The sequence below is a fragment of the Salvelinus sp. IW2-2015 genome, linkage group LG36 (genome assembly GCF_002910315.2).
Source record: "Salvelinus sp. IW2-2015 linkage group LG36, ASM291031v2, whole genome shotgun sequence".
Taxonomy (NCBI): domain Eukaryota; kingdom Metazoa; phylum Chordata; class Actinopteri; order Salmoniformes; family Salmonidae; genus Salvelinus; species Salvelinus sp. IW2-2015.
The window spans coordinates 25,031,872-25,092,819 of record NC_036875.1 but is presented as its reverse complement, the minus strand read 5'-3'; the positions used below and the strand labels follow the sequence as shown (position 1 = coordinate 25,092,819).

The 60,948-nt window shown below is 41.7% G+C and overlaps 1 protein-coding gene across 4 annotated transcripts; it reads left to right on the top strand.

Moving 5' to 3' along the window:
• The first annotated feature begins 2,616 nt into the window (after window positions 1–2,616).
• Window positions 2,617–28,420, top strand: tbx15 (T-box transcription factor 15). Of its 4 annotated transcripts, none has more exons than XM_023981403.2 (8): window positions 2,617–3,117; window positions 10,324–10,531; window positions 13,076–13,177; window positions 16,411–16,582; window positions 18,840–19,007; window positions 22,266–22,330; window positions 23,596–23,693; window positions 26,337–28,420. In XM_023981403.2, the coding sequence occupies exons 1-8, from the start codon at window positions 2,916–2,918 to the stop codon at window positions 27,155–27,157; spliced, it is 1,836 nt and encodes a 611-aa protein (XP_023837171.1). In that variant the 5' UTR covers window positions 2,617–2,915; the 3' UTR covers window positions 27,158–28,420. The 4 variants fall into 4 exon arrangements, with proteins under 4 accessions (XP_023837171.1, XP_023837169.1, XP_023837170.1 ...); XM_023981401.2 differs by having other exon boundaries at window positions 23,572–23,693; XM_023981402.2 differs by having other exon boundaries at window positions 16,411–16,594.
• Window positions 28,421–60,948: the final 32,528 nt, after the last annotated feature.

Genomic DNA, 60,948 nt, shown 5'->3' with positions numbered 1-60,948 from the left:
TTCTAATGAGACATTTTACATTTTCCAGTAACAGAAATTGGGATCTAAATGGTTTTAGAATGGGAAACAGTGCTCGAGTATTTTGATATTATAGTCCCAATTCTTCCCTGAGGCTCTGAGGGATTTACACTCTTTGTCCTGGAATATTGGACATTATGCACACATTTGCCTTGTGCAATTTTAGAGCTATAGGTGTGAAATACTCTACATGGCCACCGTAGGGCGGGAGACACTAAAAATCCAGACATGATGGCAACATGCTTACCACATTTTAGGTATAAGCGTTTGCACATTGCCTAATGTTGTTAATATTCCTATCTCAAAGTTTGTTTGATGGTATCATTTCAATATTGTTAGCCTATATGACCATGTTCATCACAATTGATGCTGCTACACCCACCGATTTGTTATACTCCTATTACAAACCTTTCCTCGCAAATATTAGGGTAGCTATTATTTACTAAACCTCGTTCCCGTTTTTAATTATGATTGACAAATCATTTTAATTTCACGTGTAGCTCAATAGGACTGTAGCCTATGCGATAAATTCTTATTTGGATGAGAAAGGACCACGACGATTGACTGTTTTTATGGTATTTTTGTTCATTTGTAATTTTGTATTTTCAAAGTTAATGGATTATGAACTTCAAGTTCTACATTGATAGGCATTCAGCAATCACATCTTGAATTAGAATGATCTTCGTTTACTACTTTTATTTTCTAATGAATTTCATGATTAATTAAACTGTTTCCATCTTGTTGTCGTTAAGGATCATTTAGACTGCTTATTAATTATTATTTACTCTGAATTAATAGCTATATTCATGCATCAATAATGGGTCAAGCTCAGGTGGTGATTGAAATTCAGTTTATTTAGCCTGACACAAGTAGTTCAGTTTGTTTCGTTGATGCACCAGGTTTGCATTTAGGCTAGGATGATTTCATAATCAAACGATAATATGCAGCCAAAAGTAGCTAATTTTGTAAGTATATGAAATCATAGTTTTACCACAACTCGAAGAATGTTGTTAACATTTTGATATAGACTACGTTTTAGAATAAGTAATTTAATTTCTACAGCACTTTTCATTACAGAGGCATCTCAATAGGCTACTATACGCAGAAAAATACAAAATACATAGTCCTACATTAATTCTAATAATAAAATAAAGGTTATGCTTGTTTGAAAATTAATGGTTTACCAAGCGACTTTGTATTTTCTGTAGTGCGGACTTGGCCCAGGGAACGCTCGTTTGATTCAAGTCAAGGGGTCTAATACTACATCTTTCCTAATAAAAAACAGTAATCTAAAAGTGTTAATTCATGGTAAATTTTGTGCGCTGTGGTTTTATTTCATACTTAACGTTTGCACAAATGCTGTATAGCGTAGACCTACATCTAGAGAAAGATACTGTATATCACTTAGTTCAACATTTTATTTAGATCATGGCCTATGTATATCATAGGACATATATGTTTCGGATGAGTAGGTCTACCATAAAAACCTTGTATAACTCAATAATTACATTTTCTATTCCGTTTTGTTACATCTTCTCCACATTGAAAGATATGATAAGAAAATATTGGCTATCCTTCGTTTTAAACATGTGAGTGTGTAAACGTTATTCATTAGATAAGCTATTTAGGTTGCTTTACTGAACTGGTTTTAATATTTAGGCTACCCTCGACTGCGCACTGACCGCACCAGCAACATGCAAGCGTTAGGATTAAAACAATCAAGGCAAATAAAACTATAAACAAAACCTTGTTTTCAGTGTCTTCTACAATCTAGTGCACAGTGCACAGCTAGAGGCTACATATAACCGGTTTCAATTACCTAATAAAGATAATTATTGTCGTCTATATTTTTCCCTCAATCAAATAGGCTAACCTTGGTTCTGACCAGGCCACCTGTCACGGTCTTTGAGCTCGCTCTGTTTTTCAGCTGTTCGTGAAGCTGTAATGTAACTTAATTAAATCTGGTAATATTGAAATCAATGAAGCCCTATTTATGCATTAGAGTAGACTATGATACGTGGTGATAAGAAGTAAGTGGACAGTGTTCCGACATTGTATGGATCCTAATACAAATTCGGAAACATAGCCAACCTTTGTATAATACCGCATTATAAATGTGGTTAGTTGGAAACATCACTTGTTCTGGGCCCTTTATGCATGTCTTCGCACATTCAATAGCTGTGCATGGAGGCTTCCAGTGACAGTTTATCATTGCACAATGATTTCATACAGGTAATTCAAGTAAATCTTAGTAACATATTTGTAGAGGGGGGTAGGAGGTTCGGATGGGGGGGGGGGGAGAGGAGGGGGGCGCGGTGGAGCAGGTAGCTGACCATAACATTTATAAAATACGTTTAGTTCTATTTTCCCCCCATAAAGCCCTGACGATGTTAATTCAGTGTTGGATGGTCAGTTACAAGGGTCGGGTTTAGGATTCTTGCTTCAGGAGTTGGTGTTTCTCTCATTTGCTATTGGTTAACACATTTTGGTTCTCTCTCTTTCCAAACTTCTCATTGGACGTGTGCGATTTGACAGTGAGCGAAAGGGTTGCCCTTAACGCTTCAAAAAAAAAGTTATCCAGAAGTGAGTATCAATCAGAGAGAGGGGAGAAGGACAGAAAGGGGAAGAGAAAGAGGCAGGAAAGCAGGACGGGGAGACAAAAAGCGATAGATAGCCAGGAATATATTTAATGCTAACTTTCTAGCAATTAAAAGCGCCGTGGGGATGGCGTATCATATCTTTAGAGGTTTGAAACACCATTTCTAGTCATAGTTTTTGGATTACTTTCGTCATTGGCGACTTTTGCACCGTTTTAAACATTGACGTGTGCATTTTCCTTGTGCTCGCTGCGTGGACGGAGTTTTTGTTTTCCCTCTGGTGGATTTGCCTTGAGAGAAATGAGTGACAGAAGGCGATCTGCTGCTGCTCTGAGCTCAAGAGCGCACGCCTTTTCGGTGGAAGCCCTGATCGGGTCAAACAAGAAGAGAAAGCTCCGGGGCTGGGAGGAAAAGGATCTGGAGTTGTCTATGGAGAGCCTCGCCAACAACGGACAATTAGGAGACGGCGACGACCCTGTGCATTGTCTGGATATCGACCCCGGTCAGTGCATAACCACCATCACTTCATATTTTGTTTTTTTTGAATATTGTTATGCTTCCAAAACAAAACTACGGATTGGCCTATCTCACGGAAAAGAGGAATACAGAAAAGGCTACTATTTCATCACCATTTCAAAGATAACTAGTTATAACCTTTTCCTCAGATAGACCTACTAATGTGGAATAATAACATCTGTAGGCTAATAGTGTCCATAAATAATATGTATGTACCATACCGTAATAGTGGGGTTTTAACTTTGCATAAATTATCAAAGGAGTTAACCAACCCCAAATTATTGATTTTGTATAAATGCCATCACTTTAGCAAATGAATAGGCCAGTCACACCTAGGTCAGATTGACAGGGACAATGTATCAATGCATAATAAATTCTGCAGTCAAACTTTATTCATAAATACCAATTTTTTACTGGATATGTGAGCAACAAAAGTTCAACATTCACCTCTTGCTGCTATACTAAACAAAAATATAAACGCAACATGCAAGAATTTCAAAGATTTTACTAAGTTACAGTACATATGAGGAAGTCAGTCAATTGAAATAAATTCACTAGGCCCTAATCTGTGGATTTCACAGACTGGGAATACAGATATGCATCTGTTGGTCACAGATAATAAAAATTAAAAATGAACTTCACAATGATCCTCAGGATCTCATCACAATTTTTGTGCATTCAAATTGCCATCAATAAAATGCAATTGTGTTCATTGTTCAGAGTTTATGGCTGCCCATACCGTAACCCCACCGCCACCATGGGGCACTCTGTTCACAACGTTGACACCAGCAAACGTGGTCTGCGTTTGTAAGGACAATTAGACATACTGCCAAATTCTCTAAAACGATGTTGTAGGTGGCTTATGGTAGAGAAATGGACATTAAATTCTCTGGCAACAGCTCTGTTGGACATTCCTGTAGTCAGCATGCCAATTGCATGCTCCCTCAACTTGAGACATCTATGGCATTGTGTTGTGTGACAAAACTGCACATGTTAGAGTGGCCTTTTATTGTACACAGCACAAGGTGAACCTGTGTAATGATCATGCTGTTATAATCAGCTTTTTGTTATGCCAAACCTGTCAGGTGGATGGATTATCTTGGCAAGGGGGAAATGCTTACTAATCGGGATGTAAACAAATTTGTGCGCACAATCTGAGATAAATAAGCTTTTTGTGCATATGGACAATTTCTGGGATATTTTCTTTCGGCTCATGAAACATGAGACCAACACTTTACATGTTGCGTTCATATTTTTGTTCAGTGTACTTCTGTCACATCTACGCATGCAATTTGATGCATATTTGGATAAATGGAACTGAATGTTCTTCTGGTGTATCAGAATGCAAGTCACTGTCGGTCTGATCGAGGCGTCACTAGACCATGACGCACGCAGAAAAACGCAGTAGCCTATTGCAGCAGAGCACGGTTCATATTCTTTTTGCGCAGTTATATTCCTTAATTTTTAATTTATTTTAATGTATCCTTTATTTAACTAGGCAAGTCAGTTAAGAACATATTCCTATTTACAATGACTGCCTACCCCGGCCAAACCTGGACGACGCTGGTCCAATTGTGCTCCGCCCTATGGGACTCCCAATCACGGCCGGATGTGATACAGCCTATGATCATAAATATCATAAGCGGTTACGTTAAAAGTTATATTACCATTTTTTCGCAAATTACTACACATTGGTACAAAATGAAGGTTGCGTGTGGGGCCATTGTCCCTTCTCCATTTGCAGAAGCCTAGCTGCATAAAATTGCCCCGTCTCTCTTTCACGCGTGCCTCTCTTGATACAATACAATTGTCCATGCCAGTGACTCAAGGGGAGACATGGTCAGTTGTAATTCATATTCAATTAAGATGGTTTTGAATTGGATGAAATGTTTTACTGCGATTATAAAGGCCTACATTGGTTTCTGTGATTCAATGCAAATTATGCATGTTTGGAGCATGGCACAATATACAAAATTTGCCATCACAAGCCACACCTGGGTTACTTATACCTGTTTTTGTGTGAGTCCAAATATAATGAGACAATACGTGTGTTTTCGTGTGAAGAGAGTTTGTTTGAATGTAGAGCTGTTGTGTGCTTGTTGTTTTCACCTGGTTTGCCTGTGTGCCCTGTATTTTCTATTCTAATTTCGTGAAGCATATCTATAGGCCTATAGGCTAACGCCATAATTTTTCCTATCTGGGAAACAATAGGCCAATAAAACGTAGACCTACGTTTAAACTATTTTTATTATTATGTTTTAGTACTTTATTTTTCCAATAATATAGGCTAAACTATTTATCTATATGAAATGGAATGGACACGCAAACTCTGCCTTAAGGCTAAGGAAAATATCAACTCAGCTCTCAGTCAATTCTTGACAATTTAAGCAATCACCTATAAAGATAGTCTAAAGTAAAATTGGATATCAATTTTTATTTAATTCAAATTGATAATATTCATTTTGTAAATCTGAAATCGCAAAATCAAAAGGCTCAGGCTAATCTTTAAGGCCTATGAATCACGCAGGCTTTTTATTACTGTCAAAACACTTGATATTCCTAAATCGCAATTATATTTAGGTAAACCATTTGTTTTCGCTTTTCTTTGTTGCAAATGTTGTAATAATAAGTAGCCTGGGCTATCCCGATTTTCAATAGGCCAAAGTTATTGCATGCCTTTGACGCAAGTCACATTAGATTCAAGATGGGCATATCCTATCATTTTAAATTCTAGATTTTTCCAAATTATTTACAAAGACGTCTAGGACTTAATTTTTATACAAATTTAAAACGAACTAATAAGTTATTTAATAGGCTATATGTCACAAAATCAATTGACTCGTCTTTTCTAAATCTTGGGGGATTTGGGGTAGGTTTGAATTTAAGAACATTGAACTCATCGAAGAGAGACTGATGTCAAAGCTAGCATGAATGACTCAATCTCGAGGCTTTGAGTTTGAATATCCTTACTTTATACATCAATGAATGATGATGGATATATTCTATATCCCATTCTAACCCTCCCAGGCCGCAAATATCAATCATAATCCTAATATGAATTGATATCTCCTCTCAGCTCAGTATACCCTACATTGAATTTCAACAGACACGTAAACCAACATCTCAATATTACAATCTCCATTACAATTGGATTCACAATAGGCCTAGTAGCGAAGTCCCACCTGCTTTTTATCAAATAGGATATAGGCCAACATTTTTTTTGTATCTAAAAGGATCTCAAACTAATAGCCTACCCGTATTATAAACTATATGCCTATACATAGAAAATATATATCTTATTTGGTTCATTAGAACCTAATTTAGCGTCACGTGCATGGTTTAATAATCTAGGCCTACACATTTATTTTCTAATTGTACAGTTCATTTTAGAAGCTGCAAAGCTTTGTGGTTTGCCTTCAGCAACATGACTTGAACCTCATGCACAGAGGCTCTTGTCTGACGCGTGAAGTGCAGCAGCAAGTGTTGTGGGTTTGGGGGATGCCTCACAAATGCGGAGGACCGAACTGAATTTGTTCACAGCTGAGATGCAGGGTTTCAGTACTACCATTGACTGCGATTCAGTCAGTTAAGGAAATGTTATATATCCTCCACGGTTTCACATTAAGTTAGAGTCGTCGTTGATTGAAAAGGAACGTTGTCTCGCTAGCTCCAAGTAATTTAGGAGCCATATTCCTGGCAGAGTCGCAAGTAGTCTGAGTATCCAACCTTGACTAGCCTCCAGTTGACACGTATAGACCAGCCATCACCGATAACAGCTAGTCTTTGTGGTCAGTTTGTGCGGTTTAGATTTTTTACATAATGATTTTGCCTCCATGTGAGGCTTTCAAACCGACATGGTCAAATAACATTCTCATTGAAAGACACGTCATGGGAAAAAATGTCAAGTGTAAGAAAACCACCTCCACACAATAGTTTCAATTGGATTAATAACAATCCCGTTTCCCAGAGAGCCAGCATGTATGACACATTACCTTTGTTCCAGACAAGCACATGTAGGCCTATCTGCAGAATTAACCCCTCCAATATTAAATTGCCTGCCTTAAATGTAAACATCAGCACTGTTAGCAGTTTATGTGTGTGCGCGCGCGAGCTTGTGTCAGAGAGAGAGAGAGACTGCTTTTCTTTTATGGATTAACAAATAAATGTAAACATCCAGACTGTGAAATATATCACTACAGATGATCTTTAATCTCACTCTTAAACCTATTACTGGCCTATATGGTTTGGACAGTAGTCTGTCTCACTAGGAATCTGTAATTATATTATGGATAACCATGTAGACTGTTTTATGTTTTTAGTCTATGGAGTGACACTGATTTTTAAGTGACAGAATGTTTAATCTTATTCTGTCCGTACTTCATATAGCTCTGAGGTTTCAATATTGTTAACCTATTCTATATAATAATATATGATAAAGCCTAATATATGATATATAAATTGTCACTTGGTACTTCTGGGGTGATGATTCCTCTTTCACAAAATGCAAATTGCTGCTGATCATCTCTAAATAATGTTGTATGTTAGAAACCCAACTTTTAAAATGATGCCTCTGAGAAAAGCTTAACTCCAAGCCAACAGATGTTTGTACTATTAAAAGGGTTTAATCCTTATTTTATTGCCTCTCCCTAACATGGGCCTGCATTAATTACAGGCGGAAACAGGTGGTTCTGATTCTTGTGGATTGGGTTACTCTGCAATTTCAAGGTTGGTAGATTGCTACTTACCCACTCGGTTACAACTGTATTAAATGCATTTTCTATTCATAAACTTGTTTCCATAGAAAGGTCTTTGCGATTTTATTCGTAACATTTTTGTCCAAATTAGATAATCACATAGTGAATAAGTTTGTGTAAGAATAATTAGCTGAAATCCATATTCTTTGCACCTACAAGCTGTTAATATTCACATTCAACTAGCTGAATTTCTTGTGTGTACCCAAGCTTTGACAAACAGAAGATGGCATTATTGTTATTTTTTTAGACTTGGTAGACATATCAGTTGAGAAGATCTATGTTCTCCATTGAGGCTCACCGCAAGTTGATTTCTCTGTGCCTAACCACAAGATAGTTCATTTGGGTTTTGAAAAGTGGTTGCTGCTCTCCACCGTTTAGCAGAGGTTGGCTACTGTCTATGATTGGCTAGTTAGTCAGCATTAGTCATGCACTTAAGGTTAGCACCAGATTTCTGACTCTGCTTCCACCTTTCTATCTGTAAGCTGCCATGAGGTGCTACTTCCTTCAATATATTTATTTATTTGTCCCTCACTCCATCTCTCTCATTCTTTCCCCTTCTCTCGAGACATGCGTCTTTCTTCCCAGCAATATCCTGTGTAATGTGGGACAGATGTGTATAGTTCTTCTCACACTTTTGTAGCTCTGCTCTGTTCCTGCTGTTTATAGTGGGTGTGACTGAGAGCAGGCTGTCCGTGTGGAGGGGGACAGTGGGATAGCGGTGGAGGACAGGGACTGGTCTGGTGACATGTGAGGGACAGCATGGTGACTCTGAGTGCTAGTGGATGGACGTGGTGTAGCTTGATGACAGTAAAGCGCCTAGACAACAGCAGCAACAGCAGCCATGATGGCTCTGAGCAGGCCCAGATCTCTGGCCTGGCCCGCTGTGTGGCTGATGGCTGCTGGATGCATGATGGCTGTATGGGCCAATCAACAGTTGCACTGTCTTACCATGTTCCTTGGCTAACACAGAGAGAGTCATCACTGCCATCATACTGAAAGGATCTCTCAAGAGGATGATGAAAATAATTTTTTCTCCTCTCACTCTTTCGCTCCCCTTCTCTGGACCTCTCTCATCTCCCTCTCTGTTTCTGTGGTGGAGTTGTCCTGCCTGCAGTGTCTTCATGTCTCCACTTATTGCTCTTGTCTCTTGTTTTGGGGTCGTGATCACTTGGTGGTTAGTCCTGGGCCACACTCCAGTCTCTCAGCAGTCCTGAATCTGCATAAAAGCCTGTTTGCATGGTGTGTCCTGCCAAAGCAACCTACTCATGTCAGGTCCCTCAATAAATCATATCATATTACATATTGGCACATAATAACAGAGACAAGTACATTAATAAGAAATTGAAATATACAATCCATAACTTTACTGTGTGCTGTATAGAATAAAAATATATATATTTATGAGCTGCTACATGGCTAAATGTTTTTTTCACTACATAGTGTTGTCAATGTTGAACATAAAATGCTGCAGCCAGTAGTAATGTAAGCCTATAGGTTTATTTGGAAGCTAAGATCTGGAACAGTTATTCTGGAAATTTTCCTTGACTATTCAAGTTCTATATGCAGGCTATACATTTATTTTGCTATTGTAGTTGTTTTTATTGTGTTGCCAGAGATACCATTGGGGAAAATATAACTTTTTTTCTAACTTTGTTGTGGGCTGTTTTCATAGCCTATGTGACATAGTAATATATTATATTTGTAGACATAGTGATATTGTCACGATCGTCGTAAGAAGCGGACCAAAGCGCAGCATGGTTTGAACACATTCTTCTAAGTTTAATGAAGAACACTTACACAAAAACAACAAAACGAATAAGACGACCGTGACCGCTATATAAACATTGTGCAAACATGCAACATAACATAGACAATAACCCACAACCCACAATACAATACAGGCTACCTAAATATGGTTCCCAATCAGAGACAACGCAAAACACCTGTCTCTGATTGAGAACCATATCAGGCCAAACACATAGAAATAGACAACATAGAAATACAAATATAGACTGCCCACCCCAACTCACGCCCTGACCATACAAAACAAAAGACAAAACAAAGGAACTAAGGTCAGAACGTGACAGATATGAATGCTAGTTTGTAGTTGGCATGACAATCAGTTGGGCTAAATATAGCTTTTAGAATTTTGTTGGTTGGCGTTTTTTCATGTAAAATGCACATTTCGTTTGATGCAAGCGTTACCCTTGTGGACACTTTATGACATTTCAAACGTAAATGGAATAGTTTTAGTCAGATTTCTTTTTTATTATTTGAAATCCAACCAAACCCAAATTATTTGAGTGAGTCAGATTCGGTGCTTTCTCGGAGTTCATGCTACAGATGATTTGGCCTCAACCGTCAATACTCAACTAATCTTCCTGAGGTCCCCGCTTTACCCGGGCTACATTTTTTCATAATCCTGTAAATCTCCACAGATTCGGAGGCGAGCCCAGGTTCAGATGGCGAGGGTCTGGCGGAGAGGACGTCGTGCTCCTTCGGCTCCCCTGAGGACCTAGCCCCGGCGGCCTGCGAGCTGTCTCCCGCTGCCTCCATGGAGGAGATTCAGGTGGAGCTGCAGTGCGCGGACCTCTGGAAGCGCTTCCATGAAATTGGCACGGAGATGATCATCACTAAAGCCGGGAGGTAAAGCAGCTGCTGCATATTTATGATTTAAAGGACTCCGCTGATAAATATATTTTCTTCTGGCACCTACCATGCACTTTTAGAAAAAATGGTTCCAAAGGGCTCATTCGGCTGTCCCCATAGGATAACTATTTTTGGCTCATGGTGGAACCATTTTTAGTTCCTCTGTGGAAAGGTTTCTACATGAAACCCAAAAGAGTTCTACCTCGAACCAAACGGGTTCTACCTGTAAACAGGGTTATTCAAAGGGTTCTCCTATGGGGACAGCCGAATAACCCTTTTAGGTTTGATATCATCTTTTTTTCTAAGGTGACACACATGTAGCCTACTTTTGCGCAAAATACCCCCCCGTGCGCTATGCATTACCCCTGTAGCACGCATGTTTTTGAGGGGTGCTAATGTGTTGCACATGGGGGCAAGGGCTCCGGACGCGCGAGGGCCGCTCTGTAATCACAGGCCATAAATGACGTATGAGGGTATTCCATGGCTGATGTCAGAGAATAGCCGGGGAAGAAAGGAACTGTTTCTAATTAATCTCTTTGAAACATGTTTTCGGTTCTTGCTCTTTTGGGCAGTGTTACGTACTGGTGAACGTAACAGGCAGCAATTACAACCGAAACCGAGCATATAACTTAACCTACACTGTTCTCATGAAGACTTTTCCCCCTCGCCAGGAACACCAGGTATTTCCCGTTCATTTTGAATTTAACGATCATGCAATAGGCGGACGACGAATTTATGTAGTCAAGTAGGCCTAGCAATAAAGCGGTCGAGGTTATGACTTTTTCCTCCATAAAACAAACGAAAAACACTGTGAAAGCATATGGTCATCTGTAGGCCTATAGTTTATAATGCATAATATGTTGATTTCAAAACTATGTTTAATATAGGTCAAGGTGTTCATCTTATATCTAACCTAACAGGTTTTAGTTTTAAAGGCCACTTTATTTTACTCTGGATTGCGAAATTCGACTTAGCCAGTTGCCCATTTCAAAATAATTGTAATTAATTAGGAATATTAGTTATGTTTCAGGCTCCCATTTAATGTCAATCAGCATCAAGCCTTTTGATTTTTCCACATTTGTAACCATGTATGGTCCTGTATTGCTAAGTTGATAGAGCATCTCGCTTGCACCACCAGGGCCGGGAGTTCGATTCCCGGGGCCACCCATACGTAAAATGTATGCACGCATGACTGTAAGTCGTTTTGGACAAAGCGTCTGCTAAATGGCATATATTATTATTATTATTACTTTTAGGCTAATATCGGCCTACTACCTGTAATAACAGAACATATTATGAAGTTTAACAACAGAAAATAGTATGATATTAATCACATTTAACAAACATAGGCCTATGATGATTCCTCTGTATATGTGTCATGCATTAGAAGGGAGTGAGGGCAGAGCAGTATAGGCTATATATGGCCTAACACGGGGATGCGGCATATTTCTCTTAATTTTCTAATTTGAAAAGCATGCTTTCCATTTCGTTAGACTAGATTGGCTATCCACTGATTATTTTCGTCAATGTATCTTCATTTATTTAAAGCTGACCAATTAGTTGACCAAAAAACATGTTTTTATGGAGAAATGGCAAGGGCCAAGTTGTTTGCGTGTTTAATTTTCTTTTGGTAGGCCTCTATCAAATTACATAACAATATTTTAAAGTTGTATTGTAAAGTTTTAGGTTTATATTTTCGCGTTTTTCTTCTGTTTTAATAACACATGTACACCAACTTTACAGTTAACCTATACATCTGACTTACCTAAACAATATATGATCAACGTTGTTTTCGTGATATTCATGAATCAGATTTACGTTGTTAACAGCCCCATATATATAATCAGTGTCTGTTTAAATGCAGTAGAGCTTAAACGACTAGCTGCGTGTATTTCATGCCTCTGCTAATAATAACCCTATAAATTCAGAGGAGAAAGAAAGTAAGAAAACAGAACTCATTTGTCATTATGAGGGCAAAGATTTATGATGTTTAAATGAAAAGAAAAATGCAGCTTTTGAAGTGTAAAACGAGGAATTAACTTGAAAATGTCTCTGTGTATGTAGTCCTACTTTTAATATGGCTTTTTTTGTTTTTCCTGGTTTGGTTTGCATCGAATTACCAAAAAACTTCTCATGATTGGGTGCATATTTTCAAGGAAGATTGAGTTTGTTGCCAGCTCATGCATTAAAACAGTTTTAATCTTCTTTGAGGATGAAATGACCTACTTTCTTTAATCTGAATAATATTTATTTAATGAAGACATGGAATGTTGATACAGACATTTTAAGGAATTATCATAAAATGATGTGTCTAGGCGCTGTTATGAGTGGATGAGGGGTGGAAATTAGCTATATGACTGGCAAGACATTGGTCAAACTTTAAACCATGCACAGTGGCGCACTAGAATATATTTCTAGTGGCATGAGTGGAATTATACTTAATGTCTACATGGTGCAGGGTTCCGTTTGTAATGCTGATACTCATAATATAATATTAAACTTAAGCTATATTGCTAATCTCTCTCTCTCGCTCTCTCTCAGGCGGATGTTCCCTGCAATGAGAGTAAAAATTGTGGGTCTGGACCCCCATCAGCAGTATTACATAGCCATGGACATTGTTCCTGTGGACAATAAGAGATACAGGTATGCTCCTATCTTCCTAAGGTATGCTCACACTTATTAGCGCTTCCTAACATTTCCTAACTTCCCGTCACTCATTCAGATGGGTGTGTACTATCGTGTGTGCACGGTGATGTACAGATATATACACAACATGTGCTATTGGAACATTACACTCTCCATGTCTGAGATTGATGTTCTTATTCAGTCAAACCAAAATAGGCTCTACCCCCAATTTGGACAACATAGCCGATAAATAGTTGTTGTGTATTTTAAGATGGAGAGTAGTCCCCATGAACCCCAAAAAACATACACAGCTCATTGCAAATTTCAAATGGTATGCTGATATGCACATAAATCTGAATGAAACCTGAAACAATGACCTTTACAGTTGTCCATCTTGGGGATAGGTTTTTATGATGGATATCTCCTGCCAAAGTATCTGAATGAATTTCTGGCATAGAGCACAATGTCTGGAGAGAAAGAGACCATAGGAGAGGAGAATGAAAATTATTTATCATATGTGTGTATGGTTAGAGTGAGACCATAATATTGATAGCTTTATTCACTATGGAAATGGCAAAACATCTTTCTACCCTAAACCTGGTTCTTTAACCATGGCGGAATACAACTTTTATGCCGTAAGATATTGTTTTAATGTACTACCTCAGCTGAAGGACGCAGTTCAATGTGTCATACATTGGTGACGTGGCAGACGACAGATTAAGTGGAAAAGTGTCATAGTTGCATTAATGTTATAGCAGCGCTACAGATGGGTTACAATGCATTTGTTAAATTCATTTTCTAATTTTACAGTGTACATCTTCAGTTTATATATCAATAACATGCATTAATGTTATATTATTGTTACAGATATTTTTAATATGTTTACATTTTATTTGAGAAACAGGACTTGGCTTTCTTGAATGGAACACTGAGGAACCACTTTAACAATGCATTCATATTATTTCCCCCAGTTGTTTATTTATGTAAATGTGTCATTGAAGGATCGTAGAACCCTGGCTCTCTCACTGACTGAAGTGTTTGTCTACGAGGGGACGGTCTAGAGAACCAACATATTATGGAGTATTTTTAGAAGCCAAAAGATCTTGTAAAATTAAATAGGATTTTCTTCCTGGCTGGGGACCACCACAGGGCTTTGCAAACTGAGCTCCGAGCTGTCACTGGAATGTCTCATAGTTCTCATAGAGTTGGTGTCTGGAAATAGTCTTTATTGAAATTTACTTGCTTTACTTAGGCTCTCTGCCTCTCTTCAGGTGTGTCTCATTTATACTGAGCTCGTTAAATCTCCATATTTTACTTGTCTTTTATGTGGACAGTTGGTATGTTCTAAATTTGAATCACAAAAGACAAGTGCAGACACCAGCACTGTCTAGCTCTTCAAATTGACTTTGTCCTCTATATTTGAAAACACTCACTCACTCACACACACACACACACACACACACACACACACACACACACACACACACACACAACACAACCCCAACACACACACAACACACACAACCAAAAACACACACACACACACACACACACACACACACACACACACACACACACACACACACACACACACACACACACAACACAAAAACACGTTCACATTCAAGGACTTAACTTAATGATGTAAACTCTGAACACACACCAGTCAACCCTGTAGGGCAGGGATGATCAACTAGATTCAACCACGGGTCGTTTTGTTTTTGAAGCGGATGGTCGGGGGGCCAGAACATAATTATAAATAATTTCTAGACTGCAAATTGACTGCAAGAAGCCCAAACATTATATAACATTTGACTAAAATATTATAATTTTCAAACCTTGCTACATTTGTAAACGATCTCGTGTCTCGCTATAATGCGAGGGAATATTTGGGAATATTCCAAACATTAAAATCACTTGGAGGTGATTACTGGTGTTTTTACAGTCTTTATGTCCCCCCAAAAATAAAAATAATAATACATATTTTTGCTCAGAAAACTTGGGGGCCAAATAAAACCACTTGTGGGCCAAATTCGGCCCGCAGACCACCAGTTGGGGAACCCTGCTGTAAGGAAATGTAATAGTGATACTTACTTTGTCAGTTAAGGTAACCCAATATACAGTACAGCCTGGGTTTGGCAAGTGTGTGTGAGTACTTTAACGTGTGTCTGTCTGAATTTCTGTGTCCATAAAAGTAATATCTGTTTGATGAGTTGCATGCATACAATGTTGTCTGTGTCCTGGTTTGTGTGTCTGTGTGTGTGTGTGTGTGTGTGTGTGTGTGTGTGTGTGTGTGTGTGTGTGTGTGTGTGTGTGTGTGTGTGTGTGTGTGTGTTGTGTGTGGTGTGTGTGTGTTGTGTGTGGTGGTGAAGGATGTGTGAAGTGTGTTAAAGTGTGTGATGTGTGCGTGAGCGGGCTAGGCTAGCCCCATCTGTCCGAATGGTGTCACATAAAGTCAGATCTTTATTGATTGTGCTGGAGCCAGATGGCAGATTTATGGAAGATGAAAGGGGGCTAATCAAATTTCCAGTCCTGTTTGGGGCTAAGGTCTCTCTCTTCTTCAACACTTTCCCTGTTACACGGAACTTAACCCTAAACAGCACTCCAAACAGGAAATTACACAAACGCCTGGCATTCTGTGTGTGTGTTTGGTCTGGTGTGTTTGTGAGTGTGTTCTTGTGTGCTAAAGAGGTGAGAGAGTGTGCATGTGTCTACAGGGGGCTCAAGGCTGTGCGTGTGAGAGAGAGAGATAGAGAGACCGAGAGGGTGGTGTAACGCTGCTAGACAATAACAAAGAGGCCAAATTAGAGTTTTGTCCATGTTTTACCACTGAGTGATGACTATGGAAGAGGCGTTGCAGCTAAGCACTTTCAACTGTGCGCATGGCCAGAACTAAAGGCAAACAGCTGTGCTTGGGGCTACAGTGGATTGGAGTCCCTCTCTTGCTTCAGTCAGTCAGTGAGGGGAATGCTCTGTGCTGGGCGGGGCAGTCATATTGTACCCTAACTCGCAATGCAACATAAAATATTATGACTGAGCTTAGTTGTGAATATGTTGTTAAAAGCATATGTAGTATGTGTGGGGATATTTGATGTCTCCATTGTAAGCAAGCTCTGCATCTGCAACACATGAACTCCCTGACTTCAATGCTTCACAATAACATGTGCAAAACCTGTGGGAAAAAAACAGAGAATCAAATGTGAAATAAGGTTTGGTGCTGATACGTCTGTCACTGTGTGTCTGTCCTCCAGGTATGTGTACCACAGCTCCAAGTGGATGGTGGCGGGGAACGCGGACTCCCCAGTGCCCCCGCGGGTCTACATCCACCCAGACTCCCTGGCCTCTGGAGACACCTGGATGAGGCAGGTGGTCAGCTTCGACAAACTCAAACTCACCAACAATGAGCTGGACGATCAGGGCCATGTGAGTGAGCCGGTGAGCCGGCTTAACTTGACATACCATACTCTCGCCTCCCTCCAACACCTGTACACTGTTACACCTGTACACTAATACAAAGACATATAAGTAATTGTACTGTTTCAGTATTTCTCAAAGTGTTTCACATTGTAATATGGGAATTTACTTCATCCCACCCATGTGTAGATAAGACTATTCTTAGAGAAGAAGACTGCGGCCTTTATCGACTGATGCTGAAATAGTTGATCGGCATTGATGTAGTTATGGCACAAGATGGATCTCCTTATGACATGAACTCCGTGCTGTTACAGGCCAGATTGCTTTTATTACGGGGGCTTGACGTTGTTGAAACAGTCAGAGGAGCCAGTGCAAATCCATTTCTCCATAGAGGTCCTGATTTAGGGATGCCAGGTAATGTAATTACTCAAGATGGACCCAACCTCCCTAGCCATGACAGAGAGATACATCATTTTTGGAATCCTCTCTCAAAATGGATGCCAGTGGCTTCATGTAGCTTAGTGAGGCACTGATGGGCCGGCACATTCTGGTCCTCATATGGGCCTGTTTTCCAACCGGCCAGCTGATGCTATCGCAGCTCCGTTCTTCTGACAAATGTAATAACAGATGGGTGTTAAATGCAGCAGTGGGCACGTATTTTGGGGGGGGAGTCAGGCAATGCCCCTTTCTCTCCCACAGCCGCGTTATAAGGCCTTTGTTCCGCTGGAGGCATCGAGGCGAGAGGAAATTAACTTTGGAACTTCATGTGTGGGAAACCTCACTGCAAATAGGCGGGTATCTGTCCCATCACTCTTCTCTTCTTCCTCCGTCTTACCATAGTATCAAACCTCTCCATTAACAGTGGTTGCTATAATAAAGGGAAAGGGAAAGGGGGATACCTAGTCAATTGTGCAACTGAATGCATTCAACTGAAATGTGTCTTCCGCATTTAACCCAACGCCTCTGAATCACATAAGCAGGGCTATTGGTTCTTAAAAAACTCTAAAAGCCTAAGCTGTTGGGGGGGGCTAACATATGGAATTGTTTTAAGATGGTCATACCATGGATCATTTAGCTATTTGATTTAGAACTTTAGGACCTCTTTATGTATACATTATTTGGGGATAAAATATTGAATTTGGCCTTACTGCTATAGCCCATAGAAACGCATTGAATAACATGTTAATAAATGTCAAAAAAGATAGACAATAAATGTATCATAAGGTTTTGAAGTGTCTGTTCTATGTCTCTAAGAGATATAAGAAAGCTCAGGAAATATTTTAGTTTAACCCCTTATTTTTGTTGTTCCAAAACTACCTCCATACTTCCATTCATTTGTATGGGTTACCTTCAGACGAGTCCCGTGACACTTGTGGGGGTTGTAGACCAAAACGGAGAGAGTCTCCCCTTTCCATATAGTGGTCATAATAGTATAGATGTTTTTGTGAGAAGACCGATTTTCGGGATGTCTCATGGTCTGACAAACACCGCTGTAGCTCAGCCACCTTCCACCGCAGATGCAGAAGGCCGACATAGGTGGATGTGGTGGGTTGAGACCAGCCCATGCAAAAAGATATCTCTAGTTTAAACTGACGGATTTGGATGGGGATTTTTTTATTATGTTACTTAGATTGACGCACGGGTGATTAACCAAGCTGATTGGCTTTTGCTTGTTATTCATATAAATAAGTAATAAATATGTAACTGAAATCACTTTATTGCTACAGTAGGCCTCTTATTTTAAGGACACTACTAGATGTATTGTTTTGATAACAGATCCGTCAGATAAGTCCCTTGTCTGCTCTGTGTTGTTGTGAGCTCAGTGTGTGTATGTGTGACTGGGGAGGGTTTGACCTGACCCAGAACCCTGGCCCTGACTTGGGGTCCCCTGGGCTGAGCAAGGGGCAAGGTGAAGAGGATGGGGGGCTGGAATATTACATTTGTTGTCAATGTTATTTGTTACTGTTTCCCCAATCTTTTTGAAATGACCCCCTTAGTTGTTTGTGGCTCCAGGGAGGCTTTCTCACTCGGGCTGTAATCAAGAGCAGACAGAGAGCCGGAGGGAAGGCTGGGCCGTCGTAACCTGAAGCCTCGGCTCTGCTCTCTGGTGTTAAATACTTACCTTACCACCTCTCTTATCATAAGTGTGGACTAGTGTTCCTCTTAATCATACAGCCCTGATATTAACTCAGACTTGCTTAGACACGCATGGCACATGCACACACATTCACACACAATGTAACCATTACGATCTCTGTGGTTTCAGATCATCCTCCACTCCATGCATAAGTACCAGCCTCGTGTCCATGTGATCAGGAAGGACTTCAGCAGTGACCTGTCCCCCACAAAGCCTGTTCCCAGCGGAGAGGGAGTGAAGACCTTCAGCTTCCCTGAGACTGTCTTCACCACCGTCACCGCCTACCAGAACCAACAGGTCTGAGGCCAGACACTTTTCTCTTTGTTGCTACGATGCTGTTGCCACTCAATTGGTTTATCTGCACCAGGCTTAGGGTCAATTCAAGTTTAATTTGAGTCAATTCTGGAAGTGAACTTAAAGCGGAACTGACACCGTTTTAACTACTTTGCATATATGAATGAAATAAACAGACAATCATAATATCAGTCCAAAATATCAAATTCACAGTTTATGCCTCAAAATATACTTTGTAAGAGGTTTAAACAAAAAGGTTATATTTGACTCAAAATTCCATTACATATAGTCAGGTATTGTTTGCAGAATGGATGGATGGAATCAATGCATGATTCATATACAGTTGAAGTCGGAAGTTTACATACACTTAGGTTGGAGTCATTAAAACTAATTTTTCAACCACTCTACAAATTTCTTGTTAACAAACTATAGTTTTGGCAAGTCGGTTAGGACATCTACTTTGTGCATGACACAAGTAATTTTTCCAACAATTATTTACAGACAGATTATTTCACTTATAATTCACTGTATCACAATTCCAGTGGGTCAGAAGTTTACTACACTAACGTTGCTGTGCCTTAACAGCTTGTAAAAGTCCAGAAAATGATGTCATGGCTTTAGAAGCTTCTGATAGGCTAATGACATAATTTGAGTCAATTGGAGGTGTATCTGTGGATGTATTTCAAGGCCTACCTTCAAACACAGTGCCTCTTTGCTTGACATCATGGGAAATCAAAGGAAATCAGCCAAGACCTCAGAAAAAATTGTAGACCTCCACAAGACTAGTTCATCCTTGGAGCAATTTCAAAACACCTGAAGGTACCACGTTCATCTGTACAAACAATAATACACAAGATAAAAACCATGGGACCACGCAGCGTCATACTGCTCAGGAAGGAGACATGTTCTGTCTCCTAGAGATGAAACGTGTACTTTGGTGCGAAAAGTGCAAATCAATCCCAGAACAACAGCAAAGGACCTTGTGAAGATGCTGGAGGAAACAGGTACAAGTATCTATATCCACAGTAAAACGAGTCCTATATCGACATAATATGAAAGGCCGCTCAGCAAGGAAGAAGCCACTGCTCCAAAACCGCCATAAAAAAGCCAGACTACGGTTTGCAACTGCACATGGGGACAAAGATCATACTTTTTGGAGATGATGAACAAAAATAGAACTGTTTGGACATAATGACCATCGTTTTGTTTGGAGGAAAAAGAGGGAGGCTTGCAAGCCGAAGAACTCCATCCCAACCGCGAAGCACGGGGGTGGCAGCATCATGTTGTGGGAGTGCTTTGCTGCAGGAGGGACTGGTGCACTTCACAAAATAGATGGCATCATGAGGATGGAAATTTATGTGGATATATTGAAGCAACATCTCAAGACGTCAGTCAGGAAGTTAAAGCTTGGTCGCAAATGGGTCTTCCAAATGGACAATGACCCCAGCATACTTCCAAAGTTGTGGCAAAATGGCTTAAGGACAACAAAGTCAAGGTATTGGAGTGGCTATCACAAAGCCCTGACCTCAATCCTATAGAACATTTCAGGGCAGAACTGAAAAAGCGTGTTTGAGCAAGGAGGTCTACAAACCTGACTCAGTTACACCAGCTCTGTCAGGAGGAATGGGCCAAAATTCACCCAACTTATTGTGGGAAGCTTGTGGAAGGCTACCCAAAACATTTGACCCAAGTCCAACAATTTAAAGGGCATGCTACCAAATGCTAATGGAGTGTATGTAAACTTCTGACCCACTGGGAATGTGATGAAAGAAATAAATGCTGAAATAAATCATTCTCACTACTATTATTCTGACATTTCACATTCTTAAAATAAAGTGGTGATCGTAACTGACCTAAGACAGGGAATTTCTACTAGGATTAAAGGTCAGGAATTGTGAAAACTGAGTTTAAATGTATTTGGCTAAGGTGTATGTAAACTTCCGACTTCAGCTGTAATTAACCAATGCAATGCTTGGCAGCCTAATAAAGATTGCTATCAGGTTGTAAATCACAGTTCATGCATTGTTTGGAGCCTGAAGCCATTTGGTTGATGCAAAAAGGGTGAAAGTTAGGTGGATATCTCAACACAATCAAACTAGCATGGGCAATGATCATAAGTCATAACGTGGCTATATAACGTGGCTAATATTTAGCAAGCTAAAAACACAGAGCTTTGATGTAGCTAGCTAGCTGCTGGGAGGATGTAATGTCATCATTCGGACGAGTGGGTAAGTGGCAGACTTTTCCCCAAAAAGTTTTTAGCAGCTTAGGTGGCTATAGCTATGTTGCAGGTGTTATTTGGTTAGCTAGCTAACAAGAAATGTGACTCGCTTCTGAACTTGAACAACTGTTATTCACAGGAAACTCTTATTTGTCAATCAAATGTATTTGTCATCGATCAAATTGGCAGGCACGCAAGCAAGCTGGTAAATCCAATTCATTTGTCAAAAACATAGGTTATGGGACATAAGCAGGTATTGGAAGGCAGGCTGCAACAGGGCAAGCGAGCAGGCTACTATTCCTCATCTCAGTGCAACTACATGCTGAAACATTTGACAGTTTATCCAAAGATACTGGTTTCCCCTTTTGTCTGTACATTTATCCCTTACTAGATTTCATGTTAGCTCATCTGGCTCTTTCTAAAGTCATGTTGTTGTAGCTGCCTGTAAACATACAGTTAAAAGTGAAAGGCATACCCCAGTATGGCAATGAGTTATTTGCATATACACCAACTGTAGCTCTGATTGGTTAGGGTGCACCGGTCTGTGTAGGGTCTGGGCCTGGACAAGACAGATACGTTTTTATTTGTTTTTATTTACTGCGGTGTCTATTAATTGCCCAAATGCACGGCAGCTTTCCCACTCATATTGCTATAGCATTTTCACAAATTCCCAAACATTCTATGAATGTATCCAAATGTAAAATGCTCGCTTGTCACAAAATGTTAAAAAAATTCAACATATTCTTCCCGAGGGTGTACAGTATATAAACATATTTTAAGGAAATGTATGGTGCTAAAACGGTGTCAGTTCCTCTTTAAATTCAGTTTGTTTATGAATGGAAAATGACCTATTATTATTATTTAAAAAAAGATTTTCATGAATTCCTTTATTCCCCTTTAATTTATTTAATTTATTCCCCTTCATTTCTCCTTTGATTTCTTTGAAATCTATATATTGATACATTTTCCCCTCTCTCCAACATGTGCATCGGTCATATGTATGTCATTTGTTTTGATTGTCATGTTTTTCTTTCCCGCAGATAACTAGACTAAAGATTGATCGCAACCCATTTGCTAAAGGATTTCGGGATTCAGGTAGAAACAGGTATACATTCCTCCACTAACCCGAGGTCCGTGTAATGCAACCTGTCTCAACGTTCGCCATGCTCTGTGCTGCAAACCAACGTGGCCTTTAATATGGAAATAATCCCCTGGAGATACCTCCTAATCCCATATGCTGCTCCATATAAAATTAATCACTCTCTCCCCATCCAAGAAAAGCCCACTAGATCTGAGATAGAACCACAGGTTCTGGGTAGGGGAGAGCTCTCTCTCTTCCTCGCTCTGTCTCTCAGTCTGGATTATCATATGTAACAGGGGAAACACTGAACCAGACCCTCAGCACATGAAAGCTCCCCTCCCATCTGGAGCGCATTATCGGCACAGTTATTTGAGACATATTTTTTCATTTTTCAAACAATACAGTGCATGATTTATGAACTAGCATTAGAATTTCATTGCAGAAAACTACAGATGAAAAGATTATGTAGAAATAAGATATTTATAGACAGAAAATGTATTTATCCTCACACATATCCCCCTAACTACTCATACCAATGCATTATAGTAATTTACTACATCACTGTTAAGCTGTCAGTTATTCCACATTATAGCGAACTGAAATGAATTAAAACGAGGACATATGACACAAGCTAATTCGTTAATCAACTACTGAGTTGTTTCCCCTCTATGAATTTATATCTTAATATAGAGCTCGCTCAGGCATTAAATTATGAATGTCGTCAATCAGATTTTTTGACTGGTGACACTTGACTTTATGAGGTAAAACAGGGCAGAGCTCATTTGTTGGGTTTTGGTCCTGAGCGCTATGAATGAGCGTACTGATGGCCAGGGCCAGTGTGATTAGCGTAGCGCGCAAATGAGCTGGAATGGCCCTGGAGTTACTGGCCCTAAAATAACATGGTCGGGACAGGCCCTCATTTCCCTGGGACAGGGCCCAGCGGCGCACACAGGAGTAAATCATGCAGTAAGGAGAACCGTGTACAGATTCTAGATGAAACGTCACTCAGATTTATGATCACAGTAAAAACCTGCACATTTTAATGGCTCCAGTTTCCTCCCAGTCTGACTCTACTTCTCCTTCTCTTCCTCCCTCCTCTCTCATTCTCACTTACACTCATTCCTTTCTCTATGTCCCTCTCTCTCTCTTCGACTATCTGTTTTGCCATCACAACTCTTCCTTCCTCTTTCTCCTACCCCGCCTTTGTTATGTTTTATGTATCCGTCCCTCACACTGACCCTCTTTTTTTTTCTCCACTGTTTCAGTCTCTCGTTCTCTCTCTCACACAGGACTGGTCTAGAGGCGATCATGGAGACCTATGCGTTCTGGAGACCGCCTGTGAGGACACTCACGTTTGAGGACTTCACCAACATGCAGAAACAGCAAGGTGTGTACAACTGTCTCTAAACTATGGCCTAATCTCTACAATCTTCTACAATATACACTCTTTCACTGTCACTTCATATCTTTCCTTTACCTCACAACACATCAATTCTCTTCATCACTCTGGTCATCACCACCTGTTTTGGCACCTAACTTGGAATCAGCTGAACTTTTTATTAAATTAACCCTGTTGCTTTTGGACGGCTTTGTGACATGAGTAGAATCAGTGATAGCTCAGCGTCTTGGTCATGGCTCGTATCACAGGCCCCGATGCTTTAAAGTTAGCCAATTTCTTCAATGCTCCTTCTTCCGAGGTATTGATGACGTTACACCACTCAGTATTTTGTCTGTGCCGACATCTGTTTGTTATCACAAACTCCTCCAAACCGATTAGACGTTAATTAGAGTCCTCACGCCGCTGATGAACTTTGGACGCTCCGTAAGTGCTCGGAGCTAGAGCGTGTGTCGTCCCCCCACCTCCACTCCTGTCCCCCCCAGCGGCACCAGATGCCCTTCCAGCAGGGTAATCAACAGCCCTTCCAGTGGGGTAATCAGCAGTTCCCCTCAGCGCCACCAGACACACTTCCAGCGGGGTAATCAACAGCCCTTCCAGTGGGGTAATCAACAGCCCTTCCAGCTGGGTAATCAACAGCCCTTCCAGCGGGGTAATCAACAGCCCTTCCAGCGGGGTAATCAGCAGTTCCCCTCAGCGCCACCAGATACCCTGGCAGCGGGCGAATCAACAGCCCTTCCAGCGGGTAATCAACAGCCCTTCAGCGGGGTAATCAGCAGTTCCCCTCAGCGCCACCAGATACCCTGGCAGCGGGGTAATCAACAGCCCTTCCAGCGGGGTAATCAACAGCCCTTCCAGCGGGGTAATCAGCAGTTCCCTCAGCGCACCAGATACCCTGGCAGCGGGGTAATCAACAGCCCTTCCAGCGGGTAATCAGCAGTTCCCCTCAGCGCCACCAGATACCCTGCAGCGGGTAATCAACAGCCCTTCCATGGGGTAATCAACAGCCCTTCCAGCTGGGTAATCAACAGCCCTTCCAGGCGGTAATCAACAGTTCCCCTCAGCGCCACCAGATACCCTTGCAGCGGGGTAATCAACAGCCCTTCCAGCGGGGTAATCAACAGTTCCCCTTAGCGCACCAGATACCCTGGCAGCGGGGTAATCAACAGCCCTTCCAGTGGGGTAATCAACAGCCCTTCCAGCTGGTAATAACAGCCCTTCCAGCGGGGTAATCAACAGTTCCCCTCAGCGCCACCAGATACCCTTGCAGCGGGGTAATCAACAGCCCTTCCAGCGGGTAATCAGCAGTTCCCCTCAGCCCACCAGATACCCTGGCAGCGGGGTAATCAACAGCCCTTCCAGCGGGGTAATCAGCAGTTCCCCTCAGCGCCACCAGATACCCTGGCAGCGGGGTAATCAACAGCCCTTCCAGTGGGGTAATCAACAGCCCTTCCAGCTGGGTAATCAACAGCCCTTCCAGCGGGGTAATCAACAGTTCCCCTCAGCGCCACCAGATACCCTTGCAGCGGGGTAATCAACAGCCCTTCCAGCGGGTAATCAACAGTTCCCCTTAGCGCCACCAGATACCCTGCAGCGGGTAATCAACAGCCCTTCCAGGGGGTAATCAACAGCCCTTCCAGCTGGGTAATCAACAGCCCTTCCAGCGGGGTAATCAACATTCCCTCAGCGCCACCAGATACCCTCACCGGGTAATCAACAGCCCTTCCAGCGGGGTAATCAACAGCCCTTCCAGTGGGGTAATCAACAGTTCCCCTCAGCAACGCTGAAGCTGCTCTAACCCCTGTCCGACCAGAGAGGAAAACATGACATCACTATGATATCCCCCTCTCCTGGCCAACAGAACCCTGCAGAACTGAGCTGAACATTATCGAAGGCATATGGTGCAGTCAGAATCAGAACCCAGGCCAGGAGAGAGTCATGAATTTTTTCTTTTCTTTAGCTGGTTTCAAACTGAATTTCTCGAACATTAAAATTAATGCGGGCCAAATTTTCATCAATAAAGAAATATGTGAGTGATATCCCACAGCTATCCTTCAATTCCAAAAGCTTGACTTATTGCATGTTAAACTGTGCCAAGATCAAAAAATATATATTTTTATGTCCATACATGTCTAAATTATGAATGCATGATTCTTTGAGAAAAGGGGCAAGCTCGGAGCTCTGTTGACCAGACATGTACTGTATCAAACTGAAGCCACATTTATGCTCAGAAACAAGTACTGTTATTTTAGGGTTTAGGATCCAATAAATACTACTATTTCAAAGAAGTAATGATGTCATGCAATTAGTCCTTAAAATCAGATGTTGAGCATATGAAAGTTGTAAAGTCAGCTGAAATTGACCAGTAAATGTAATATCAAATTATTTAATACATGTGAATTAAGTGGCTTATGCACCAGCCTTAAACAGAGCTCTCATATTTGACCGGTTAAGATCAAACGGCAGCAGTCACTGGAATGAGACATTCTGGCGGCGATAGGTCGAATGGCTGAAATGAGAGATACTCTGAGTGTGATTGTTGGCCAATGCTTCTGTTGTTGTTTCACTCCGTAGCATTGGCTCTGTCTCACTGTCTTTGCGTTGAGTGTGTGTGTGTCCCTGTGTGTTTTTCAGGAGGAAGTACGGGCACCTCTCCCACCACCTCCAGCACAGGAGCCCCCTCCCCTTCTGGCACGGCCCACCTCCTGTCCCCCTCCTGCTCCCCGCCCACCTTCCACCTGGCCCCCAACACCTTCAACGTGGGCTGCAGGGAGAGCCAGCTGTGCAGCATGGGCCTGTCTGAGTATCCGGCCTGCGCACGCAGCAACATGGCGGCCCTGCAGGGCTACGGGGGACTGTCCGACAGCTCCTATGGACGCCTCCAAGCAGCAGGAGGCGCTGTGGCCTCCACCCAGCAGTCTGAATCCTTCCTGCCCCAGAGGACATCCTCCCTGATCGCTGCAGGCATGCAAGGGGGTGGCCATGGCCCTCTGTCTGGAAGCAGCGGTGGCGGGAAGATGGATGCCTACGGAGGTCAGCTGACCTCATTTCCGGCCTCCCAGCTGCAGTATGTGATGCAGGGTGGAGCTAGCTCTGCCTCTGGCTCCTCCTCCTCCTCAGGCTCCTCCCCCTCTTCTGCCCACATGTTCAGCGGGGGCCACCACCACGTGCAGCAGGGATCCTACAACGCCTTCTCACTCCACAACCCCTACAACCTGTATGGATACAACTTCCCCACTTCCCCTCGCCTGGCTTCCAGCCCTGAGAAGACCCAGGGCGGCCTCTTGTGCTCCTCCTCCTCTGCCGGGGTGTTTGCTGAGCGCCAGTACCTGTCCAACGGTGGCATGGACAGCATGCACATGATCGGCAATCCCTCCGCTGGCCAGCAGGGGGCTGGCTCCTGTGATGGCCGTCAGTATGGCTCCTCCTCTCAGATGTCAATGCACATGGTGTAAAAACTGAGATCCCACTTCTGACACCAATTTTCACTGTCCTGTTATTTCAAGAAGTTCTGTCTCTTCTACTAAGATATGCTATTGATGAGTCATTTTACATTTAGCGTTGTTTGTAATACTGAGGTACAAAGTGAATCTTTCAAAAAACAGACTTTTCATCTCATTGTGTTTTTAATTTTTTTTAAATTTCACCTCACATGCTTTAAACAAGGAGGAGGAACTGTTATTTAATTACCACAATAGTGTTAAAAAGGGGAAGTGGAACCATATACCGTGCTCTCAGTGCACATGTGGCTGTTTAGAACACTAACCCCAACCATGGGGACATACAGGGGGATATGTGAAAGAGAGGAGACCACATACTCTTACTGTCGAGGGATTCTCAGGAGTGAACCCATGAATCTGTTATGGTGCAATAGTAATGACAGTCTCTACAGTAACTCAGCCTTGTTGCTATGGACTCTATCCAGTCCCGGACAGGATGTGACAGAGGCTCTGTGTGATCCAGAAACTTCACCTCCACTTCCACTGCTCTAGTTTTAACAAGACATTTATGCAACATTATGCCATAACGTTGTGGCAACATTGGGAGAGAACTGAGAGGGTTGTGGATATTAACAGTGCCGGATCAATATGAAGGACTTCAATATGAAGGTTTTCCCCTCTGGCCACTCAGCGGGGATGATGGGAGGATAATGGATGAGGCACAGAGGGTGAATATAATATAATACAGCACATGCTGGAAGGATGAAGTCAAAAAACTAAAGGTCAGGGTGAGGGAGGAACTATGTGTGTCTGACAGTGGGGTCCAGTTGTTGGCCCTGCACCTCTCAGTGGACACGCTGGACGAGAAGCTCTGTTCAAGTGGACACTGAACATATAGTGAAATACAGTGAAATCACCATAATCTTATCAACTCCTTTCCTCACAGACTGGAATGGCTTCACTATTTTTGAGTGGATTACCTTTTTAAAAGCATATATAAGATGGCGAATGCAAGCAAAAACCATAAGCTTTACAGTTGTTGTGTGAAAGGTTATAAAGATAGAATAGGAAACAGAGTAATTATAGTATGTTTTGGTGTGTTGTAGATAATTGTATTTAAGTGCCAAGCAATAATACAATTATATGGGCCAATCTATCATGAAAACAAATGTGAGAAAAAATGGAAATAGCAAAATTATTATTTTGAAAGGCCTTTTAAAAAACTGTAAATACAGGTGCCAAGCACACAAAAGTTCAATAAACATTTTAATTCATTTACATGTTTTTGATTCATTTACAGCTGTCACTCTTTGTAAGATGTGCATATATTCAAAAAAGTGGACCATTAACAAAAACACAAGCAATAGAGTAAATGCATCCCCTGACATTTTCCCATGCAAATAGAACTTGATTACTATGATATTCTACCATATATCTATATATATGGTATACAGTGCCTTCAGAAAGTATTCATACCCCTTGACTTATTCCACATGCTGTTGTGTTACAGCCTGAATTGAAAATTGATTAAATATATATTTTTCTCACCCATCTACACATAATGCCCCATAATGACAAAGCAAAAACATGTTTTTATAATTTGTATTCCAAATGATTGAAAATGAAATACAAAAATACAGTATCTCATTTAAATAAGTATTCAAACTCCTGAGTCAATATGTGTTTGAATCACATTTGACAGCAATTACAGCTGTGAGTCTTTCTGGGTAAGTCTCTAAGAGCTTTGCACACCTGTACAACATTTGCACATTATTATTTTTTTTAATTCATCAAGCCCTGTCAAGTTGGTTGTTGACCATTGCTAGGCAGACATTTTTTATTCTTGCCATAGATTTTCACGCCGATTTAAGTAAAAACTGTAACTAGGTCACCCAGGAACATTCAACATAGTCTTGGTAAGCAACTCCAGTGTATATTTGGCCTTGTGTTCTAGGTTATTTTCTTGCTGGAAGGTGAATTTGAAATCCCAGTGTCTGTTGGAAAGCAGACTGAATCAGGTTTTCCTATAGGATTTTGCCTGTGTTTAGCTCTATTCTGTTTCTTTTTATCCCCCAAATCTCCCTTGCCAATGACATGCATACCCATGATAACATGATGCAGCCACCACCATGCTAAAAAATAGAGTGGTACTCAGTGATTTGTTGTGTTGGATTTGCCACATTTGGAGTTGTTGGATTTGCCCCAAACATAAAGGACATAAAGTTAATTTATTTGCCACATTTTTTGCGGTTTTACTTTGGTGCCTTATTGCAAACAGGATGCATGTTTTGGATTTTTTTTAAATGCTGTACAGGCTTCCTTTTCATTCTGTCATGTAAGTTAGTAGTGTGGAGTAACTACAATGTTGTTGATACATCCTCAGTTTCTCCTATCACAGCTATTAAACTCTGTAACTGTTTTAAAGTCACCATTGGCCTAATGGTGAAATCCCTGAGTGGTTTCCTTCCTCTAAGGGCAACTGAGTTAGGAATAATGTCTTTATCTTTGTAGTGACTGGGTGTATTGACACAGAACACCATCCAAAGTGTAATTAATAACTTCACCATGCTCAAAGGGATATTCATTGTCTACTCTTTTTTTTGTATCCATCTACCAATAGGTGCCCTTCTTGGGTGAGGCATTGGAAAACCTCCCTGGCCTTTGTGGTTGAATTTGTGTTTGAAATTCACTGCCCGACTGAGGGATCTTACAGATAATTGTAAGTGTGGGGTACAGAGATGAGGTAGTCATTCATAAATAATGTTAAACAATATTATTGCACACAGAGTGAGTCCATGCAGCATATGTGACTTGTTGACCAAAATTGTACTCCTGAACTTATTTAGGCTTGTCATAGCAAAGGGCTTGAATACGTATTGACTCAAGACATTTCAGCTGTTCAATTTTAATCAATTTGTAAAAATGTCTTAAACGTAATTCCACTTTTAAATTATGGGGTATTGTGTGTAGGCCAGTGACACAAAATCTCAATTTATTAAATTTTAAATTCAGGCTGTAACACAGCAAAATGTGGAAAAAGTCAAGGGATACTTTCTGAAGGCACTGAATATACAGCATGATATATTATTCAAAATCAAGCAGGTTTATTTCATTAGTTGAAATAACAGGACATCTTACTAACTGTGGCTTTAACATTGGAAATCTGCAATACTATATAACTATTCAAGTATGGAACAGTAAAGATGGAGAAAATGATTAACCAGTATATCATGTATTTAAGAAACAGTATTCAAGAATGATCTTATTCTCACAAGCTTAAGGTCCTGTAAACAGACATCTGCTCTCGTTGGTTTTAATCAATGACTCAACAGCACATCTATCAAACTGAAAAAACACAGCCCAGTCCTGCTGGTTCTGTCTGCCAGAGAAAAGTAGCTCGTAATCATTTGAACATTTGAGAGAGAGAGAGAGAGAGAAGGAAACCATACAGTATTTATGATGATTCTATTCTTGATCTGTGCTGTCCCTCATTAGAGCCTTACAGACCACAGTGATTTAGCAGGCCAATCAGCATCCATTACATAGATGTCCTCAGAGGAGAACGTTCTTGCCCAATCACTTCCTATCATGAGTACGGTTCTACCCATGAAATATCATATCTGAACCATCATCAGAAAATGAAGGGGGTCCGGGACCGTGGAGACAGGGCTCTATTGGAAACACCTGTTTTCCAACCGTGACCACAGTAATGAGTAGATGTACTGGAGAGAAGAGCAGCAATGATTTCATAATTTGGCATAACTCCATGTATCTGAATATTATTTGCAATAATTATTCACGTTATTTGTCTGATATCCCCCTACTCGGTTCCAGGAGCATTTAAAATCAACTTCTCTTCACCGCAAACTTACCTTAGCTTTACAGAGGAAAGGCACGTACATGGTAAGAAGAACACAGAGTAGAAATCTACAAAGCATAGGACACAGTACACCGCAGTCTGCTATAGCACAGCACTACCGTATCAAAACATTGTCTTCCAATGTCAGATCAGTTCTGAAGTGGAAAAGAACGGCTTGAATAACAACCCCCTTACATCCTTTCATCTAGGCTTCTTTCATTAGCAGTAAAATATGCAAACAATCTGATTGATTGATTAATAGATGTATGCCTGCCATATAGTAAAATATGAAACTGGAACAATTTAAGATTCCAAAAACACTTCTGACAGGCTGGATATTTTACGAGACACTCTAGCAAAGTTGAGAGGGTTCCAGTGCCTGCTGGGCTTTGAGGCCATTTTTGAGTGACAGCACGCTGACTGGAAGGTATCCCATAATCCTCTCTGCTGTCATTGATCTTTCTCTCAGAGCAGATTTCAGACGTTTTACATACTCCCAGAACGTGCAATCTGTCCCCAGGGAACCCTACTGGGCAAGTCTGGCTGAAGACCATTATTGAAACTGTGCAAAAAAAGGGATTAAAAAAAACGTCACTTTGATTGGGGACACTAGGATAGCTTTTCGTTTTTATAGTCCATACTGCTGGTTGGGTATATAAGACAGTATGCTAAGATTTCTGGTAAACTATTGCCCTCTTGTGTTTATTCTCCTCTTTGCTGTGGATTGTTAAGTGTTACTGGCCCATCATGAGTCACTAACTGTCAGCAGATTCACTATCTCAATGTGTTACTGTACAACAAGTGTATTACAAAACTAAATCACCTGTATGTCACAACTGAGATTCCAATACCTTCAAATACCTTGCATACCTTTTTTATTTTACATATTGAATGTATTTTGAGAGTAACACATCAAGATGCAGATCTGAGCACTGAGTGTCCAACTAAAGCAACACGTTGATTTATTGCCAACTGCGACACATTAAACACTTTAAACGCAAATGACACATTAAACGCTTTAAAATACTTTTTTATCTCATTTCATTAAGGAATGTAAAGTTACAGCCGGCTATCAAATTTGACTTACAAACTTTTCTGGATAGACACCTCTTGCCGAGGTAAGTATGAGAAAATAATTCCTCTCTGTTTCTAGTTTTTAGTCCATATTCAGGGAGGAGAGGAGGAGGGGGAGGAAAGGAGAGAAGAAGGAGGAGGAGAGGGGGAGGAGAAGGAGAAGAGGAGGGGGAGGAGAGGAGAAGGAGGACAGAACGTGTCCTGGATCCAACTGGTTGGTGATTCATGGTTTCCCTTTGCTCTGTGTGAGAAAAACAGCATAGAGCAGCTCATATGTCTATGAGGTAACATGCAGGCACGCACGCACGCACGCACGCACGCACGCACACACACACACACACACACACACACACACACACACACACACACACACACACACACACACACAACCTTTCTCTGAAATGTGGATGCACAGGTCAACAGGAAATTCTTTAAATTAAAATTTTTCTCTTCTGGAGGGAACAGAGATGTTTGAGATACCATCACCCCAGAGGCAGGTGTTTCTGATCAACCTGAGGGCCTAGATGGAAGCGGGCGGAGGTCTCATGTGGCGGGTGGCCTGCTGAGTACATAGACGTCCCACCGGGTCACCTCCCTGGCTTAATGAAAGAGGTCCGGTCTGGAGCGGCCTGGACGGCTGACCCGGACGGCTGACCCGGATACTGAACTCCGACAAGGGCCAGACTGAGCTGTGTGGGAATAGGAATGGCCAGGGTTTGAGAAAAGGTATGAACGCAGAGGGGAGAGCGGAGCGATGTTGAGCGATTAAAGGTTGTGTGTTTCAAATTGCCTTCAGAGCTGAGCAAAACCCGCACTTGAGTAAGAGACCTGGTTGAGAAAAAGGCCTGGTCTTGTGGTGGTTTGGGGGGTGGTGGTGGAACAGCACACATATGTGGATTCGTTGGTGGGGTGGGAGGTACGGTGTGCTGGGAAGGGGGGGTTTGAGGGTGCCCAGATACAGCGAAACAGGTGTCCCTGTGCCTCCACCAGGAGAAAATAAAATTAGGAACGGCAGCTCATTTTGTATGGAGCCTGCGCAGCTCAAACATGATCTGAATACGATGATTGGTGGCAATAAAATGAGAGATTTCTTATGGATATCCTTTAATGCCATCACTGATCTCCTCAAGATTGTGATGACAATGTGTGATTGTGAGTATGGTAGTAGACAGTGTTACTGCACAGGTGTAAATAGCAACTTCATGTAAAGTGTTATCTAGGACACTGAGTCTACATTGAGAAATCTCAGGGGTGATCATGGGGTAAATAATACAAGTGGTTCTGTATGTATAACCAGCATTATAGGGGTATAGCAAAGCTCCGTGCCATAAATAAAAAGGCCCGTAAAACAACACAATGCTTTTAATTGGCACATTTCCCAGCTCTGGCACGGAATGCATCTCTTGTCCTTGACGGGCCTTCAGAATAGGCATTCTGAGTCGCCATTCACTGCGCTCGTTATTTTCAGATGAAATTTGTTTAACAGTCGATAGATGGACGCGGTGGACAACCATCATTCAAGCATTTGAAAATGCCCAGCTAATCCCCCCAGCTAAATATTCTGGAAAATATTCTGCCAACACACATGCATACTATAAATCACCTTTATAATGCTTGTCACATAAAATGTTACTAGGGCTGTGGGCTTAAGAGCGTGTCCGTTGTGTTAAGGCCAACATGGCTGGCTGGGGCTGATTTTGGGACTGTCATGCGTCGCTCGCTCGGCTCCCCCACCATCAATCTATCTATGGAGGCTGCATATGCCATGGGTGCGTGTTTGAATGCAGGTTTGTGGCTGGCAGCTGCATTCCTTCATGACCCTCACCTGGATCTATTGGACAGAAACAAGACAAAGAGGGTTTCGCAGAGATTTCACGGCGACCTTTCCCTAACAGCTCTTCAGCAAAGCACAGGTCTGACTGATAACTTGGATAAACTGCGTTCTATTCTGGTAATGATAGCGCTATTAAACAACACAGACATAATCCCCGGTAACAGGGCCGCTGAAAGCTGTCTCGCCACCCGTGCTCATCATGCTTGTCAAAGGCCTTGGCCCAGGTCACATTGCGACGTGGGCTGGTTTCGGAAAACAGGAAGCTGGGTTAGCTCGCTCCTTCCCCTGATGGAATTTGGCATTGCTGCACACGCTCAGTAAGTGCCTGAAACCCACGTCTTTCTGAGGACTGTGACCCTGACCAACTGCTTTCCCTCAACCAAAGCCCCTTTTAAGTCCCTGACATGCAGATAGTTGGAAAACAAAGGTTGTCTGTGCATGTGTGTGAGTGTCAGTGCTTAGTTACTGATACTGATACACACACCAGTCCTAGGCCGAGCATGTGGAAAGGATGTGTATTTGTGTGTTTGTTTGTTTGTGTGTGTGTGTGTGTGTGTGTGTGTGTGTGTGTGTGTGTGGTGTGTGTGTGTGTGTGTGTGTGTGTGTGTGTGTGTGTGTGTGTGTGTGTGTGTGTGTGTGTGTGTGTGTGTGTGTGTGTGTGTGTGTGTGTGTGTGTGTGTGTGTGTGTGTGTGTGTGTGTGTGGTGGTGTGCTGTGGTGTGTGTGTGGTGATATGCCAAAGGCAGTGACAGTGTGAAAGAGAATAGGGAGGCTGGCCTCTGACCTAGCCTGGTCCTCTGTGGGCACAGTCAGCCAGCCAATCGGATTCTCAATATCTTACTGCAGCTTTTGTTTCACAGCCATCAGGCTTTTAAAGGAAACAAGAGGTTACTACAGGCTAAGGCTGTTCACAAGCAACACTTGTCTTCTCAGTATAGATGGCAGGTGCTGAGAGGGATGGAGGGGCAGGGAGTCAGGTGGGAGAGGTGTGGCAGGTGGGGCTCCAGCATAACAACACACAACCATCGCTACACAGGGCAAAGAGGAATGGACTATTTTTAGAGAAAGGATTCAATTAATATGGGTGAAGGATAATGTTTGCTCTTTGAACATTGCTCTCTTCCTGTGTGATGTATGTTTCATGCATTCCTTTCAAAGCAATGCCTCTAGAAGAAAATATGAAGACCTTACTTTGTAGGAAAAAACAGGCTTAACATAGGATAGACACAAAGTTCAAATTCAAATGTCCCACAGCAACTGTACCCTGCAGTCTTGTTTTTTACACATCCCTGCCAATGCCCCATCCCCCTCTCTCCTCAGACCAAGCAGTTTGCTTCGTAATCCCCAACACCTGCTTCACAAAGGAATGCCAAGTTAAATTTACAACAGCAAGGAAGGAGAGACACACTGGAAAGCGGAGGTGTCATACCATAGGGGGCACAGGGGCACGTGCCCCCTCAATATACATATTTTTTTTTTTACATTGAATGAAGTATAATGATTGTGGCTCTAAATTGCAGGGAAAAGCTGTTTCAAAAAGATGTTCCAGCCATCCTCACATACTTTGTGCCCACTTAGATTTTTGGAGGGCATGACGCCCCTGCTAGAAAGAGCCTGTTAATTAAACAGGTTTCTCTAATCAATGAAGTAAACTGTATTTAACTTGATGAGAGGAAATTGCATGCAGGAGCCTTAGGCTCCTGGGTTGATTTAATGTTAATAGTGAAATAAACAGGGCTCAATGTTGAAGACATCATTCAGCCCAGTTCAGTGTTGAGGTCAATGTAGTTTTCAATTCACTTCATTTAGGAAGTTAATACAAATGTAATTAAGGAATTTAAAAATCCCTAAAGAAAACAAATCTTCAATTCACTTCCTTAATTGACTGAATTGAAATCTTAATTGACCCCAACCCATGCCTTAGTAATAGCTAGGTGCCGACTGCCGACTGCCGACTGCCGACTGAGGCCTAAACGGTCTCAGTAGCACCTCTTGTCTCCTAGAGCAATGTCCCCCAACTGGCGGGATGAATTTAGTTTTCTGAGCAAATTATTATTTTTATTTTTTGTTGGACATAAAAGATTGTAAAAACACCAGGAAATCGGCGCCAAGTTAAGTTTTGAAATCTGTTCCCAAGTATTCCCAACCATAACAGAGAGACAGACACATGATGGTATACAAATGTAAGTAAGGTTTAAAATGATTATGTTTTAGTCAATATTATTTCTGTTTGGGCTTCTTGCAGTCAATTTGCAGTCTACAAATTATTTGTAATTATGTTGCGGCCCGCCGACCGTCCGTTCAAGAAGAAATCGTCCCGTGACTGAATTTAGTTGATGATCCCTGTCCTAGAGGCTAGTTCCCCCAGACCTCATACTCATACACCACAGCACAGATCGGCCCAGCTCAGCCCAGTCCAGCCAAGGCAGCAAGCTGTGTAGCTCTCTCACTCTCCAGGCCAGAGCAGCTCTGCCTGCCATGCCTCTGGCCTAATCCACTTAAAGCCAATTACAAGGCTATTACTGTGATCGCCCTCCTGAAAATGACAATGGAGCCAGTTGGGGAGCACGAGAACAATCACAGCTACTCAGGCCCTTTTTCTCTTGCCTTTGGAAATCCCTTGGCGCTGGTATCTCTATCACTAGGAGCGACGATTGACACAATGAGTGTTTTGGCGAGAGGTGTCGACTGACGGGTCCCGGAGCTGGAGAGGCAGTTCAGTGCTTTAGAGGGTGTTTTTGGGGCTCTTTGGGGTCATGGGACCAAGGGCCAGACAAACATCCGTACTATACACACACACTGCCTCTCACACTTTAATTGGCGTACATTTTCAGATTGGAAGCTAGGCCGTTTGGTATGTGCAGTAGTGCTACCTTATTCAACGTAAATATTTATGTAAAGCATATTTCAGGTGCTGCTGCCTGTTCATATAGACTAAACTATTCATGTAATTACAATGTGACTGTTTGAAATGACAAACAGTGGTCGGATATTTTCCATTACCAGTCCACTCAAAATGCATTATCCTGCATGATTATTCTATGTGGTCAGAGCTTATTCTCTCCACTTGGCTGAGTCTACTGGCTCCAGTCAAGTCTTTATTAAGTTTTCCTCATTCATTATTTCTTGAAGGCCATAATATAATAAAGGCCTATCCATAATGGGGATAGCAGGCACCCACACTAAATTCAGCCAGTGTTAAAGCAGCTCATGGCCATGACTGGTAAAGCCCTTTTCCTCCCCAAATGCGGTCAAGTGCCATTTATAAAACCAGACTGGAGCTGGAGCTCTGCCTTCAGCCCTCAGCCTTCCCTATTAAGAGATCAGGAAACTGCTTTATGTTCATTCATACAAACACATTCATGCATATGTGGAGGCGAGAGAGAGAAAGTGTGTGTGTGTGTATGTGTGTATCATACACACATATGGTGCACACACACAACAGCAGGCATTCAAAGCATCACACGCAGCACGTTTCTTTAATTATGCAGGAAGTTGGCCTGCTACATTCTTCCTCTTATTTATGACCTGTTGCGGCCATCACTCCATCCAAACAGCCAGACAGGGGGAAGCCCCCAGTTTGTTAGCTACACATTTATTCAGAGTCATAATTCTTTGTAACGTTATTGTTCAACTAGATATTGGACGTGCAGGCGCAATTAGTGAGGAATTTCAACCACTTGGGTGATTCACTGTGAAGTCTGAACCATAGAAATAAAAGATAATAGTTCTGATGGATTTTATTCTCAGTCGTTTGTTTATGATGTTTTACCAACTGGTTGTCAATTAACCAAGCTGGGCTCTTTTTTACAATCAACATCACTCCGTCAAGGGAAATATAATATTCTTTCTAACAAAGAGAACTACACATATTTCAGGATGTTGTGCATCCCTGGAAATAATAAGATTTCATTACAGTTTTGAAAACTTAGCTTGTCCAAAAAAAGTTGTCTCTTGGCACAACTTATCCCGGGTATGGAGTAAGTTGAGCCGCAGGACCGGGTACGTTAAGCCGCCTACAAATGTATATTCTGAATGAAATACAGTGCCTTCAGAAAGCATTCATACCCCTTGACTTACTCCACATTTTGTCTCTGGGATGCTGGCCTTGTAGGCAGAGTTGCAAAGAAAAAGCCATATCTCAGACTGTCCAATAAAAATAAAATATTAAGATGGGCAAAAGAACACAGACACTGGACATAGGAACTCTGCCTAGAAGGCCAGCATCCCGGAGTCGCCTCTTCACTGTTGACGTTGAGACTGGTGTTTTGCGGGTACTATTTAATGAAGCTGCCAGTTGAGGACTTATGAGGCGTCTGTTTCTCAAACTAGACACTCTAATTTACTTGTCCTCTTGCTCAGTGGTGCACCGGGGCCTGCCACTCCTCTTTCTATTCTGGTTAGAGCCAGTTTGCGCTGTTCTGTGAAGGGAGTAGTACACAGCGTTGTACGAGATCTTCAGTTTCTTGCCAATTTCTCGCATGGAATAGCCTTCATTTCTCAGAACAAGAATAGACTGACGAGTTTCAGAAGAAAGTTATTTGTTTCTGGCCATTTTGAGCCTGTAATCGAAGCCACAAATGCTGATGCTCCGGATACTCAACTAGTCTGAAGAAGATATTGTAGATATTGTAGATATTCCATTCCAGCTACAATAGTCATTTACAACATTAACAATGTCTACACTGTATTTTGGATCAATTTTATGTTATTTTAATGGACAACAAATTCTAAGTGACCCGAAACTTTTGAACGGTAGTGTAAGCATTCACACCTCTGAGTCAATACTTTGTAGAAGCAGCTTTGACAGCGATTAAACATTCTTAAAGATCTGTCAAATTAGTTGTTGATCATTGCTAGACAACCCTATTCAGGTCTTGCCATAGATTTTCAAGTAGATTTAAGGCAAAACTGTAACTTGGCCACTCAGGAACATTCACTCTCTTCTTGGTAAGCAACTCCAGTGTGGATTTGGCCTTGTGTTTTAAGTTACTGTCCTGCTGAAAGGTGAATGAATCTCCCAGTGTCTGGTGGAAAGCAGACTGAACCAGGCTTTCCTCTAGGAATCTACTTGTGCTTAGCTCCATCCTGTTTCTTTTTTTATCATGAAATAATCCCCAGTCCTTAAAGATTAGAAAGATACCCATAACATGATACAGCCACCACAATGCTTAAAAATATGAGGAGTGCAGTGGTGTAAAGTACTTAAGTAAAACATACTTTAAAGTACTACTTAAGTAGTAGTTCTACTTTTGAGTAATCTGTACATTACTTTACTATTTATGTTTTTGACAACTTCTACTTTTACTTCATTGCATTTCTAAAGAAAATATTGTACTTTTTACTCCATACATTTTCCCTGACACCCAAAAGTACTTTCCCGCACATATCAAGAGAACAGCCCTGTTCATTCCTACTGCCTCTGATCTGGCGGACTCACTAAACACAAATGCTTTGTTTGTAAATTAATGTCAGAGTGTTGTAATGTGCCCCTGGCTATCCGCAAATAAATAAATAAAAAATAATTGTGCTGTCTGGTTTGCATAATATAAGGAATTTGAAATGATTAATACTTTTACTTTTGATACTTAAGGACATTTTAGCAATTCCAGTTACTTTTCATACTTAAGTATATTTAAAACCAAATACCTTTAGACTTTTACTCAAGTAATATTTTACTGGGTGACTTTCACTTCTAGTTGAGACATTTTCTATTGAGGTATCTTTACTTTCACTCAAGTATGACTTTTGAGTACGTTTTCCATTACTGGAGGAGTGGTGCTCATTAATGTGTTGTATTGGATAACACTTTTGTATTCAGGACAAAAAGTGAATAGCTTTGAAGTATTACTTTAGTGCCTTGTTGCAAACAGGATGCATGTTTTGGAATATTTTTTTTCTGTACAGGCTTCCTTTTTTCACTCTGTCAATTAGGTTAGTATTGTGAAGCAACTGCAATGTTGTTAATCCATCCTCAGTTTTCTCCTATATATATATATGTCACAGCCATTAAAAACTGTAACTGTTTTAAAGTCCCCATTGGCCTCATGGTGAAATCCCTGAGCGGTTTCCTTCGTCTACGGCAACTGAGTTAGGAAGGATGGCTATATTTTTGTAGTGACTGGGTATATTGATACACCATCCAAAGTGTAATTAATAACTTCACCATGCATGAAGGGATATTCAATGTCTGCTTTTGATTTTTTTACCCATCAACCAATAGGTGCTCTTCTTTGCGGGGCATTGGAAAACCTCCCTGGTCTTTGTGGTTGAATCTGTGTTTGAAATTCGTTGCTCGACTGAGGGACTTTACAGATCATTGTATGTGTGGGGTACAGAGATGGGGTAGTCATTCAAAATCATGTTAAGCACTGTTATTGAACACGGAATAAGTCCATGCAACTTATTACGTGACTTGTTTTTACTCCTTAACTTATTTAGGCTTGCCATAACAAAGAGGTTGAATACTTGTTGACTCAAGACATTTCAGCTGTTCCTTTTTAATGAATTCCACTTTGACATTATGGGGTTTTGTGTTTAGGCCAGTGACAAAAAAAATCTCAATTTAATCCATTTTGAAATTCAGACTGTAACACAACAAAATGTGAAAAAAGTCAAGGGGTATAGTACCACTACCTTTTTAAAACCATGTCTATCTTTATTTCCCAAGCAGAATTCAACACAATCACGATTGCTTTTTAACACAGGCTTAACACCTAACAAACACTTTATACCTTTTTAAAAAAAGCTTTTAAAATAGGCCAAGCCATTTTGTTACCTCATATTCTAGCAATAATAACTTATATTATGCCTAGGAACAAAACACTTCAATTTGCTCAACTTGCCATTGACTCAACCATTGGCTGAACTGTTTGACTATATTAGCCCACACAGCTACAAGGACAGACTTTCATGCTAGGTTTAGGACCTCATATTGAAGCTTTTAGAGACCCCAACTGATGTATAGAACAATCTTTAAATTATCTATTTTTGTTTAGATACAAGCATCATGAAACCTCTAACACAATCAATTAATTTGACTTGGTGAAAATCTGTTTTTTGGTCCTAACTTGCTTACAACTTTTTCCATGTGGTTTCTCCATCTTCACAGACTCCATGAGATGATGACCTCTTCCTAAATATTATGTATTCGAATTATTCATTTTATGTATGGTTTCCTAGAAACAAGGATGGCTCAACTTACCCCTTTGGGTCAATTTACCCCACTCTCCTTTACTGTAGGCCTATTATCTACATTCACTGGTATCAAGTTAAAACGTACACTAATATATTCGCTGATGGTTACACTTTATTTTACAGTTCACAATTTACCTGGTAACTATTATACTAGTATACAATAACTATTACATAATGACTTCTCTTTAGTCTCTTTGGAATTCAAGACCAAGCGTCACTTTTTACCATTTTACCATTACTGCACCTGTACATAGCCCATCTATAATTTAGCCCAAACAACTACCTCTTCCCCTACTGTATTTATTTATTTACATATTTTTCTCCTTTGCACCCCATTATTTCTATTTCTACTTTGCACATTCTTCCACTGCAAATCTACCATTCCAGTGTTTTACTTGCTATATTGTATTTACTTCGCCACCATGGCCTTTAATTGCCTTTACCTTCCTTATCTCACCTCATTTGCTCACATTGTATATAGACTTACTTTTTTCTACTGTATTATTGACTGTATGTTTGTTTTACTCCATGTGTAACTCTGTGTTGTTGTATGTGTCGAACTGCTTTGCTTTATTTTGGCCAGGTCGCAATTGTAAATGAGAACTTGTTCTCAACTCGCCTACCTGGTTAAATAAAGGTGAAATAAAAAATAAAAATAAATTTTCTACATCCACTTCTAATTGGAATAGTTTGTTCTTTCAGAGAAGTCGGCAGTGCTGATTTTTAATGACCTGGGGATATATAAACGCGTATAGAGAATACTCTGCAATTAGTTCCGGCGTATTTTTTGTTTATAGACTGTTAGTGGCTCCTCTTGCACTTAGAGGTTTAAGTTACGCTACAGTTGGAACCATGAGACATGCTCTCAGGATGCTTGGACGTCTCTGTGTCATTTTATATCTATTTTTTCTCCAACGACTGAGTTGCCAGCTTGAGTAGTATGGGTTACAGACCAGAAACGCTGTAGGCCTATTTAGTTACGACTGCGCGCAAACTTTGTGTGTGTGTGTGTGTGTGTGTGTGTGTGTGTGTGTGTGTGTTGTGTGTGTGTGTGTGTTGTGTGTGTGTGTGTGTTGAGTTGTGTGTGTGTGTGTGTTGTGTGTGTCTGTGTGTGTGTGTGTGGTGTGTGTGTGTGTGTGTGTGTGTGTGTGTGTGTGTGTGTGTGTGTTATTCGTGCAGTTAGCGCGCATTATTGAATGGAAAATGGCCTCTAAAGCTCCTACTACTCACCTTTCACAGTAGCAACATTTAGCAAGTGCACCCCTCTCACCCTCCTCCTACCCCACTCACCACCTTCTGCCGGTCCCCTCACCCCACATTCACCCCTATTTCCATATTAATTTTTCACGAAACCTGTTTAGGAGCGATAGCAAGGAAAAGTGACATTTACTGAGGATTCTCCATTGAAACAGCTAGGTCAGACGCAAAGCGAAGAATGGGCGTTGGGGGGGGGGGGGTGGAGGAGGGGATCTGGGAGGGGGGGTGAATGTGACAAAATGCAAAGTGGAATTCGCCAGCCACTCCATTCCAGAATTGGCTCACAGAAAGAGCATGCGAGATGTGCGATGGCATGTCCTTGGCGGTCCAGGCGAGCTTGGGTGACAGCTGTGATGTTCATAGGCCGGCTTCGATGACAGTCAGGAGGGGATGGCTCGGCTCTTTTCAGACAGGAATGAGGTTTTGTCATTAGATTCTAAAATCTGTCTGATTTATGATATTTCCACTCCTGTTTTCCCCTTTACCCCCTTGACCCCCCCAGAGAACCCTTGTTGGGGGGCCATGACATTTACTGGAGTTGTTGTTGTTTGTTTACTTCTAACTTTCACCAGAAAGATAATCATCTCCCATCAGAACAATCAGTTGTTATCTCAGGGAGCAGAAATGTGAGATAGAAGTGGTGATATGTTGCTTGATTTAAACACTAAATCCAGTGTTTATATATATATATACTCCCACCCCACTCTATTATCCCTACCCTGATAGTGCTCACACAGCTCATCACTAAGCTAAGGACCCTGGAACTAAACACCTCCCTCTGCAACTGGATCCTGGACTTCCTGACGGGCCGCCCCCAGGTGGTAAAGGTAGGCAACAACACATCTGCCGTGCTGATCCCTCAGGGATGCATGCTTAGTCCCCTCCTGCAGTCCCTGTTCACCCAAGACTGCGTGTCCAAACACGACTCCAACACCATCATTAAGTTTGCTGACGACACAACAGTGTTAGGCCTGATCACCGACAACGATGAGACAGCCTATAGGGAGAAGGTCAGAGACCTGGCAGTGTGGTGCCAGGACAACAACCTCTCCCTCAGTGTGAGCAAAACAAAGGAGCTGATTGTGGACTACAGGAAAAGAAGGGTCGAACAGGCCCCCGTTAACATTGACGGGGCTGTAGTGGAGAGGATCTAGAGTTTCAAGTTCCTTGGTGTCCAAATCACCAACAAACTATGATGGCCCAAACACACCAAGACATTCATGAAGAGGGCACGACAACACCTTTTTCCCCTCAGGAGACTGAAAAGATTTGGCATGGGTCCCCAGATCTTCAAAAAGCAACATCGAGAGCATCTTGACTGGTTGCATCACCGCCTAGTATGGCAACTGCTCGGCATCCGACCGTAAGGCGCTATGGGGTGTACGGCCCAGCTTCCTGCCACCCAGGACCTACAGTTGAAGTAGGAAGTTAACATACACTTAGGTTGGAGTCATTAAAACTCGTTTTTCAACCACTTCACTATAGTTTTGGCAAGTCGGTTAGGACATCTCCTTTGTGTATGACACAAGTAATTTTCCCAACATTTGTTTACAGAGAGATTATTTCACTTATAATTCACTGTATCACAATTCCAGTGGGTCAGAAGTTTACATACAAGAAGTTGACTGTGCCTTTAAACAGCTTGGAAAATTCCAGAAAATGATGTCATGGCTTTAGAAGCTTCTGACAGGCTAATTGACATAATTTGAGTCAAATGGAGGTGTATCTGTGGATGTATTTCAAGGCCTACCTTCAAACACAGTGCCTCTTTGCTTGACTTCATGGGAAAATCAAAGGAAATCAGCCAAGACCTCAGGAAAAAATAGTAGACCTCCACAAGTCTGATTCATCCTTGGGAACAATTTCCAAATGCCTGAAGGTACCACGTTTATCTGTACAAACAATAGTACGCAAGTATAAACACCATGGGATCACGCAGCGGTCATACTGCTCAGGAAGGAGACACGTTCTGTCTCCTAGAGATGAACGTACTTTGGTGCAAAAAGTGCAAATCAATCCCAGAACAACAGCAAAGGACCCTGTCAAGATGCTGGAGGAAACAGGTACAAAAGTATCTATATCCACAGTAAAACAAGTCCTATATCGACATAACCTGAAAGGCTGCTTAGAAAGGAAGAAGCCACTGCTCCAAAACCGCCATAAAAAAGCCAGACTACGGTTTGCAACTGCACATGGGGACAAAGATTGTACTTCTTGGAGAAATGTCCTCTGGTCTGATGAAACAAAAATAGAACTGTTTGGCCATAATGACCATCATTATGTTTGGAGGAAAAAGGGGGAGGCTTGCAAGCCGAAGAACACCATCCCAACCGTGAAGCACGGGGATGGCAGCATCATGTTGTGGGGGTGACCTCAAACCTATAGAAAATTTGTGGGCAGAACTGAAAAAGCATCTGTGAGGAAGGAGGCCTACAAACAGAGATAGCCTACAGAGTTCTGTCTTACTATCCAGTTCTGTGCCCAAACAATTTGAGTTCTACTTTTAAAAATCCACCTTTCCAGAAACAAGTGTCTCACCGTTGCCGCTTGCTATATACCACCTTCTGCCCCCAGCTGTGCCCTGGACACCATATGTGAATTGATTGCCCCCCATCTACATTCAGAGCTCGTGCTGTTAGGTGACATAAACTGGGACATGTTTAACACCCCGGCCATCCTTCAATCTAAGCATGATGCCCTCAATATCACAAAAATTATCAATGAACCTACCAGGTACAACCTCAAATCCGTAAACACGGGCACCCTCATAGTTATCATCCTAACCAACCTGCCCTCCGAGTACACTGTCAATGGCTCCCTAAAACACTTCAGCAAGCAGGCCTTTCTAATCAACCTGGCCCGGGTATCCTGGAAGGATATTGACCTCATTCTTTCAGTAGAGGATGCCTGGTTATTCTTTAAATGTGCTTTCCTCACCATCTTAAATAAGCATGCTCCATTAAAAAATGTAGAACCAGGAACAGATATAGCCCTTGGTTCACTCCAGACTTGACTGCCCTTGACCAGCATAAAAACATCCTGTGGCGTTCTGCATTATCATCGAATAGCTCCCGCGAAATGCAACTTTTCAGGGAAGTTAGGAACCAATATACACAGGCAGTTAGGAAAGCAAAGGCTAGCTTTTTCAAAGAGAAATTTGCATCCTGTAGCAAAAAATCCCAAAAGTTCTGGGACACTGTAAAGTTCATGGAGAATAAGAGCACCTCCTCCCAGCTGCCTACTGCACTGAGGCTAGGAAACACTGTCACCACCGATAAATCCGCGATAATTGAGAATTTCAATAAGCAGTTTTCTACGGCTGGCCATGCTTTCCACCTGGCTACCCCTACCCCGGTCAACAGCCCTGCACCCCCTGCAGCAACTTTCCCAAGCCTCCCCCATGTCTCCTTCACCCAAATCCAGATAGCTGATGTTCTGAAAGAGGTGAAAAATCTGGACCCCTACAAATCAGCCGGTCTAGACAATCTGGACCCTCTCTTTCTTAAATTATCCACCGAAATTGTTGCAACCCCAATTACTAGCCTGTTCAACCTCTCTTTCGTATCGTCTGAGATCCCCACAGATTGGAAAGCTGCCGCGGTCATCCCCCTCTTCAAAGGGGGAGACACTCTACACCCAAACTGCTACAGACCTATATCTATCCTACCCTGCCTTTCTAAGGTCTTCGAAAGCCAAGTTACCAAACAGATCACCGACAATTTTGAATCCCACCGTACCTTCTCCGCTATGCAATCTGGTTTCCGAGCTGGTCATGGGTGCACCTCAGCCACGCTCAAGGTCCTAAACGTTATCATAACCGCCATCGATAAGAGACAATACTGTGCAGCTGTATTCATCGACCTGGCCAAGGCTTTCGACTCTGTCAATCACCACATTCTTATCTGCGAGTCAACAGCCTTGGTTTCTCAAAGGACTGCCTCGCCTGGTTCACCAACTACTCCTCAGATAGAGTTCAGTGTGTCAAATCGGAGGGCCTGTTGTCCGGAACTCTGGCAGTCTCTATGGGGGTGCCACAGGGTAGAATCCTCGGGCCGACTCTTTTCTCTGTATCGGGCCGACTCTTTTCTCTGTATACATCAATGACGTCGCTCTTGCTGCTGGTGATTCTCTGATCCACGACACCATATACACCATGTATACTTCTGACCCTTCTTTGGACACTGTGTTAACCAACCTCCAGACGAGCTTCAATGCCATACAACACCCCTTCCGTGGCCTCCAACTGCACTTAAATGCAAGTAAAACTAAATGCATGCTCTTCAACCGATCGCTGCCCACACCTGCCCGCCCGTTCAGCATCACTACTCTGGACGGTTCTGACTTAGAATATGTGGACAACTACAAATACCTAGGTGTCTGGTTACACTGTAAACTCTCCTTCTAGACGCACATTAACTTCTCTAGGGTAAGGGGCAGCATTTTCGCGTTTGGATGAAAAGCATACCCAAATTCAACTGCCAGTTACTCATCCCCAGGAGATAAGATATGCATATTATTAGTAGATTTGGATGGAAAACACTCTGAAGTTTCTAAAACTGTTTGAATCATGTCTGTGAGTATAACAGAACTTATTTAGCAGCCGAAACCATTCAGATTTTTTTGTTGTTGAGGTCATTGTCTTTTCAATGACTTTTCATTGGGAAACCAGATTTCTAAGCGAATTGCTTGGAGTTCCTACGGCTTCCACTAGATGTCAACAGTCCTGAGAAATAGGATGAGGTTATTCCTTTGTGTAATGAAGAAATACGGCCATCTTGAAGTCGAGGCACTTCAGGTGTCCTGGACATGCGCTTCAATCAAACAGAAGGCATGCAACATTTCGTTTGAACACATATCATCCCGTCTTCAATTTTATCGATTATTAACGTTAAAAAATACCTAAAGTTGTATTACAAAAGTAGTTTGACATTTTTTGGCAAAGTTTACAGGTAACCTTTGAGATATTTTGTCGTCACGTTTGAGCAAGTTGGAACCGGTGTTTTTCGGGATCAAACGCGCCAAATAAATGGACATTTTGGATATATTTCGACGGAATTAATCGAACAAAAGGACCATTTGTGATGTTTATGGGACATATTGGAGTGCCAACAACAGAAGCTCGTCAAAGGTAAGGCATGAATTATATTTCTATTTCTGCGTTTTGTGTCGCGCCTGCAGGGTTGAAATGTTTTCTCTCTTTTGTTTACTATGGTGCTATGCTCAGATAATAGCATCGTATGCTTTCGCTGAAAAGCCTATTTGAATTCTGACATGTTGGCTGGATTCACAACCAGTGTAGCTTTAATTTGGTATCTTTCATGTGTGATTTAATTAAAGTTTGATTTTATAGTAATTTTCATAGTAATTAATTTTAATTTGGCGCTCTGCATTTCTCAGGCTTTTTGCCAAGTGATAAAGTAGCGTCTTGCCTAAACTCAGATTTTTGGATATAAATATGAACTTTACCGAACAAAAAATACATGTATTGTGTAACATGAAGTCCTATGAGTTTCATCTGATGAAGATTATCAAAGGTTAGTGATTCATTTTATCTCTATTTCTGCTTTTTGTTACTGCTCTCTTTAGCTGGAAAAATGGCTGTCTTTTTCTGTGACTTGGCTCATACCTAACATAATCGTTTGGTGTGCTTTCGTCGTAAAAACCTTTTTGAAATCGGACACTTTGGCTGGATTTACAACAAGTGCCGCTTTAAAATGGTGTAAAATACTTGTATGTTTGAGGAATTTAAATTATGGGATTTCTGTTGTTTTGAATTTGGCGCCCTGCAGTTTCACTGGCTGTTGACGAGGTGGGACGCTACCGTCCCACATACCCTAGAGAAGTTAAACATCTCCAATCCAAAATTAAATCTAGAATCGGCTTCCTATTTCGCATCAAAGCCTCCTTCACTCATGCTGCCAAACATACCCTCGTAAAACTGACTATCTTACCGATCCTTGACTTCGGCGATATCATTTACAAAATAGCCTCCAACACTACTCAGCAAATTGGATGCAGTCCATCACAGTGCCATCCGTTTTGTCACCAAAGCCCCATATACTACCCACCACTGTGGCCTGTATGCTCTAGTTGGCTGGCCCTCGCTTCATATTCGTCGCCAATCCCACTGGCTCCAGGTCTTCTATAAGTCTTTGCTAGGTAAAGCCCCACCTTATCTCAGCTCACTGGTCACCATAGCAGACACCCACCCGTAGCAAGCGCTCCAGCAGGTATATTTCACTGGTCACCCCCAAAGCCAATTCCTCTTTGGCCGCTTTCCTTCCAGTTCTCTGCTGCCAATGACTGGAATAAACTGCAACAATCACTGAAACTGGAGACATATATCTCCCTCACTAACTTTAAGCACCAGCTGTCAGAGCAGCTCACAGATCACTACACCTGTACATAGCCCATCTGTAAATAGCCCATCCAACTACCTCATCCCCATACTGACTGTATGTTTGTTTATTTCATGTGTAACTCTGTGTTGTTGTTTGTGTCGCACTGCTTTGCTTTATCTTAGCCAGGTAGCAGATGTAAATGAGAACTTGTTCTCAACTAGCCTACCTGGTTAAATAAAGGTGTAATAAACATAAAATAAAATAAATCAAACCTGACTCAGTTACACCAGCTCTGTCAGGAGGAATGGGCCAAAATTCATCCAACTTATTGTGGGAAGCTTGTGGAAGGCTACCCGAAATGTTTGACCCAAGTTAAACATGTTAAAGGCAATGCTACCAAATACTTATTGAGTGTATGTAAACCTCTGACCCACTGGGAATGTGATGAAAGAAATAAAAGCTGAAATAAATAATTCTCTCTACTATTATTCTGACATTTCACATTCTTAAAATAAAGTGGTGTTCTAACTGACCTAAAACAGGGAATTTTTACTTGGATTAAATGTCAGGAATTGTGATAAACTGAGTTTAAATGTATTTGGCTAAGGTGTATGTAAACTTCCGACTTCAACTGTAGAGGGCATGACAAAACCTTTTCCCCCTCAGGAGACTGAAAAGATCTGGCATGGGTCCCCAGATCCTCAAAAGGTTCTACAGCTGCACCATCGAGAGCATCCTGACCGGTTGCATCACCGCCTGGTATGGCAACTGCTCGGCATCTGACCATAAGGCACTACAGAGGGTTGTGCGAATGGCCCAGTACATCACTGGGGCCAAGCTTCCTGCCATCCAGGACATTATAAAATAGGCGGTGTCAAAGGAAAGCCAATAAAATTGTCAGAGACTCCAGTCACCCAAGTTATAGACTGTTTTCTCTGCTACCGCAAGGCAAGTGGTACCAGAGCGACAAGTCTAGGACCAAAAGGCTCCTCAACAGCTTCTACCCCCAAACCATTAGACTGCTGAACAATTCATAAAAATCGCCACCGGACGATTTACATTGACCCCCCCTCCCGTTTGTGCACTGCTGCTACTCGCTATTTGTTTGTTACCTATGCATAGTCACTTCACCCCCACCTACATGTACAGATGATCTCAACTGATTCAGTACCGGTGCCCCCTGTATATAGCCTCGTTATTGTTATCATAATTGTGTTACTTTTTATTATTACTTTTTATTTTAGCCTACTTGGTAAATATTTTCTTGTTCTTGAACTGCACTGTTGCTTAAGGGCTTGTAAGTAAGCATTTCACAGTAAAGTCTACACTTGTTGTATTCGGCGCATGTGGCAAATCAAGTTTGATTTGATTTGATTTGTTCTGATTTTTCAAGTTCAATGGACATAATACATAGGTATGGTGACAGAGGGCAACCTTGTTTTGCGCCTCTTGACAATTCAAAGTTCTCAGAGAAGTAACTGTTGTTTATTATTTTACATAAAGGATTCTTGTACATTACTTTTACCCATGAGAGATTCTCCAAAATTGAAAAAATCCAGGCTCTAGATTTACTGAGTCAAAGGCTTTCTCAAAATCTGCTATAAAGATTATTCCTGGTTTTCCAGCATTCTCATAGTTTCCCATTATTTCTCGTAGTTGTCTAATGTTGAATCCCATCTGATCGTGATGAATAATGTCCGGTAGAACATTTTTTATTCCATGAGCAATACATTTTGCCAATATTTTTGCATTACAACATTGAAGGGTGAGGAGGCCTCCAACCCCTGGCTCCTGCTTCAGTAGGAGAGAGATAAGTCCCTCTTTTGGGGCGTCCGAACAGTTTGACATTTACGTATGATTAATTAAAACATGATGGTAATGGATCTTTCAGTAGTTCATAAAAGGTTTGACATATCTCTATTTGAATGCCATCGAGACCAGGGGTTTTCCCATCTGAAAGGAATCAATTGTCAGCCGTAGTTGGTCATGTGTAATTAGGCCTTACATATTGGTCCGCTGACCAACCAGCCAACAAAGTGTCTCAGTTTTAAAAACATTCAGATGCTCAGGGAAAGGTTCTGACAGCCACTTTTCATTGGCCCCTGGTCTCTCTGATTCCCCATCGGGCCAGCCAATTAATGAAGAGATTACATGTCCAGCATCTCTCCTTAAAACCAATTAATAGAGAGATTACACGTGAAACATCTCGCCTGACAATCCATTAATGAAGAGATTACACATAAAGCATCCCTTTAAAAAGGGAATGTGTGATAATACGGGGCCAGGCCTCCAGACCATTCCACCTGAGACCTACAGCAGCAGCAGCTAACTAGCCCAGAGCCTCAGACCAGCCCCACAACACACGTGTAATCTCTGTATTCACCTTTTACTAAAAGGTCTCAATCATCATCACAACTTATAAACCAGTACTATTTATTTGACACTGGTTATGAAAATTGTCTTGTAATTCCAGTCTTTAAAAAAAAAAAATATATATGTTTTTTTAACCCCTTTTTCATGGTGTCCAATTGGTAGTGTCTCAATTGTCTTGTCTCATCACTGTAACTCCCATACGGACTCAGGAGAGGCGAAGGTCGAGAGCCATGCGTCCTCCGAAACACAACCCAAAGCCACACTGCTTCTTGACACAACGCACATCCAACCCGGAAGCCAGCCACACCAATGTGTCAGAGGAAACACCATACACCCAGCTCGCCACAGGAGTCAATTGTGCACAATGAGATCCCTGCTGGCCAAGCCCTCCCTAACCGAGACAACGCTGCGCCAATTTTGCATCACCCCATGAGCCTCCCGGTCACAGCTGGCTGCAGCAGAGCTTGGGCTCAAACCTAGAATCTCTGGTGCCACACTGCGATGCAGTGCCTTAGACCACTGCGCCACCCAGGAGGCCCTTAAATTTTTTATTTAATCAATTATTCAAATTAAATCAGTGCTTGAGTTGAAATGGTTCTCTACTGTGACTGAATACTTGGCCCATTACATTTCTGAAATGTGATTTTGTCGAAGTGTGTGGAGGTACTTTTCTTCAGTGATCAGCTTCCACAGCTTAAGGTAACCTTTTTGCCCACCGTGTAAAATATTGCTATGTTTAGTCAGGTTTAGTAATGTACAAAAGTTTGTTTTACTGAAAGGCATAAGGGAAAAAGGAAAAGTGAAGGCCTGTTATTTGCGTAATAGAACCCAAGAGTCAATGTCAATCATTGGTTTAACCAGCAGGACAGATGGACACAGGTTCTGCTGCCTCCATAAAAGTGTACGCAGCACATCAGGTATTGTTGTATTTCAAAAAGAAATCAAGCCCAGTGGAATTTCCTCACATCTTAAAAGAATGACACCCAGCTATGCGACACTTCCCCTCTCCTTATTGGAGGAATGTATACACTCCTCTCCAGACCAGGTGCAACAGCCTAGTCTCTCTCCCTCTCTCTCACACTCACACACACACACACAAATTCTTGGTTCCTTCTCCTGCAGGACAGATCCATTGTTTCTGTGTGCCCCCCCCATCCCAACCCCCAACCCCCCACACACACCCTAAGTTCTCCCGTCTGCTGTTAACTGAGAGTATTTCACAAGCTGTAAATTCAGAGCAGATATATAAATCACAAAGGGCACAGTGGGCTTAGGGGGTTCAGTAACGGGATCTGCAGACTTTCGCCCCGGGGGTAGCCGGTGCTATTCCAAACCTGGCCATGCGGATGGAAGAGGGAGCACCACTCATATGGACTGGGGGTCAACGCTTTGCCCCCATATGGACCACTACTTTGGGGAGACAGAGACTTGTGATGTGGGGTTAGATATATAGTACCAGTCAAAAGTTTTGACACACCTACCCATTCAAGGGTTTTTCTTTATTTTTACTATTTTCTACATTGTGGAATAATAGTGAAGACATCAAAACTATGCAATAACACAAAAAGTGTTCAATAAATCAAAATATATTTTAGATTTTAGATTCTTCAAAGTCCCCTCACCCTTTGCCATGATGACAGCTTTGCACACTCTTGGCATTCTCTCAACCAGCTTCACTTGGAATGCTTTTCCAACAGTCTTGAAAGAGTTCCCACATATGCTGAGCACTTGGCTGATTTTCCTTCACTCTGCGGTTCAACTCATCCCAAACCATCTCAATTGGGTTGAGGTCGGGTGATTGTGGAGGGCAGGTCATCTGATGCAGCACTCCATCACTCTCCTTCTTGGTCAAATAGACCGTACACAGCCTGGAGGTGTGTTTTGTGTCATTGTCCTGTTGAAAAACAAATGATGGTCCACTAAGCTCAAACCAGATGGAATGGCCTATCGCTGCAGAATGCTGTGGTAGCCATGCTGGCTAAGTGTGCCTTGAATTCTAAATAAATCCATGACAGGGTCACCAGCAAAGCACCCCCACACCATCACACCTCCTCCTCTTTTCTGCACGGTGGGAACCACACATGCGGAGATCGCCTGTTCACCTACTCTGCATACGACTGCACTTGAATAAACTTTTTTAAGTTCTTGAAATGTTCCATATTGACTGACGTTCATGTCTTCAAGTAATGATGGACTGTAATTTCTCTTTGCTTATTTGAGCTGTTCTTGCCATAATATGGTTTTGGTGTTTTACCAAATAGGGATATCATCTGTATCCACCCCTACCTTGTCACAACACAAATGATTAGCTCAAACACATTAAGAAGGAAAGAAATTCCACAAATGAACTTTTAACAAGGATCACCTGTTAATTGAAATGCATTCCAGGTGACTACCTCATGAAACTGGTTGAGAGAATGCCAAGAGTGTGCAAAGCTGTCATCAAGTTAAAGGGTGGCTACTTTGAAGAATTTCAAATATAAAATATATTTTGTTTAACACTTTTTTGGTTACTACATGATTCCATATGTGTTATTTCATGGTTTTGATGTCTTCACTATTATTATACAATGTAGAAAATAGTTGAAAATAAAGAAAAACCCTTGAATGAGTAGGTGTGTCCAAACTTTTTACTGGTACTGTGTATTGTGGTGGAATCATTGGTTTACAGTCCATGGCAGTGCTGGAGGTCAGGTATATTGTTATGGTAAATAATGCCGAAGGGCACCTGCACATGGGATATTTAGTGTAAAATGGGCATGACACATTGGAAACCAAGTGTGAATGGAAACAAAGCTTATTATCTGGATCTCATGATTAGAAACATTATGATTAGAAACATTATTTGTAAAACCAGGTATAGATGAGGTGTTACTCATTGTTGACAGGAACATTGTGGCCTAAGTTAGGACATTTAGAGTTGTAGGTATGCATTGGCGCATTGTGGACTTTAATTAACTTCTCGACTCTGACAGACAGATCTGATGTCAGTGATTTTCCAGACATGATTCACTGTTGCAACAGGTCTCATGTCAGGCAAAATGTTTCCCCCCAAAACCCCAGTGTTGCATTAAGCTGCCCTATCCCCCCTCCCTTGCTCCATTTCTCCCCCTGTCCCCTGTCACACCCTCTCCTCTGCCCTGCTTCCATGCTTCTCTCTATCCCACTGATCCATCATGGGATGACAGTCTGTGTCAGTAGCTGAATTTCTGCTCCACAAATAGCTCTGCCAGACGAGCCTCTCTTTTTGGGCCCTCCCGCAATGGTCTGCTATCCCTGTCATGAGTCCCATGTGCTGGCCTGTGAACACACATCTCCAGCAGCCAGCACGACCCCTGAGCAGCCCTGAACCATCCCCACGCCAGGTTTATTTTAGACTTTCTCTCTCTCTCTCGCTCTCTCTCTCTGCAGTCAACCATCATCAATCACAGGCCTGTTGGAGGTGAAAAAAACTAACAATACCCCTTGAGGACATGAGGGTTGATTTTCGAGTGGTGGCAACAACTTTGCAACTTTTCAAAAATATTCCGTCCCCAGCAGGGTTTTAGCCCAATGAATCTGCCAGCCGATTAATGTTTGCACTCAGCGGAGACTGTCAGTAACCCACCCCAGTCTGCATGAGAGACATTCACACCAACAATTAGTACTTAATAAATCAGGGTCTTGTTTTAACACCTTTATTCTCCACACCAAGGGGTGCCTCAGGACAATGGAGATGTCTTGGAGATAGACATTATCCTCTCATCAACAGCACCATGTTTATTGACTAGTATCCTAATGGAAAGGTGGTTATCAAAGTGATATTACCTTTTAGGGTGGATTTACATGAGTAAAATATGTGTAGTAAGATCTATCTCTCTTCAACATCAGATTTGCAATTTTTCTGTTTACACTATCCTTACTTTAGCCTTGGATGTGATGTGGCCAAAGCCATATGCCTGCTTCATGTGTGAGTGCAGCTATTAGCATACTGCAAATATAGTATATAGACAAACAAAATAAGGATAGCAATTCAAACTATACAGGAGCTTCTCATCTAGACCATATTGCACACTTGATTAATGCAACAATTCACAAATGTATGGATATTTTAAAAGCTTTAATTTAGAATTTGGCTAACAGAGCAAAAATGCAATCTACTGGTATTAAAGTAACTGTTCAGTGTTGAAACCTGTAAAAAAATACAAATAATAATTGAGTAAGTTAAAAAGCAGCTTTTCTGTGTTGGAATGGTGTGGACGTACCTCAACAAAAGAATGGTGTGGGCGTATACCGATCATAAAAAATATTATTGCGAGTAGACAGCTGATTGGCCAGCTCCATCGATGAGCAAACATGACACGTTCTATGAGGAAACAGCAACCATTTTTTAAACGGTCTGTTTGAGATACAGGTGGGGTTTTTGAGGTGTTTTTTCTCCAATATATGATTTGGCCACAAATAGAGTATTTAAAAAAATATATATATATTTCACCTTTATTTAACCAGGTAGACCAGTTGAGAACAAGTTCTCATTTACAACTGCGACCTGGCCAAGATAAACCAAAGCAGTGCGACACAAACAACACAGAGTTACACATGGGATAAACAAACATACAGTCAATAACACAATAGAAAAGTCTATATACAGTGTGTGCAAATTAAGTAAGATTAGGGAGGTAAGGCAATAAATAGACCATAGTGGTGAAATAATTACAATTTAGCAATGGTAAGGCAATAAATAGGCCATAGTGGTGAAATAATTACAATGAAACAATGGAGTGATAGATGTGCAGAAGATGAATGTGCAAGTAGAGATACTGGGGTGCAAAGGAGCAGAAAAAATAAATAACAATATGGGGATGGGGTAGTTGGGTGGGCTATTTTCAGATGGGCAATGTACAGGTTCAATGATCTGTAAGCTGAGTCTCCAGCTTCAGTGATTTTTGCAATTCGTTCCAGTCATTGGCAGCAGAGAACTGGAAGGAAAGGTGGCCAAAGAGAAGTTGGCTTTGGGGGTGACCAGTGAAATATACCTGCTGGAGCATGTGCTATGGGTGGGTGCTGCTATGGTGACCAGTGAGCTGAGATAAGGCAGGGCTTTACCTAGAAAAAACGTATAGATGACCTGGAGCCAGTGGGTTTGGCGACGAATATGAAGCGAGGGTCAGCCAACTAGAGCATACAGGCCACAGTGGTGGGTAGTATATGGGGCTTTGGTGACAAAACGGATGGCACTGTGATGGACTGCATCCAATTTCCTGAGTGTAGGACTAGTCAACAACATTATTTGGGTACGAGCTAACAGAATATGAACTTTAAAAAGTATGGTTTTCACTGGACAGTTACTTGTAATTAAGATCATTCTTGCAGGGACATGTGGTGTGGGAAAGCAGTTGTCTTTACACTATACCACTCAGAGGGGGGTATGTGGTGTAAATGTCTCCCACACTACCTACGTAGGTGAGACTAAGATCTCTTAGGCAAAAGCGTGAACAATAATTACAGATTTCTTGAGTTATCTTAGATTAGTTCTGACTATTTTGAGGTAGTGTATACTGCCTACAGCATCTCAAAATGGACAAACAGTACTATTGCCGCTTTTTTATCGTTTTCAAGCGATTTAAGGGAGTATGCGAGCACACTCGGTCGTTTCGGCTTGCCGAGTTCGGCTAGACGCCAGCGAACTGAAGCATGCTGACGCCTTTACACTACAAAAGTATCTTTCCTGGGACTAGTGTCGTCAAAGTAGTGTAGTGTAAAGAGTCCCTTAGCATAGTTGATGTGCTGAGTGCCCTGGCTAAAAGGTTATTCAGGTCTGTGCTATGGTAAATTATAGTATACTTTGTATACTACACTGATAAGATAATTACCATTATTTAACTAGGCAAGTCTGTTAAGAACAAATTCTTACTTACAATGCCGGCCTACCAGGGAACAGTGGGTTAACTGCTTTGTTCAGGGGCAGAACAAGAGATTTTATGTTGTCAGCTCAGGGATTCAATCCAGCAAACTTTACAGTTACCAGCCCAACGCTCTAACCACTAGGCTACCTGCCGCCACCATATTTACAAAGCTGAGAGACGTGTGTACTAACTAGAGGCCTGGCCCTTGATCATGACTGTCAGTTTTGTTAAGAGCCCGACGCTCGGTCTGAACATTAACACGCATCGCCTAAGGTACGGTTTTGAAAGCACCTTATCTTTCACATCAGCGTCAAAATAATTTTCAAGAAACAAAACGTTATATTGAAATAGGGCTATAGGGTTAGGGTTGGTGTTTCCACACGGCCATATCTCCAAATTAAAGCACCTGTTTACGGGAGACAAATGAAAGACAGAGGGACCACCTGTGCTAATTAGCTATCTAGAATCCTCCGAACACTTGTGTCTAACGGAAGAAGGCAGCAAGAAATATGTTGTCACTGAAAAATACTGTTGGTTGCAACTGTGATGAGGCCGGTTAAAACAGTCTACAATAAGTGTGTATTTTGCATTTGTAAAATTATTTTTATGTGATATGAAAGGGCTTTATTATTCTAGCACCGTATTGCGATTGAAAATCGATTCACGTTTAGATGGAGTATTTGGCTGTTTTGGCTGCCAAAGCCAGTCTACCTCTGAAAATAACATATAAGGTCCTTGGACCTTAAGGAGTAACGGTAACGTTAGGTTCTTTAAGAGTACATCTTGGGCTAGAGGTGCGCCAGTAGCTATATCATACATGGTTGTTGTCTAGGTAGCCCAATGTAAGTGTTCTAATGGAACATTTTAACAAAACATGCTGCATTTTCATATGTAAGAGACAGTGTCGCTCTGCAACGGCTGCCTTCTATCATATCATTTACAGTTGATGTAATGAACCGTGTAACCTAAACAGTCCCCTTGTCCTCACTTGGTATTCTCTGGATGGTCAAGTGGAACATCCTGGAGACTTTATGTCAGTCAGTTGGCTCAGAGCTTTTTTAATCACATAAACCAGTAGATAACATTACCAGAAGAGGTCACAATGTTCTCTGGGGCTGTGTATTCTCTAATGAAACCAAAACAAGACATCATTATAGGTTTAAAGACCCATTCCAAGGCCCCTGATAGAAACATACATCTGACCATTTCTTTCATTGGGTTAATGTAGTGTAATTTCCGCTGATCAGTCTCACTCTCTCTCTCTCTGTCTGTCTTGGTGCCTGGTTCTGTCTTGGTGCCACATTCCTGATAGTTTACAATCATCATGTCACCATGTCGTTACGTTTATATCGGACGGTTCCAGTCTGATGGCATTGTGTTAATTAGTGCAATTCATGATTCTAAATATCACACCAAATCTATCCATCAACAAGTGAGTTTCATCGATGGTTTTCTGATTATTAAAAGCAAATTATTCATCTTCATCATTTGACAATGTCCCATTGGGCCTGATCAAGGTGTCTGATGTATACCAATATAACTCTATGGGACTTTCAGACAGGTATTATGCAAATTCGTTATTCAAAACTATTTAGATTACAATCTTTTTTATAATCAGATCAGAAACAAATTGTGAAATGGATATTCATTATTGTAGATTCATTTTATGAGAGATATTATTATTTTCTAAATCAATGTTGTGTATTTCTAACATATAGTGAAACAGTTGTCTGGAATTGTAACGGTAATTAATTATCTACCTAGCAACTACTTTGCTGTATTCTGATTGGTCAGATGTTAGTATTTGTTGGAAGAGAACAGGAAGTATTTGATGAGGGGGTTTGATTAATTTTGACCGGGTGCCCATGTAGGCGTGTTTTGCTTGGCTGAAAGTTGAGTGCATTCGATTTGGATCCGGACTGCCTCCCGGGCGTGAGCCAGGTGCCCCATTCAAAGCCCACGGCAAAGTCGGATCAAAACAAAATTACGTAATTAGAGATGTGTACTAATTAGTAAGATTCTGTGTTTTCCCATGCAAAAGTGCCTTGTTGACAAAATCACTCAGATTACTGTTTGATTTGAGAATGGCTCTCCTCCCTCCCTGCTTTCACCCAGTGACGCGACCGGCCTTTGCCCGGCGCCCTGCGGCTCAGCATAATCAAATCTGCCAGATGTATGGCTGTGAATGTGGTTAGTTTGTGACATAGAGCTAGATAGGGGACTCATTTTTGTATCTGTGCCATCATAGTGTCTGTGACAGCCTCAATGGCACTGTGCATGCTATCTCCATTTTAAAGTAGTACATTTTCATCTTCTTCATTACCTGACTCATAGGAATCCCCACCCAGTTGACTGCTTTAAAATGGTGAAAGCCCTCAATGGCAATTGCCATGCTAAAATGGGTTATATCCATGATGAGACCTCTAACTATATGGTTAATGATTAAATCAGCAACAGAGTAATCGGTCTCTCCATCCAGTATTTGCCTACAAAGAAAGTAATCCATCCACCATCTAAAGAACACTCAAACAACCGTATGCATAAAGCTTTATTTAAACCTATTGCATGGGAGTGAAGACAGAGACCCACGCAAATGTATCCACTTGTTGTTGATTTGAGTAACTGAACATGATTAAAAATCAAGGTTAATTGAGCAGTGTGATGGGGTGTTGTTCAGTATGCTAGAGTAACAGTGTGTAGCAGTGTGATTGGATGTTGTTCAGTATGCTAGAGTAACAGTGTGTAGCAGTGTGATTGGATGTTGTTCAGTATGCTAGAGTAACAGTGTGTAGCAGTGTGATTGGATGTTGTTCAGTATGCTAGAGTAACAGTGTGTAGCAGTGTGATTGGATGTTGTTCAGTATGCTAGAGTAACAGTGTGTAGCAGTGTGATTGGATGTTGTTCAGTATGCTAGAGTAACAGTGTGTAGCAGTGAGATGGATGAGTAGAAGGCGAAAATAACTTGGTATGCTCTTCTCAGAATACCTGATTTGAACCTATGATTAATGATGCGTGCTGTAATTATAATATATCTAAATTGATAAAGGCATGTGGTGTTTTCAAACCCTCCTCTGTAGCAAATACTACACAGTCAATATGCAAACCGTACGCTTCCAGTGAGTTGAAACAATGTAATGAGGGGAAGAATCCAATGAAAAATATCACTCCATTTACAACACATTCACTAATCCTCTGTGACATTTCACAACAAACCCCCTTGTCCTGTCCCCTCCACCCCTCCACACACACACATTTTTTGTCTTTGAATCACCTCAAAGTTTTAGCAGACCACAAATTACAGTGGCGGGGTCTTTTCACATTAAAAGTCTGGGTGAGTGGAAATCTAAAAGCAGGACCCAGAGCCTCTCCAGGCATGCGGTTGGGCAGCCGCTGCATGTACGTGTTCCAGATATCGTCACATCACATGAAGATTCCACACCGCACACATCAATCTCTCCTCAGGCTGCTTTACAGCCACCCTCGCCACAGGGAGTGGACCTGGCTGGAGTGTGTGCGTGTGTGTTTGTGCTGGATGGCATTGCGGCGGGGGGTATGGTATGTGTGTGTATACAGTAAGTACTTGTGTGTGTTGGGGAACGAGGGGGGTGCTGAAGGAGAGGCAGAGTGTGATGGGGAGGGGGTACATTTGGAGTTAGGTTCTGTTTGGTTGGTGAGGACATCTGTAAGTATGTCAAATCAATCAATCAAATGTATTTATAAAGCCCTTCTTACATCAGCTGATGTCACAAAGTGCTGTACAGAAACCCAGCCTAAAACCCCAAACCGCAAGCAATGCAGGTGTAGAAGCACGGTGGCTAGGAAAAATTCCCTAGAAATTATGATAATGTATAGGCATTGTCTGTGTCAGAAATGGTTGGTTGGTTCTTTACATCTCAGGAGTAGTCAGTGGGCTTGTACGACATTGCAGCCGACATTCCAGGTGACTGCACTGACCCATAATACATTACGGTTTTGATCCTCCTGAA

Excerpts from the sequence above, each read along its gene's own strand:
- tbx15 (XM_023981400.2), top strand. The coding sequence starts at position 2,916 with ATGAGTGACAGAAGGCGATCTGCTGCTGCTCTGAGCTCAAGAGCGCAC. Across the intron at positions 3,118-10,323 it reads TTGTCTGGATATCGACCCCG|ATTCGGAGGCGAGCCCAGGT; the intron begins GTCAGTGCATAA and ends AAATCTCCACAG. Across the intron at positions 10,532-13,075 it reads ATCATCACTAAAGCCGGGAG|GCGGATGTTCCCTGCAATGA; the intron begins GTAAAGCAGCTG and ends GCTCTCTCTCAG.